This window comes from Ovis canadensis, chromosome 24 (genome assembly GCF_042477335.2).
Source record: "Ovis canadensis isolate MfBH-ARS-UI-01 breed Bighorn chromosome 24, ARS-UI_OviCan_v2, whole genome shotgun sequence".
Taxonomy (NCBI): Eukaryota; Metazoa; Chordata; class Mammalia; order Artiodactyla; family Bovidae; genus Ovis; species Ovis canadensis.
The window spans coordinates 1,943,720-2,013,593 of record NC_091268.1 but is presented as its reverse complement, the minus strand read 5'-3'; positions in this window follow the sequence as shown (position 1 = coordinate 2,013,593).

Sequence of the window (69,874 nt, the reverse complement as noted above, 5' to 3'; positions counted from 1 at the left end):
CTCTCGCCTTTCCTGTGGAGAGCGCCTCCTCTTGAGATGCGACGGGAATGCCGGGAATTCTTTCCCTACGAAACAGGGAAAGGATCCCTCATCTCGAGCTAGGAGGCGGAAACCGGGCTCCCCTCGATGTGTGCGGGACCCCACTTGCTTCCTCTCGAGTGAAGACGGGTATGTCGCAGAACTGCTTGAGTTGCAGCAAGGGTGTGAAGGACCCTTTGGAAGTTCCAGTGGTTAGATGTGATTAGCCTCGAGAAGCCTCATCGGAAATGGGCCTCATCTCGCCTGGAGGGCAAAACCTCCTGGATTTTCTCGAGTTGCGGCAAGCGCTCTCGACTTACGACGGGGACCTCAGGGACGCGCTCTGGTGACCTCAGGAAAGGCCATTCCCCATGCGAGTTCCACGGGGGCCTCTGGGGATTCCTCTCCCGTCGATGCCGGGGCCTAAGACCTTGTGTGGAGTCGGGGCCGGAACCTGAGGATTCCTCTCCAGTGCTGACATGGATCTTGGGGTACTTTTGGAGTCTCCCCAGGGGAGTCAGTCCTCGTCTCGAATGCGGGCATGCACTTGCGCTTTCCTCTAGAGCGGTAGCAGCAGTGTCACGCAGTCCGCCGCGTGGATCAAAGGATCTATGGTTTTCCCTCGAGTCTTTCCCACGAGGCTTTCCCACGAGGCTTTCCCACAGGGCTGTCCCTCGTGCACACGTGGTGGGAGTGGATCCTCGGCTTGAACGTCAAGGCAGTGCAGGGAAAACAGGTTCCTCTGGAATGGACTGACACATCTGGGGGACTCTTGGAATAGTGGCACGACCCTGGAGTTCCTCTCGCCTTTCCTGTGGAGAGCGTCTCCTCTTGAGAGGCGACGGGAACGCCGGGAATTCTTTCCCTACGAAACAGGGAAAGGATCCCTCATCTCGAGCTAGGAGGCGGAAACGGGGCTCCCCTGGATGTGTGCGGGACCCCACGTGCTTCCTCTGGAGTGGAGACGGGTATGTCGGGGAACTTCTTGAGTTGCAGCAAGGGTGTGAAGGACCCTTTGGAAGTTCCAGTGGTTAGACGTGATTAGCCTCGAGAAGCCTCAGCGGAAATGGGCCTCATCTCGCCTGGAGGGCAAAACTTCCTGGATTTTCTCGAGTTGCGGCAGGTGCTCTCGACTTACGACGGGGACCTCAGGGACCCGCTCTGTTGGCCTCAGGAAAGGCCAGTCCCCATGCGAGTTCCTCGGGGGCCTCTCGGGATTCCTCTCCCGTCGATGCCGGGGCCTAAGACCTTGTGTGGAGTTGGGGCCGGAACCTGAGGATTCCTCTCCAGGGCTGACATGGATCTTGGGGTACTTCTGGAGTCTCCCCAGGGGAGTCAGTCCTCGTCTCGAATGCGGGCATGCACTTGCGCTTTCCTCCAGAGCGGTAGCAGCAGTGTCACGCAGTCCGCCGCGTGGATCAAAAGTTCTATGGTTTTCCCTCGAGTCTTTCCCACGAGGCTTTCCCACGAGGCTTTCCCACAGGGCTGTCCCACGTGCACACGTGGTGGGAGTCGATCCTCGGCTTGAACGTCAAGGCAGTGCTGGGAAAACAGGTTCCTCTGGAATGGACTGACACATCTGGCCGTCTCTTGGAATGGTGGCACGACCCTGGAGTTCCTCTCGCCTCTCCTGTGGAGAGCGCCTCCTCTTGAGATGCGACGGGAACGCCGGGAATTCTTTCCCTAAGAAACAGGGAAAGGATCCCTCATCTCGAGCTAGGGGGCGGAAACGGGGCTCCCCTGGATGTGTGCGGGACCCCACGTGCTTCCTCTCGGGTGGAGACGGGTATGTCGGGGAACTTCTTGAGTTGCAGCAAGGGTGTGAAGGACCCTTTGGAAGTTCCAGGGGTTAGATGTGATTAGCCTCGAGAAGCCTCAGCGGAAATGGGCCTCATCTCGCCTGGAGGGCAAAACCTCCTGGATTTTCTCGAGTTGCGGCATGTGCTCTCGACTTACGACGGGGACATCGGGGACCCGCTCTGGTGGCCTCAGGAAAGGCCAGTCCCCATGCGAGTTCCTCGGGGGCCTCTCGGGATTCCTCTCCCGTCGATGCCGGGGCCTAAGACCTTGTGTGGAGTCGGGGCCGGAACCTGAGGATTCCTCTCCAGTGCTGACATGGATCTTGGGGTACTTCTGGAGTCTCCCCAGGGGAGTCAGTCCTCGTCTCGAATGCGGCCATGCACTTGCGCTTTCCTCCAGAGCGGTAGCAGCAGTGTCACGCAGTCCGCCGCGTGGATCAAAGGATCTATGATTTTCCCTCGAGTCTTTCCCACGAGTCTTTCCTACGAGGCTTTCCCACAGGGCTGTCCCACGTGCACACGTGGTGGGAGTGGATCCTCGGCTTGAACGTCAAGGCAGTGCAGGGAAAACAGGTTCCTCTGGAATGGACTGACACATCTGGGGGACTCTTGGAATGGTGGCACGACCCTGGAGTTCCTCTCGCCTTTCCTGTGGAGAGCGCCTCCTCTTGAGATGCGACGGGAACGCCGGGAATTCTTTCCCTACGAAACAGGGAAAGGATCCCTCATCTCGAGCTAGGGGGCGGAAATGGGGCTCCCCTGGATGTTTGCGGGACCCCACGTGCTTCCTCTCGAGTGGAGACGGGTATGTCGGGGAACTTCTTGAGTTGCAGCAAGGGTGTGAAGGACCCTTTGGAAGTTCCAGTGGTTAGATGTGATTGGCCTCGAGAAGCCTCAGCGGAAATGGGCCTCATCTCGCCTGGAGGGCAAAACCTCCTAGATTTTCTCGAGTTGCGGCAGGTGCTCTCGACTTACGACGGGGACCTCAGGGACCCGCTCTGGTGGCCTCAGGAAAGGCCAGTCCCCATGCGACTTCCTCGGGGGCCTCTCGGGATTCCTCTCACGTCGATGCCGGGGCCTAAGACCTTGTGTGGAGTCGGGGCCGGAACCTGAGGATTCCTCTCCAGTGCTGACATGGATCTTGGGGTACTTCTGGAGTCTCCCCAGGGGAGTCAGTCCCGTCTCGAATGCGGGCATGCACTTGCGCTATCCTCCAGAGCGGTAGCAGCAGTGTCAAGCATTCCGCCGCGTGCATCAAAGGATCTATGGTTTTCCCTCGAGTCTTTCCCACGAGGCTTTCCCACGAGGCCTTCCCACAGGGCTGTCCCACGTGCACACGTGGTGGGAGTCGATCCTCGGCTTGAACGTCAAGGCAGTGCAGGGAAAACAGGTTCCTCTGGAATGGACTGACATATCTGGGGGACACTTTGGATGGTGGCACGACGCTGGAGACCTCTCGCCTTTCCTGTGGAGAGCGCCTCCTCTTGAGATGCGACGGGAACGCCGGGAATTCTTTCCCTACGAAACAGGGAAAGGATCCCTCATCTCGAGCTAGGAGGCGGAAACGGGGCTCCCCTGGATGTGTGCGGGAACCTCGTGCTTCCTCTCGAGTGGAGACGGGTATGTCGGGGAACTTCTTGAGTTGCAGCAAGGGTGTGAAGGACCCTTTGGAAGTTCCAGTGGTTAGATGTGATTGGCCTCGAGAAGCCTCAGCGGAAATGGGCCTCATCTCGCCTGGAGGGCAAAACCTCCTGGATTTTCTCGAGTTGCGGCAGGTGCTCTCGACTTACGACGGGGACCTCAGGGACCCGCTCTGGTGGCCTCAGGAAAGGCCAGTCCCCATGCGAGTTCCTCGGGGGCCTCTCGGGATTCCTCTCCCGTCGATGCTGGGGCCGAAGACCTTGTGTGGAGTCGGGGCCGGAACCTGAGGATTCCTCTCCAGTGCTGACATGGATCTTGGGATACTTCTGGAGTTTCCCCAGGGGAGTCAGTCCTCGTCTGGAATGCGGGCATGCACTTGCGCTATCCTCCAGAGCGGTAGCAGCAGTGTCAAGCAGTCCGCCGCGTGCATCAAAGGATCTATGGTTTTCCCTCGAGTCTTTCCCACGAGGCTTTCCCACGAGGCCTTCCCACAGGGCTGTCCCACGTGCACACGTGGTGGGACTCGATCCTCGGCTTGAACGTCAAGGCAGTGCAGGGAAATCAGGTTCCTCTGGAATGGACTGACTTATCTGGGGGACACTTTGGATGGTGGCACGACGCTGGAGTCCTCTCGCCTTTCCTGTGGAGAGCGCCTCCTCTTGAGATGCGACGGGAACGCCGGGAATTCTTTCCCTACGAAACAGGGAAAGGATCCCTCATCTCGAGCTAGGAGGCGGAAACGGGGCTCCCCTGGATGTGTGCGGGAACCTCGTGCTTCCTCTCGAGTGGAGACGGGTATGTCGGGGAACTTCTTGAGTTGCAGCAAGGGTGTGAAGGACCCTTTGGAAGTTCCAGTGTTTAGATGTGATTAGCCTCGAGAAGCCTCAGCGGAATGGGCCTCATCTCGCCTGGAGGGCAAAACCTCCTGGATTTTCTCGAGTTGCGGCAGGTGCTCTCGACTTACGACGGGGACCTCAGGGACCCGCTCTGGTGACCTCAGGAAAGGCCAGTCCCCATGCAAGTTCCTCGGGGGCCTCTCAGGATTCCTCTCCCATCGATGCCGGGGCCTAAGACCTTGTGTGGAGTCGGGGCCGGGACCTGAGGATTCCTCTCCAGTGCTGACATGGATCTTGGGGTACTTCTGGAGTCTCCCCAGGGGAGTCAGTCCTCGTCTCGAATGCGGGCATGCACTTGCGCTTTCCTCCAGAGCGGTAGCAGCAGTGTCACGCAGTCCGCCGCGTGGATCAAATGATCTATGTTTTTCCCTCGAGTCTTTCCCACGAGGCTTTCCCACGAGGCTTTCCCACAGGGCTGTCCCACGTGCACACGTGGTGGGAGTCGATCCTCGGCTTGAACGTCAAGGCAGTGCAGGGAAAACAGGTTCCTCTGGAATGGACTGACACATCTGGGGACTCTTGGAATGATGGCACGACCCTGGAGTTCCTCTCGCCTTTCCTGTGGAGAGCGCCTCCTCTTGAGATGCGACGGGAAAGTCGGGAATTCTTTCCCTACGAAACAGGGAAAGGATCCCTCATCTCGAGCTAGGAGGCGGAAATGGGGCTCCCCTGGAAGTTTGCGGGACCCCACGTGCTTCCTCTCGAGTGGAGACGGGTATGTCGGGGAACTTCTTGAGTTGCAGCAAGGGTGTGAAGGACCCTTTGGAAGTTCCAGTGGTTAGATGTGATTGGCCTCGAGAAGCCTCAGCGGAAATGGGCCTCATCTCGCCTGGAGGGCAAAACCTCCTGGATTTTCTCGAGTTGCGGCAGGTTCTCTCGACTTACGACGGGGACCTCAGGGACCCGCTCTGGTGGCCTCAGGAAAGGCCAGTCCCCATGCGACTTCCTCGGGGGCCTCTCGGGATTCCTCTCCTGTCGATGCTGGGGCCGAAGACATTGTGTGGAGTCGGGGCCGGAACCTCAGGATTCCTCTCCAGTGCTGACATGGATCTTGGGGTACTTCTGGAGTCTCCCCAGGGGAGTCAGTCCTCGTCTCGAATGCGGGCATGCACTTGCGCTATCCTCCAGAGCGGTAGCAGCAGTATCAAGCAGTCCGCCGCGTGCATCAAAGGATCTATGGTTTTCCCTCGAGTCTTTCCCACGAGGCTTTCCCACGAGGCCTTCCCACAGGGCTGTCCCACGTGCACACGTGGTGGGACTCGATCCTCGGCTTGAACGTCAAGGCAGTGCAGGGAAAACAGGTTCCTCTGGAATGGACTGATTATCTGGGGGACACTTTGGATGGTGGCACGACGCTGGAGTCCTCTCGCCTTTCCTGTGGAGAGCGCCTCCTCTTGAGATGCGACGGGAACGCCGGGAATTCTTTCCCTACGAAACAGGGAAAGGATCCCTCATCTCGAGCTAGGAGGCGGAAACGGGGCTCCCCTGGATGTGTGCGGGAACCTCGTGCTTCCTCTCGAGTGGAGACGGGTATGTCGGGGAACTTCTTGAGTTGCAGCAAGGGTGTGAAGGACCCTTTGGAAGTTCCAGTGTTTAGATGTGATTAGCCTCGAGAAGCCTCAGCGGAAATGGGTCTCATCTCGCCTGGAGGGCAAAACCTCCTGGATTTTCTCGAGTTGCGGCAGGTGCTCTCGACTTCCGACCGGGACCTCAGGGACCCGCTCTGGTGGCCTCAGGAAAGGCCAGTCCCCATGCGAGTTCCTCGGGGGCCTCTCGGGATTCCTCTCCCGTCGATGCCGGGGCCTAAGACCTTGTGTGGAGTCGGGGCCGGAACCTGAGGATTCCTCTCCAGTGCTGACATGGATCTTGGGGTACTTCTGGAGTCTCCCAAGGGGAGTCAGTCCTCGTCTCGAATGCGGGCATGCACTTGCGCTTTCCTCCAGAGCGGTAGCAGCAGTGTCACGCAGTCCACCGCGTGGATCAAAGGATCTATGGTTTTCCCTCGAGTCTTTCCCACGAGGCTTTCCCACGAGGCTTTCCACAGGGCTGCCCCACGTGCACACGTGGTGGGAGTCGATCCTCGGCTTTAACGTCAAGGCAGTGCAGGGAAAACAGGTTCCTCTGGAATGGACTGACACATCTGGGGGTCTCTTGGAATGGTGGCACGACCCTGGAGTTCCTCTCGCCTTTCCTGTGGAGAGCGCCTCCTCTTGAGATGCGACGGGAATGCCGGGAATTCTTTCCCTACGAAACAGGGAAAGGATCCCTCATCTCGAGCTAGGAGGCGGAAACCGGGCTCCCCTCGATGTGTGCGGGACCCCACTTGCTTCCTCTCGAGTGAAGACGGGTATGTCGCAGAACTGCTTGAGTTGCAGCAAGGGTGTGAAGGACCCTTTGGAAGTTCCAGTGTTTAGATGTGATTAGCCTCGAGAAGCCTCATCGGAAATGGGCCTCATCTCGCCTGGAGGGCAAAACCTCCTGGATTTTCTCGAGTTGCGGCAAGCGCTCTCGACTTACGACGGGGACCTCAGGGACGCGCTCTGGTGGCCTCAGGAAAGGCCAGTCCCCATGCGAGTTCCACGGGGGCCTCTGGGGATTCCTCTCCCGTCGATGCCGGGGCCTAAGACCTTGTGTGGAGTCGGGGCCGGAACCTGAGGATTCCTCTCCAGTGCTGACATGGATCTTGGGGTACTTCTGGAGTCTCCCCAGGGGAGTCAGTCCTCGTCTCGAATGCGGGCATGCACTTGCGCTTTCCTCTAGAGCGGTAGCAGCAGTGTCACGCAGTCCGCCGCGTGGATCAAAGGATCTATGGTTTTCCCTCGAGTCTTTCCCACGAGGCTTTCCCACGAGGCTTTCCCACAGCGCTGTCCCACGTGCACACGTGGTGGGAGTGGATCCTCGGCTTGAACGTCAAGGCAGTGCAGGGAAAACAGGTTCCTCTGGAATGGACTGACACATCTGGGGGACTCTGGGAATGGTGGCACGACCCTGGAGTTCCTCTCGCCTTTCCTGTGGAGAGTGCCTCCTCTTGAGAGGCGACGGGAACGCCGGGAATTCTTTCCCTACGAAACAGGGAAAGGATCCCTCATCTCGAGCTAGGAGGCGGAAACGGGGCTCCCCTGGATGTGTGCGGGACCCCACGTGCTTCCTCTGGAGTGGAGACGGGTATGTCGGGGAACTTCTTGAGTTGCAGCAAGGGTGTGAAGGACCCTTTGGAAGTTCCAGTGGTTAGACGTGATTAGCCTCGAGAAGCCTCAGCGGAAATGGGCCTCATCTCGCCTGGAGGGCAAAACTTCCTGGATTTTCTCGAGTTCCGGCAGGTGCTCTCGACTTACGACGGGGACCTCAGGGACCCGCTCTGTTGGCCTCAGGAAAGGCCAGTCCCCATGCGAGTTCCTCGGGGGCCTCTCGGGATTCCTCTCCCGTCGATGCCGGGGCCTAAGACCTTGTGTGCAGTCGGGGCCGGAACCTGAGGATTCCTCTCCAGTGCTGACATGGATCTTGGGGTACTTCTGGAGTCTCCCCAGGGGAGTCAGTCCTCGTCTCGAATGCGGCCATGCACTTGCGCTTTCCTCCAGAGCGGTAGCAGCAGTGTCACGCAGTCCGCCGCGTGGATCAAAGGATCTATGATTTTCCCTCGAGTCTTTCCCACGAGTCTTTCCTACGAGGCTTTCCCACAGGGCTGTCCCACGTGCACACGTGGTGGGAGTGGATCCTCGGCTTGAACGTCAAGGCAGTGCAGGGAAAACAGGTTCCTCTGGAATGGACTGACACATCTGGGGGACTCTTGGAATGGTGGCACGACCCTGGAGTTCCTCTCGCCTTTCCTGTGGAGAGCGCCTCCTCTTGAGATGCGACGGGAACGCCGGGAATTCTTTCCCTACGAAACAGGGAAAGGATCCCTCATCTCGAGCTAGGGGGCGGAAATGGGGCTCCCCTGGATGTTTGCGGGACCCCACGTGCTTCCTCTCGAGTGGAGACGGGTATGTCGGGGAACTTCTTGAGTTGCAGCAAGGGTGTGAAGGACCCTTTGGAAGTTCCAGTGGTTAGATGTGATTGGCCTCGAGAAGCCTCAGCGGAAATGGGCCTCATCTCGCCTGGAGGGCAAAACCTCCTAGATTTTCTCGAGTTGCGGCAGGTGCTCTCGACTTACGACGGGGACCTCAGGGACCCGCTCTGGTGGCCTCAGGAAAGGCCAGTCCCCATGCGACTTCCTCGGGGGCCTCTCGGGATTCCTCTCCCGTCGATGCCGGGGCCGAAGACCTTGTGTGGATTCGGGGCCGGAACCTGAGGATTCCTCTCCAGTGCTGACATGGATCTTGGGGTACTTCTGGAGTCTCCCCAGGGGAGTCAGTCCTGTCTCGAATGCGGGCATGCACTTGCCCTATCCTCCAGAGCGGTAGCAGCAGTGTCAAGCATTCCGCCGCGTGCATCAAAGGATCTATGGTTTTCACCGAGTCTTTCCCACGAGGCTTTCCCACGAGGCCTTCCCACAGGGCTGTCCCACGTGCACACGTGGTGGGAGTCGATCCTCGGCTTGAACGTCAAGGCAGTGCAGGGAAAACAGGTTCCTCTGGAATGGACTGACATATCTGGGGGACACTTTGGATGGTGGCACGACGCTGGAGACCTCTCGCCTTTCCTGTGGAGAGCGCCTCCTCTTGAGATGCGACGGGAACGCCGGGAATTCTTTCCCTACGAAACAGGGAAAGGATCCCTCATCTCGAGCTAGGAGGCGGAAACGGGGCTCCCCTGGATGTGTGCGGGAACCTCGTGCTTCCTCTCGAGTGGAGACGGGTATGTCGGGGAACTTCTTGAGTTGCAGCAAGGGTGTGAAGGACCCTTTGGAAGTTCCAGTGGTTAGATGTGATTGGCCTCGAGAAGCCTCAGCGGATATGGGCCTCATCTCGCCTGGAGGGCAAAACCTCCTGGATTTTCTCGAGTTGCGGCAGGTGCTCTCGACTTACGACGGGGACCTCAGGGACCCGCTCTGGTGGCCTCAGGAAAGGCCAGTCCCCATGCGACTTCCTCGGGGGCCTCTCGGGATTCCTCTCCCGTCGATGCTGGGGCCGAAGACCTTGTGTGGAGTCGGGGCCGGAACCTGAGGATTCCTCTCCAGTGCTGACATGGATCTTGGGGTACTTCTGGAGTTTCCCCAGGGGAGTCAGTCCTCGTCTGGAATGCGGGCATGCACTTGCGCTATCCTCCAGAGCGGTAGCAGCAGTGTCAAGCAGTCCGCCGCGTGCATCAAAGGATCTATGGTTTTCCCTCGAGTCTTTCCCAGGAGGCTTTCCCACGAGGCCTTCCCACAGGGCTGTCCCACGTGCACACGTGGTGGGAGTCGATCCTCGGCTTGAACGTCAAGGCAGTGCAGGGAAAACAGGTTCCTCTGGAATGGACTGACTTATCTGGGGGACACTTTGGATGGTGGCACGACGCTGGAGTCCTCTCGCCTTTCCTGTGGAGAGCGCCTCCTCTTGAGATGCGACGGGAACGCCGGGAATTCTTTCCCTACGAAACAGGGAAAGGATCCCTCATCTCGAGCTAGGAGGCGGAAACGGGGCTCCCCTGGATGTGTGCGGGAACCTCGTGCTTCCTCTCGAGTGGAGACGGGTATGTCGGGGAACTTCTTGAGTTGCAGCAAGGGTGTGAAGGACCCTTTGGAAGTTCCAGTGTTTAGATGTGATTAGCCTCGAGAAGCCTCAGCGGAAATGGGCCTCATCTCCCCTGGAGGGCAAAACCTCCTGGATTTTCTCGAGTTGCGGCAGGTGCTCTCGACTTACGACCGGGACCTCAGGGACCCGCTCTGGTGGCCTCAGGAAAGGCCAGTCCCCATGCGAGTTCCTCGGGGGCCTCTCGGGATTCCTCTCCCGTCGATGCCGGGGCCTAAGACCTTGTGTGGAGTCGGGGCCGGAAACTGAGGATTCCTCTCCAGTGCTGACATGGATCTTGTGGTACTTCTGGAGTCTCCCCAGGGGAGTCAGTCCACGTCTCGAATGCGGGCATGCACTTGCGCTTTCCTCCAGAGCGGTAGCAGCAGTGTCACGCAGTGCGCCGCGTGGATCAAATGATCTATGGTTTTCCCTCGAGTCTTTCCCACGAGGCTTTCCCACGAGGCTTTCCCACAGCCTGTCCCACGTGCACACGTGGCGGGAGTCGATCCTTGGCTTGAACGTCACGGCAGTGCAGGGAAAACAGGTTCCTCTGGAATGGACTGACACATCTGGCCGTCTCTTGGAATGGTGGCACGACCCTGGAGTTCCTCTCGCCTCTCCTGTGGAGAGCGCCTCCTCTTGAGATGCGACGGGAACGCCGGGAATTCTTTCCCTAAGAAACAGGGAAAGGATCCCTCATCTCGAGCTAGGGGGCGGAAACGGGGCTCCCCTGGATGTGTGCGGGACCCCACGTGCTTCCTCTCGAGTGGAGACGGGTATGTCGGGGAACTTCTTGAGTTGCAGCAAGGGTGTGAAGGACCCTTTGGAAGTTCCAGGGGTAAGATGTGATTAGCCTCGAGAAGCCTCAGCGGAAATGGGCCTCATCTCGCCTGGAGGGGAAAACCTCCTGGATTTTCTCGAGTTGCGGCATGTGCTCTCGACTTATGACGGGGACCTCGGGCACCCGCTCTGGTGGCCTCAGGAAAGGCCAGTCCCCATGCGAGTTTCTCGGGGGCCTCTCGGCATTCCTCTCCCGTCGATGCCGGGGCCTAAGATCTTGTGTGGAGTCGGGGCCGGAACCTGAGGTTTCCTCTCCAGTGCTGACATGGATCTTGGGGTACTTCTGGAGTCTCCCCAGGGGAGTCAGTCCTCGTCTCGAATGCGGGCATGCACTTGCGCTTTCCTCCAGAGCGGTAGCAGCAGTGTCACGCAGTCTGCCGCGTGGATCAAATGATCTATGGTTTTCCCTCGAGTCTTTCCCACGAGGCTTTCCCACGAGGCTTTCCCACAGGGCTGTCCCACGTGCACACGTGGTGGGAGTCGATCCTCGGCTTGAACGTCAAGGCAGTGCAGGGAAAACAGGTTCCTCTGGAATGGACTGACACATCTGGGGACTCTTGGAATGGTGGCACGACCCTGGAGTTCCTCTCGCCTTTCCTGTGGAGAGCGCCTCCTCTTGAGATGCGACGGGAACGCCGGGAATTCTTTCCCTAAGAAACAGGGAAAGGATCCCTCATCTCGAGCTAGGAGGCGGAAATGGGGCTCCCCTGGATGTTTGCGGGACCCCACGTGCTTCCTCTCGAGTGGAGACGGGTATGTCGGGGAACTTCTTGAGTTGCAGCAAGGGTGTGAAGGACCCTTTGGAAGTTCCAGTGGTTAGATGTGATTGGCCTCGAGAAGCCTCAGCGGAAATGGGCCTCATCTCGCCTGGAGGGCAAAACCTCCTAGATTTTCTCGAGTTGCGGCAGGTGCTCTCGACTTACGACGGGGACCTCAGGGACCCGCTCTGGTGGCCTCAGGAAAGGCCAGTCCCAATGCGAGTTCCTCGGGGGCCTCTCGGGATTCCTCTCCCGTCGATGCCGGGGCCGAAGACCTTGTGTGGAGTCGGGGCCGGAACCTGAGGATTCCTCTCCAGTGCTGACATGGATCTTGGGGTACTTCTGGAGTCTCCCCATGGGAGTCAGTCCTCGTCTGGAATGCGGGCATGCACTTGCGCTATCCTCCAGAGCGGTAGCAGCAGTGTCAAGCAGTCCGCCGCGTGCATCAAAGGATCTATGGTTTTCCCTCGAGTCTTTCCCACGAGGCTTTCCCACGAGGCTTTCCCACAGGGCTGTCCCACGAGCACACGTGGTGGGAGTCGATCCTCGGCTTGAACGTCAAGGCAGTGCAGGGAAAACAGGTTCCTCTGTAATGGACTGACACATATGGTGTCTCTTGGAATGGTGGCACGACCCTGGATTTCCTCTCGCCTTTCCTGTGGGAGCGCCTCCTCTTGAGATGCGACGGGAACGCCGGGAATTCTTTCCCTACGAAACAGGGAAAGGATCCCTCATCTCGAGCTAGGAGGTGGAAACGGGGCTACCCTGGATGTGTGCGGGACCCTCGTGCTTCCTCTCGAGTGGAGACGGGTATGTTGGGGAACTTCTAGAGTTGCAGCAAGGGTGTGAAGGACCCTTTGGAAGTTCCAGTGGTTAGATGTGATTAGCCTCGAGAAGCCTCAGCGGAAATGGGCTTCATCTCGCCTGGAGGGCAAAATCTCCTGGATTTTCTCGAGTTGTGGCAGGTGCTCTCGACTTACGACGGGGACCTCAGGGACCCGCTCTGGTGACCTCAGGAAAGGCCAGTCCCCATGCAAGTTCCTCGGGGGCCTCTCAGGATTCCTCTCCCATCGATGCCGGGGCCTAAGACCTTGTGTGGAGTCGGGGCCGGGACCTGAGGATTCCTCTCCAGTGCTGACATGGATCTTGGGGTACTTCTGGAGTCTCCCCAGGGGAGTCAGTCCTCGTCTCGAATGCGGGCATGCACTAGCGCTTTCCTCCAGAGCGGTAGCAGCAGTGTCACGCAGTCCGCCGCGTGGATCAAATGATCTATGGTTTTCCCTCGAGTCTTTCCTCGAGGCTTTCCCACGAGGCTTTCCACAGGGCTGTCCCACGTGCACACGTGGTGGGACTCGATCCTCGGCTTGAACGTCAAGGCAGTGCAGGGAAAACAGGTTCCTCTGGAATGGACTGACACATCTGGGGGACTCTTGGAATGGTGGCACGACCCTGGAGTTCCTCTCGCCTTTCCTGTGGAGAGCGCCTCCTCTTGAGATGCGACGGGAACGCCGGGAATTCTTTCCCTACGAAACAGGGAAAGGATCCCTCATCTCGAGCTAGGAGGCGGAAACGGGGCTCCCCTGGATGTGTGCGGGACTCCACGTGCTTCCTCTCGAGTGGAGACGGGTATGTCGGGGAACTTCTTGAGTTGCAGCAAGGGTTTGAAGGACCCTTTGGAAGTTCCAGTGGTTAGACGTGATTAGCCCGAGAAGCCTCAGCGGAAATGGGCCTCATCTCGCCTGGAGGGCAAAACCTCCTGGATTTTCTCGAGTTGCGGCAGGTGCTCTCGACTTACGACGGGGACCTCAGGGACCCCCTCTGGTGGCCTCAGGAAAGGCCAGTCCCCATGCAAGTTCCTCGGGGGCCTGTCGGGATTCCTCTCCCGTCGATGCCGGGGCCTAAGACCTTGTGTGGAGTCGGGGCCGGGACCTGAGGATTCCTCTCCAGTGCTGACATCGATCTTGGGGTACTTCTGGAGTCTCCCCAGGGGAGTCAGTCCTCGTCTCGAATGCGGGCATGCACTTGCGCTTTCCTCCAGAGCGGTAGCAGCAGTGTCACGCAGTCCGCCGCGTGGATCAAATGATCTATGGTTTTCCCTCGAGTCTTTCCCATGAGGCTTTCCCACGAGGCTTTCCACAGGGCTGTCCCACGTGCACACGTGGTGGGAATCGATCCTCGGCTTGAACGTCAAGGCAGTGCAGGGAAAACAGGTTCCTCTGGAATGGACTGACACATCTGCGGGACTCTTGGAATGGTGTCACGACCCTGGAGTTCCTCTCGCATTCCTGTGGAGAGCGCCTCCTCTTGAGATGCGACGGGAACGCCGGGAATTCTTTCCCTACGAAACAGGGAAAGGATCCCTCATCTCTAGCTAGGAGGCGGAAATGGGGCTCCCCTGGATGTTTGCGGGACCCCACGTGCTTCCTCTCGAGTGGAGACGGGTATGTCGGGGAACTTCTTGAGTTGCAGCAAGGGTGTGAAGGACCCTTTGGAAGTTCCAGTGGTTAAATGTGATTGACCTCGAGAAGCCTCAGCGGAAATGGGCCTCATCTCGCCTGGGGGGCAAAACCTCCTGGATTTTCTCGAGTTGCGGCATGTGCTCTCGACTTACGACGGGGACCTCGGGGACCCGCTCTGGTGACCTCAGGGAAGGCCAGTCCCCATGCGAGTTCCTCGGGGGCCTCTCGGCATTCCTCTCCCGTCGATGCCGGGGCCTAAGACCTTGTGTGGAGTCGGGGCCGGAACCTGAGGATTCCTCTCCAGTGCTGACATGGATCTTGGGGTACTTCTGGAGTCTCCCCAGGGGAGTAAGTCCTCGTCTCGAATGCGGGCATGCACTTGCGCTTTCCTCCAGAGCGGTAGCAGCAGTGTCACGCAGTCCGCCGCGTGGATCAAAGGATCTATGGTTTTCCCTCGAGTCTTTCCCACGAGGCTTTCCCACGAGGCTTTCCCACAGGGCTGTCCCACGTGCACACGTGGTGGGAGTAGATCCTCGGCTTGAACGTCAAGGCAGTGCAGGGAAAACAGGTTCCTCTGGAATGGACTGACACATCTGGGGACTCTTGGAATGGTGGCACGACCCTGGAGTTCCTCTCGCCTTTCCTGTGGAGAGCGCCTCCTCTTGAGATGCGACGGGAACGCCGGGAAATCTTTCCCTACGAAACAAGGAAAGGATCCCTCATCTCGAGCTAGGAGGCGGAAATGGGGCTCCCCTGGATGTTTGCGGGACCCCACGTGCTTCCTCTCGAGTGGAGACAGGTATGTCGGGGAACTTCTTGAGTTGCAGCAAGGGTGTGAAGGACCCTTTGGAAGTTCCAGTGGTTAGACGTGATTAGCCCGAGAAGCCTCAGCGGAAATGGGCCTCATCTCGCCTGGAGGGCAAAACCTCCTGGATTTTCTCGAGTTGCGGCAGGTGCTCTCGACTTACGACGGGGACCTCAGGGACCCGCTCTGGTGGCCTCAGGAAAGGCCAGTCCCCATGCAAGTTCCTCGGGGGCCTCTCGGGATTCCTCTCCCGTCGATGCCGGGGAATAAGACCTTGTGTGGAGTCGGGGACGGGACCTGAGGATTCCTCTCCAGTGCTGACATCGATCTTGGGGTACTTCTGGAGTCTCCCCAGGGGAGTCAGTCCTCGTCTCGAATGCGGGCATGCACTTGCGCTTTCCTCCAGAGCGGTAGCAGCAGTGTCACGCAGTCCGCCGCGTGGATCAAAGGATCTATGGTTTTCCCTCCAGTCTTTCCCACGAGGCTTTCCCACGAGGCTTTCCCACAGGGCTGTCCCACGTGCACACGTGGTGGGAGTCGATCCTCGGCTTGAACGTCAAGGCAGTGCAGGGAAAACAGGTTCCTCTGGAATGGACTGACACATCTGGGGACTCTTGGAATGGTGGCACGACCCTGGAGTTCCTCTCGCCTTTCCTGTGGAGAGCGCCTCCTCTTGAGATGCGACGGGAACGCCGGGAAATCTTTCCCTACGAAACAAGGAAAGGATCCCTCATCTCGAGCTAGGAGGCGGAAATGGGGCTCCCCTGGATGTTTGCGGGACCCCACGTGCTTCCTCTCGAGTGGAGACAGGTATGTCGGGGAACTTCTTGAGTTGCAGCAAGGGTGTGAAGGACCCTTTGGAAGTTCCAGTGGTTAGATGTGATTGGCCTCGAGAAGCCTCAGCGGAAATGGGCCTCATCTCGCCTGGAGGGCAAAACCTCCTGGATTTTCTCGAGTTGCGGCAGGTGCTCTCAACTTACGACGGGGACCTCAGGGACCCGCTCTGGTGGCCTCAGGAAAGGCCAGTCCCCATGCGACTTCCTCGGGGGCCTCTCGGGATTCCTCTCCCGTCGATGCCGGGGCCGAAGACCTTGTGTGGAGTCGGGGCCGGAACCTGAGGATTCCTCTCCAGTGCTGACATGGATCTTGGGGTACTTCTGGAGTCTCCCCAGGGGAGTCAGTCCTCGTCTCGAATGCGGGCATGCACTTGCGCTATCCTCCAGAGCGGTAGCAGCAGTGTCAAGCAGTCCGCCGCGTGCATCAAAGGATCTATGGTTTTCCCTCGAGTCTTTCCCACGAGGCGTTCCCACGAGGCCTTCCCACAGGGCTGTCCCACGTGCACACGTGGTGGGAGTCGATCCTCGGCTTGAACGTCAAGGCAGTGCAGGGAAAACAGGTTCCTCTGGAATGGACTGACATATCTGGGGGACACTTTGGATGGTGGCACGACGCTGGAGACCTCTCGCCTTTCCTGTGGAGAGCGCTTCCTCTTGAGATGCGACGGGAACGCCGGGAATTCTTTCCCTACGAAACAGGGAAAGGATCCCTCATCTCGAGCTAGGAGGAGGAAACGGGGCTCCCCTGGATGTGTGCGGGAACCTCGTGCTTCCTCTCGAGTGGAGACGGGTATGTCGGGAAACTTCTTGAGTTGCAGCAAGGGTGTGAAGGACCCTTTGTAAGTTCCAGTGTTTAGATGTGATTAGCTTCGAGAAGCCTCAGCGGAAATGGGCCTCATCTCGCCTGGAGGGCAAAACCTCCTGGATTTTCTCGAGTTGCGGCAGGTGCTCTCGACTTACGACCGGGACCTCAGGGACCCGCTCTGGTGGCCTCAGGAAAGGCCAGTCCCCATGCGAGTTCCTCGGGGGCCTCTCGGGATTCCTCTCCCGTCGATGCCGGGGCCTAAGACCTTGTGTGGAGTCGGGGCCGGAACCTGAGGATTCCTCTCCAGTGCTGACATGGATCTTGGGGTACTTCTGGAGTCTCCACAGGGGAGTCAGTCCTCGTCTCGAATGCGGGCATGCACTTGAGCTTTCCTCCAGAGCGGTAGCAGCAGTGTCACGCAGTCCGACGCGTGGATCAAGGATCTATGGTTTTCCCTCGAGCCTTTCCCACGAGGCTTTCCCACGAGGCTTTCCCACAGCGCTGTCCCACGTGCACACGTGGTGGGAGTCGTTCCTCGGCTTGAACGTCAAGGCAGTGCAGGGAAAACAGGTTCCTCTGGAATGGACTGACACATCTGGGGGCCTCTTGGAATGGTGGCACGACCCTGGAGTTCTTCTCGCCTTTCCTGTGGAGAGCGCCTCCTCTTGAGATGCGACGGGAACGCCGGGAATTCTTTCCCTACGAAACAGGGAAAGGATCCCTCATCTCGAGCTAGGAGGCCGAAACGGGGCTCCCCTGGATGTGTGCGGGACCCCACGTGCTTCCTCTCGAGTGGAGACGGGTATGTCGGGGAACTTCTTGAGTTGCAGCAAGGGTGTGAAGGACCCTTTGGAAGTTCCAGTGGTTAGACGTGATTAGCCTCGAGAAGCCTCAGCGGAAATGGGCCTCATCTCGCCTGGGGGGCAAAACCTCCTGGATTTTCTCGAGTTGCGGCAGGTGCTCTCGACTTACGACGGGGACCTCGGGGACCCGCTCTGGTGACCTCAGGAAAGGCCAGTCCCCATGCGAGTTCCTCGGGGGCCTCTCGGGATTCCTGTCCCGTCGATGCCGGGGCCTAATACCTTTTGTGGAGTCGGGGCCGGAACCTGAGGATTCCTCTCCAGTGCTGACATGGATCTTGGGGTACTTCTGGAGTCTCCCCAGGGGAGTCAGTCCTCGTCTCGAATGCGGGCATGCACTTGCGCTTTCCTCCAGAGCGGTAGCAGCAGTGTCAGGCAGTCCGCCGCGTGGATCAAAGGATCTATGGTTTTCCCTCGAGTCTTTCCCACGAGGCTTTCCCACGAGGCTTTCCCACAGGGCTGTCCCACGTGCACACGTGGTGGGAGTCGATCCTCGGCTTGAACGTCAAGGCAGTGCAGGGAAAACAGGTTCCTCTGGAATGGACTGACATATCTGGGGGACTCTTTGAATGGTGGCACGACGCTGGAGTCCTCTCGCCTTTCCTGTGGAGAGCGCCTCCTCTTGAGATGCGACGGGAACGCCGGGAATTCTTTCCCTACGAAACAGGGAAAGGATCCCTCATCTAGAGCTAGGAGGCGGAAACGGGGCTCCCCTGGATGTGTGCGGGAACCTCGTGCTTCCTCTCAAGTGGAGACGGGTATGTCGGGGAACTTCTTGAGTTGCAGCAAGGGTGTGAAGGACCCTTTGGAAATTCCAGTGGTTAGATGTGATTAGCCTCGAGAAGCCTCAGCGGAAATGGGCCTCATCTCGCCTGGAGGGCAAAACCTCCTGGATTTACTCGAGTTGCGGCAGGTGCTCTCGACTTACGACGGGGACCTCAGGGACCCGCTCTGGTGGCCTCAGGAAAGGCCAGTCCCCATGCGAGTTCCTCGGGGGCCTCTCGGCATTCCTCTCCCGTTGATGCCGGGGCCTAAGACCTTGTGTGGAGTCGGGGCCGGAACCTGAGGATTCCTCTCCAGTGCTGACATGGATCTTGGGGTACTTCTGGAGTCTCCCCAGGGGAGTCAGTCCTCGTCTCGAATGGGGGCATGCACTTGCGCTTTCCTCCAGAGCGGTAGCAGCAGTGTCACGCAGTCCGCCGCGTGGATCAAAGGATCTATGGTTTTCCCTCGAGTCTTTCCCACGAGGCTTTCCCACGAGGCTTTCCCACAGGGCTGTCCCACGTGCACACGTGGTGGGAGTCGATCCTCGGCTTGAACGTCAAGGCAGTGCAGGGAAAACAGGTTCCTCTGGAATGGACTGACACATCTGGGGGACTCTTGGAATGGTGGCACGACCCTGGAGTTCCTCTCGCCTTTCCTGTGGAGAGCGCCTCCTCTTGAGATGCGACGGGAACGCCGGGAATTCTTTCCCTACCAAACAGGGAAAGGATCCCTCATCTCGAGCTAGGAGGCGGAAACGGGGCTCCCCTGGATGTGTGCGGGACCCCACGTGCTTCCTCTCGAGTGGAGACGGGTATGTCGGGGAACTTCTTGAGTTGCAGCAAGGGTGTGAAGGACCCTTTGGAAGTTCCAGTGGTTAGACGTGATTAGCCTCGAGAAGCCTCAGCGGAAATGGGCCTCATCTCGCCTGGAGGGCAAAACCTCCTGGATTTTCTCGAGTTGCGGCAGGTGCTCTCGACTTACGACGGGGACCTCAGGGACCCGCTCTGGTGGCCTCAGGAAAGGCCAGTCCCCATGCGAGTTCCTCGGGGGCCTCTCGGGATTCCTCTCCCGTCGATGCCGGGGCCTAAGACCTTGTGTGGATTCGGGGCCGGAACCTGAGGATTCCTCTCCAGTGCTGACATGGATCTTGGGGTACTTCTGGAGTCTCCCCAGGGGAGTCAGTCCTCGTCTCGAATGCGGGCATGCACTTGCGCTTTCCTCCAGAGCGGTAGCAGCAGTGTCACGAAGTCCGCTGCGTGGATCAAAGGATCTATGGTTTTCCCTCGAGTCTTTCCCACGAGGCTTTCCCACGAGGCTTTCCCACAGGGCTGTCCCACGTGCACACGTGGTGGGAGTCGATCCTCGGCTTGAACGTCAAAGCAGTGCAGGGAAAACAGGTTCCTCTGGAATGGACTGACATATCTGGGGGTCTCTTGGAATGGTGCCACGACCCTGGAGTTCCTCTCGCCTTTCCTGTGGAGAGCGCCTCCTCTTGAGATGCGACGGGAACGCCGGGAATTCTTTCCCTACGAAACAGGGAAAGGATCCCTCATCTCGAGCTAGGAGGCGGAAACGGGGCTCCCCTGGATGTGTGCGGGACCCCACGTGCTTCCTCTCGAGTGGAGACGGGTATGTCGCGGAACTTCTTGAGTTGCAGCAAGGGTGTGAAGGACCCTTTGGAAGTTCCAGTGGTTAGACGTGATTAGCCTCGAGAAGCCTCAGCGGAAATGGGCCTCATCTGGCCTGGAGGGCAAAACCTCCTGGATTTTCTCGAGTTGCGGCAGGTGCTCTCGACTTACGACGGGGACCTCAGGGACCCGCTCTGCTGGCCTCAGGAAAGGCCAGTCCCCATGCGAGTTCCTCGGGGGCCTCTCGGCATTCCTCTCCCGTCGATGCCGGGGCCTAAGACCTTGTGTGGAGTCGGGGCCGGAACCTGAGGATTCCTCTCCAGGGCTGACATGGATCTTGGGGTACTTCTGGAGTCTCCCCAGGGGAGTCAGTCCTCGTCTCGAATGCGGGCATGCACTTGCGCTTTCCTCCAGAGCGGTAGCAGCAGTGTCACGCAGTCCGCCGCGTGGAAAAAAGGATCTATGGTTTTCCCTCGAGTCTTTCCCACGAGGCTTTCCCACGAGGCTTTCCCACAGGGCTGTCCCACGTGCACACGTGGTGGGAGTCGATCCTCGGCTTGAACGTCAAGGCAGTGCAGGGAACACAGGTTCCTCTGGAATGGACTGACACATCTGGGGGACTCTTGGAATGGTGGCACGACCCTGGAGTTCCTCTCGCCTTTCCTGTGGAGAGCGCCTCCTGTTGAGATGCAACGGGAACGCCGGGAATTCTTTCCCTACGAAACAGGGAAAGGATCCCTCATCTCGAGCTAGGAGGCGGAAACGGGGCTCCCCTGGATGTGTGCGGGACCCTCGTGCTTCCTCTCAAGTGGAGACGGGTATGTCGGGGAACTTCTTGAGTTGCAGCAAGGGTGTGAAGGACCCTTTGGAAGTTCCAGTGGTTAGATGTGATTAGCCTCGAGAAGCCTCAGCGGAAATGGGCCTCATCTCGCCTGGAGGGCAAAACCTCCAGGATTTACTCGAGTTGCGGCAGGTGCTCTCGACTTACGACGGGGACCTCAGGGACCCGCTCTGGTGGCCTCAGGAAAGGCCAGTCCCCATGCGAGTTCCTCGGGGGCCTCTCGGGATTCCTCTCCCGTCGATGCCGGGGCCTAAGACCTTGTGTGGAGTCGGGGCCGGAACCTGAGGATTCCTCTCCAGTGCTGACATGGATCTTGGGGTACTTCTGGAGTCTCCCCAGGGGAGTGAGTCCTCGTCTCGAATGCGGGCATGCACCTGCGCTTTCCTCCAGAGCGGTAGCAGCAGTGTCACGCAGTCCGCCGCGTGGATCAAAGGATCTATGGTTTTCCCTCGAGTCTTTCCCACGAGGCTTTCCCACGAGGCTTTCCCACAGGGCTGTCCCACGTGCACACGTGGTGGGAGTCGATCCTCGGCTTGAAAGTCAAGGCAGTGCAGCGAAAACAGGTTCCTCTGGAATGGACTGACACATCTGGGGGACTCTTGGAATGGTGGCACGACCCTGGAGTTCCTCTCGCCTTTCCTGTGGAGAGCGCCTCCTCTTGAGATGCGACGGGAACGCCGGGAATTCTTTCCCTACGAAACAGGGAAAGGATCCCTCATCTCGAGCTAGGAGGCGGAAACGGGGCTCCCCTGGATGTGTGCGGGACCCCACGTGCTTCCTCTCGAGTGGAGACGGGTATGTCGGGGAACTTCTTGAGTTGCAGCAAGGGTGTGAAGGACCCTTTGGAAGTTCCAGTGGTTAGACGTGATTACCCTCGAGAAGCCTCAGCGGAAATGGGCCTCATCTCGCCTGCAGGGCAAAAGCTCCTGGATTTTCTCGAGTTGCGGCAGGTACTCTCGACTTACGACGGGGACCTCAGGGACCCGCTCTGGTGGCCTCAGGAAAGGCCAGTCCCCATGCGAGTTCCTCGGGGGCCTCTCGGGATTCCTCTCCCGTCGATGCCGGGGCCTAAGACCTTGTGTGGATTCGGGGCCGGAACCTGAGGATTCCTCTCCAGTGCTGACATGGATCTTGGGGTACTTCTGGAGTCTCCCCAGGGGAGTCAGTCCTCGTCTCGAATGCGGGCATGCACTTGCGCTTTCCTCCAGAGCGGTAGCAGCAGTGTCACGCAGTCCGCCGCGTGGATCAAAGGATCTATGGTTTTCCCTCGAGTCTTTCCCACGAGGCTTTCCCACGAGGCTTTCCCACAGGGCTGTCCCACGTGCACACGTGGTGGGAGTCGATCCTCGGCTTGAACGTCAAGGCAGTGCAGGGAAAACAGGTTCCTCTGGAATGGACTGACACATCTGGGGGACTCTTGGAATGGTGGCACGACCCTGGAGTTCCTCTCGCCTTTTCTGTGGAGAGCGCCTCCTCTTGAGATGCGACGGGAACGCCGGGAATTCTTTCCCTACAAAACAGGGAAAGGATCCCTCATCTCGAGCTAGGAGGCGGAAATGGGGCTCCCCTGGATGTGTGCGGGACCCCACGTGCTTCCTCTGGAGTGGAGACGGGTACGTCGGGGAACTTCTTGAGTTGCAGCAAGGGTGTGAAGGACCCTTTGGAAGTTCCAGTGGTTAGACGTGATTAGCCTCGAGAAGCCTCAGCGGAAATGGGCCTCATCTCGCCTGGGGGGCAAAACCTCCTGGATTTTCTCGAGTTGCGGCAGGTGCTCTCGACTTACGACGTGGACCTCGGGGACCCGCTCTGGTGACCTCAGGAAAGGCCAGTCCCCATGCGAGTTCCTCGGGGGCCTCTCGGGATTCCTCTCCCGTCGATGCCGGGGCCTAAGACCTTGTGTGGAGTCGGGGCCGGAACCTGAGGATTCCTCTCCAGTGCTGACATGGATCTTGGGGTATTTCTGGAGTCTCCCCAGGGGAGTCAGTCCTCGTCTCGAATGCGGGCATGCACTTGCGCTTTCCTCCAGAGCGGTAGCAGCAGTGTCACGCAGTCCGCCGCGTGGATCAAAGGATCTATGGTTTTCCCTCGAGTCTTTCCCACGAGGCTTTCCCACGAGGCTTTCCCACAGGGCTGTCCCACGTGCACACGTGGTGGGAGTCGATCCTCGGCTTGAACGTCAAGGCAGTGCAGTGAAAACAGGTTCCTCTGGAATGGACTGACACATCTGGGAGACTTTTGGAATGGTGGCACGACCCTGGAGTTCCTCTCGCCTTTCCTGTGGAGAGCGCCTCCTCTTGAGATGCGAAGGGAACGCCGGTAATTCTTTCCCTACGAAACAGGGAAAGGATCCCTCATCTCGAGCTAGGAGGCGGAAACGGGGCTCCCCTGGATGTGTGCGGGACCCCACGTGCTTCCTCTCGAGTGGAGACGGGTATGTCGCGGAACTGCTTCAGTTGCAGCAAGGGTGTGAAGGACCATTTGGAAGTTCCAGCGGTTAGATGTGATTAGCCTCGAGAAGCCTCAGCGGAAATGGGCCTCATCTCGCCTGGAGGGCAAAACCTCCTGGATTTTCTCGAGTTGCGGCAGGTGCTCTCGACTTACGATGGGGACCTCAGGGACCCGCTCTGGTGGCCTCAGGAAAGGCCAGTCCCCATGCGAGTTCCTCGGGGGCCTCTCGGCTTTCCTCTCCCGTCGATGCCGGGGCCTAAGACCTTGTGTGGAGTCGGGGCCGGAACCTGAGGATTCCTCTCCAGTGCTGACATGGATCTTGGGGTACTTCTGGAGTCTCCCCAGGGGAGTCAGTCCTCGTCTCGAATGCGGGCATGCACTTGCGCTTTCCTCCAGAGCGGTAGCAGCAGTGTCACTCAGTCCGCCGCGTGGATCAAAGGATCTATGGTTTTCCCTCGAGTCTTTCCCACGAGGCTTTCCCACGAGGCTTTCCCACAGGGCTGTCCCACGTGCACACGTGGTGGGAGTCGATCCTCGGCTTGAACGTCAAGGCAGTGCAGGGAAAACAGGTTCCTCTGGAATGGACTGACACATCTGGGGGACTCTTGGAATGGTGGCACGACCCTGGAGTTCCTCTCGCCTTTCCTGTGGAGAGCGCCACCTCTTGAGATGCGACGGGAACGCCGGGAATTCTTTCCCTATGAAACAGGGAAAGAATCCCTCATCTCGAGCTAGGAGGCGGAAACGGGGCTCCCCTGGATGTGTGCGGGACCCCCGTGCTTCCTCTCGAGTGGAGACGGGTATGTCGGGGAACTTCTTGAGTTGCAGCAAGGGTGTGAAGGACCCTTTGGAAGTTCCAGCGGTTAGATGTGATTAGCCTCGAGAAGCCTCAGCGGAAATGGGCCTCATCTCGCCTGGAGGGCAAAACCTCCTGGATTTTCTCGAGTTGCGGCAGGTGCTCTCGACTTACGACGGGGACCTCAGGGACCCGCTCTGGTGGCCTCAGGAAAGGCCAGTCCCCATGCGAGTTCCTCGGGGGCCTCTCGGCATTCCTCTCCCGTCGATGCCGGGGCCTAAGACCTTGTGTGGAGTCGGGGCCGGAACCTGAGGATTCCTCTCCAGTGCTGACATGGATCTTGGGGTACTTCTGGAGTCTCCCCAGGGGAGTCAGTCCTCGTCTCGAATGCGGGCATGCACTTGCGCTTTCCTCCAGAGCGGTAGCAGCAGTGTCACGCAGTCCGCCGCGTGGATCAAAGGATCTATGGTTTTCCCTCGAGCCTTTCCCAAGAGGCTTTCCCACGAGGCTTTCCCACAGCGCTGTCCCACGTGCACACGTGGTGGGAGTCGATCCTCGGCTTGAACGTCAAGGCAGTGCAGGGAAAACAGGTTCCTCTGGAATGGACTGAAACATCTGGGGGCCTCTTGGAATGGTGGCACGACCCTGGAGTTCCTCTCGCCTTTCCTGTGGAGATCGCCTCCTCTTGAGATGCGACGGGAACGCCGGGAATTCTTTCCCTACGAAACAGGGAAAGGATCCCTCATCTCGAGCTAGGAGGCGGAAACGGGGCTCCCCTGGATGTGTGCGGGACCCCACGTGCTTCCTCTCGAGTGGAGACGGGTATGTCGGGGAACTTCTTGAGTTGCAGCAAGGGTGTGAAGGACTCTTTGGAAGTTCCAGTGGTTAAACGTGATTAGCCTCGAGAAGCCTCAATGGAAATGGGCCTCATCTCGCCTGGAGGGCCAAACCTCCTGGATTTTCTCGAGTTGCGGCAGGTGCTCTCGACTTACGACGGGGACTTCAGGGACCCGCTCTGGTGGCCTCAGGAAAGGCCAGTCCCCATGCGAGTTCCTCGGGGGCCTCTCGGGATTCCTCTCCCGTCGATGCCGGGGCCTAAGACCTTGTGTGGAGTTGGGGCCGGAACCTGAGGATTCCTCTCCAGTGCTGACATGGATCTTGTGGTACTTCTGGAGTCTCCCCAGGGGAGTCAGTCCTCGTCTCGAATGCGGGCATGCACTTGCGCTTTCCTCCAGAGCGGTAAGAGCAGTGTCACGCAGTCCGCCGCGTGGATCAAAGGATCTATGGTTTTCCCTCGAGTCTTTCTCACGAGGCTTTCCCACGAGGCTTTCCCACAGGGCTGTCCCACGTGCACACGTGGTGGGAGTCGATCCTCGGCTTGAACGTCAAGGCAGTGCAGGGAACACAGGTTCCTCTGGAATGGACTGACACATCTGGGGGACTCTTGGAATGGTGGCACGACCCTGGAGTTCCTCTCGCCTTTCCTGTGGAGAGCGCCACCTCTTGAGATGCGACGGGAACGCCGGGAATTCTTTCCCTAAGAAACAGGGAAAGGATCCCTCATCTCGAGCTAGGAGGCGGAAACGGGGCTCCCCTGGATGTGTGCGGGACCCCCGTGCTTCCTCTCGAGTGGAGACGGGTATGTCGGGGAACTTCTTGAGTTGCAGCAAGGGTGTGAAGGACCCTTTGGAAGTTCCAGCGGTTAGATGTGATTAGCCTCGAGAAGCCTCAGCGGAAATGGGCCTCATCTCGCCTGGAGGGCAAAACCTCCTGGATTTTCTCGAGTTGCGGCAGGTGCTCTCGACTTACGACGGGGACCTCAGGGACCCGCTCTGGTGGCCTCAGGAAAGGCCAGTCCCCATGCGAGTTCCTCGGGGGCCTCTCGGCATTCCTCTCCCGTCGATGCCGGGGCCTAAGACCTTGTGTGGAGTCGGGGCCGGAACCTGAGGATTCCTCTCCAGTGCTGACATGGATCTTGGGGTACTTCTGGAGTCTCCCCAGGGGAGTCAGTCCTCGTCTCGAATGCGGGCATGCACTTGCGCTTTCCTCCAGAGCGGTAGCAGCAGTGTCACGCAGTCCGCCGCGTGGATCAAAGGATCTATGGTTTTCCCTCGAGCCTTTCCCACGAGGCTTTCCCACGAGGCTTTCCCACAGCGCTGTCCCACGTGCACACGTGGTGGGAGTCGATCCTCGGCTTGAACGTCAAGGCAGTGCAGGGAAAACAGGTTCCTCTGGAATGGACTGAAACATCTGGGGGCCTCTTGGAATGGTGGCACGACCCTGGAGTTCCTCTCGCCTTTCCTGTGGAGATCGCCTCCTCTTGAGATGCGACGGGAACGCCGGGAATTCTTTCCCTACGAAACAGGGAAAGGATCCCTCATCTCGAGCTAGGAGGCGGAAACGGGGCTCCCCTGGATGTGTGCGGGACCCCACGTGCTTCCTCTCGAGTGGAGACGGGTATGTCGGGGAACTTCTTGAGTTGCAGCAAGGGTGTGAAGGACTCTTTGGAAGTTCCAGTGGTTAAACGTGATTAGCCTCGAGAAGCCTCAATGGAAATGGGCCTCATCTCGCCTGGAGGGCCAAACCTCCTGGATTTTCTCGAGTTGCGGCAGGTGCTCTCGACTTACGACGGGGACTTCAGGGACCCGCTCTGGTGGCCTCAGGAAAGGCCAGTCCCCATGCGAGTTCCTCGGGGGCCTCTCGGGATTCCTCTCCCGTCGATGCCGGGGCCTAAGACCTTGTGTGGAGTTGGGGCCGGAACCTGAGGATTCCTCTCCAGTGCTGACATGGATCTTGTGGTACTTCTGGAGTCTCCCCAGGGGAGTCAGTCCTCGTCTCGAATGCGGGCATGCACTTGCGCTTTCCTCCAGAGCGGTAAGAGCAGTGTCACGCAGTCCGCCGCGTGGATCAAAGGATCTATGGTTTTCCCTCGAGTCTTTCTCACGAGGCTTTCCCACGAGGCTTTCCCACAGGGCTGTCCCACGTGCACACGTGGTGGGAGTCGATCCTCGGCTTGAACGTCAAGGCAGTGCAGGGAACACAGGTTCCTCTGGAATGGACTGACACATCTGGGGGACTCTTGGAATGGTGGCACGACCCTTGAGTTCCTCTCGCCTTTCCTGTGGAGAGCGCCTCCTCTTGAGATGCGACGGGAACGCCGGGAATTCTTTCCCTACGAAACAGGGAAAGGATCCCTCATCTCGAGCTAGGAGGCGGAAACGGGGTTCCCCTGGATGTGTGCGGGACCCCACGTGCTTCCTCTCGAGTGGAGACGGGTATGTCGCGGAACTGCTTCAGTTGCAGCAAGGGTGTGAAGGACCATTTGGAAGTTCCAGCGGTTAGATGTGATTAGCCTCGAGAAGCCTCAGCGGATATGGGCCTCATCTCGCCTGGAGGGCAAAACCTCCTGGATTTTCTCGAGTTGCGGCAGGTGCTCTCGACTTACGATGGGGACCTCAGGGACCCGCTCTGGTGGCCTCAGGAAAGGCCAGTCCCCATGCGAGTTCCTCGGGGGCCTCTCGGCATTCCTCTCCCGTCGATGCCGGGGCCTAAGACCTTGTGTGGAGTCGGGGCCGGAACCTGAGGATTCCTCTCCAGTGCTGACATGGATCTTGGGGTACTTCTGGAGTCTCCCCAGGGGAGTCAGTCCTCGTCTCGAATGCGGGCATGCACTTGCGCTTTCCTCCAGAGCGGTAGCAGCAGTGTCACTCAGTCCGCCGTGTGGATCAAAGGATCTATGGTTTTCCCTCGAGTCTTTCCCACGAGGCTTTCCCACGAGGCTTTCCCACAGGGCTGTCCCACGTGCACACGTGGTGGGAGTCGATCCTCGGCTTGAACGTCAAGGCAGTGCAGGGAAAACAGGTTCCTCTGGAATGGACTGACACATCTGGGGGACTCTTGGAATGGTGGCACGACCCTGGAGTTCCTCTCGCCTTTCCTGTGGAGAGCGCCTCCTCTTGAGATGCGACGGGAACGCCGGGAATTCTTTCCCTACCAAACAGGGAAAGGATCCCTCATCTCTAGCTAGGAGGCGGAAATGGGGCTCCCCTGGATGTGTGCGGGACCCCACGTGCTTCCTCTCGAGTGGAGACGGGTATGTCGGGGAACTTCTTGAGTTGCAGCAAGGGTGTGAAGGACCCTTTGGAAGTTCCAGTGGTTAGACGTGATTAGCCTCGAGAAGCCTCAGCGGAAATGGGCCTCATCTCGCCTGGGGGGCAAAACCTCCTGGATTTTCTCGAGTTGCGGCAGGTGCTCTCGACTTACGATGGGGACCTCGGGGACCCGCTCTGGTGACCTCAGGAAAGGCCAGTCCCCATGCGAGTTCCTCGGGGGCCTCTCGGCATTCCTCTCCCGTCGATGCCGGGGCCTAAGACCTTGTGTGGAGTCGGGGCCGGAACCTGAGGATTCCTCTCCAGTGCTGACATGGATCTTGGGGTACTTCTGGAGTCTCCCCAGGGGAGTCAGTCCTCGTCTCGAATGCGGGCATGCACTTGCGCTTTCCTCCAGAGCGGTAGCAGCAGTGTCACGCAGTCCGCCGCGTGGATCAAAGGATCTATGGTTTTCCCTCGAGTCTTTCCCACGAGGCTTTCCCACGAGGCTTTCCCACAGGGCTGTCCCACGTGCACACGTGGTGGGAGTCGATCCTCGGCTTGAACGTCAAGGCAGTGCAGGGAAAACAGGTTCCTCTGGAATGGACTGACATATCTGGGGGACTCTTTGAATGGTGGCACGACGCTGGAGTCCTCTCGCCTTTCCTGTGGAGAGCGCCTCCTCTTGAGATGCGACGGGAACGCCGGGAATTCTTTCCCTACGAAACAGGGAAAGGATCCCTCATCTCGAGCTAGGAGGCGGAAACGGGGCTCCCCTGGATGTGTGCGGGACCCTCGTGCTTCCTCTTGAGTGGAGACGGGTATGTCGGGGAACTTCTTGAGTTGCAGCAAGGGTGTGAAGGACCCTTTGGAAGTTCCAGTGGTTAGACGTGATTAGCCTCGAGAAGCCTCAGCGGAAATGGGCCTCATCTCGCCTGGAGGGCAAAACCTCCTGGATTTTCTCGAGTTGCGGCAGGTGCTCTCGACTTACGACGGGTACCTCAGGGACCCGCTCTGGTGGCCTCAGGAAAGGCCAGTCCCCATGCGAGTTCCTCGGGGGCCTCTCGGCATTTCTCTCCCGTCGATGCCGGGGCCTAAGACCTTGTGTGGAGTCGGGGCCGGAACCTGAGGATTCCTCTCCAGTGCTGACATGGATCTTGGGGTACTTCTGGAGTCTCCCCAGGGGAGTCAGTCCTCGTCTCGAATGCGGGCATGCACTTGCGCTTTCCTCCAGAGCGGTAGCAACAGTGTCACGCAGTCCGCCGCGTGGATCAAAGGATCTATGGTTTTCCCTCGAGTCTTTCCCACGAGGCTTTCCCACGAGGCTTTCCCACAGGGCTGTCCCACGTGCACACGTGGTGGGAGTCGATCCTCGGCTTGAACGTCAAGGCAGTGCAGGGAAAACAGGTTCCTCTGGAATGGACTGACACATCTGGGGGACTCTTGGAATGGTGGCACGACCCTGGAGTTCCTCTCGCCTTTCCTGTGGAGAGAGCCTCCTCTTGAGATGCGACGGGAACGCCGGGAATTCTTTCCCTACCAAACAGGGAAAGGATCACTCATCTCGAGCTAGGAGGCGGAAATGGGGCTCCCCTGGATGTGTATGGGACCCCACGTGCTTCCTCTCGAGTGGAGACGGGTATGTCGGGGAACTTCTTGAGTTGCAGCAAGGGTGTGAAGGACCCTTTGGAAGTTCCAGTGGTTAGACGTGATTAGCCTCGAGAAGCCTCAGCGGAAATGGGCCTCATCTCGCCTGGGGGGCAAAACCTCCTGGATTTTCTCGAGTTGCGGCAGGTGCTCTCGACTTAAGGCGGGGACCTCGGGGACCGCTCTGGTGACCTCAGGAAAGGCCAGTCCCCATGCGAGTTCCTCGGGGGCCTCTCGGGATTCCTCTCCGGTCGATGCCGGGGCCTAAGACCTTGTGTGGAGTCGGGGCCGGAACCTGAGGATTCCTCTCCAGTGCTGACATGGATCTTGGGGTACTTCTGGAGTCTCCCCAGGGGAGTCAGTCCTCGTCTCGAATGCGGGCATGCACTTGCGCTTTCCTCCAGAGCGGTAGCAGCACTGTCACGCAGTCCGCCGCGTGGATCAAAGGATCTATGGTTTTCCCTCGAGTCTTTCCCACGAGGCTTTCCCACGAGGCTTTCCCACAGGGCTGTCCCACGTGCACACGTGGTGGAAGTCGATCCTCGGCTTGAACGTCAAGGCAGTGCAGGGAAAACAGGTTCCTCTGGAATGGACTGACACATCTGGGGACTCGTGGAATGGTGGCACGACCCTGGAGTTCCTCTCGCCTTTCCTGTGGAGAGCGCCTCCTCTTGAGATGCGACGGGAATGCCGGGAATTCTTTCCCTACGAAACAGGGAAAGGATCCCTCATCTCGAGCTAGGAGGCGGAAACGGGGCTGCCCTGGATGTGTGCGGGACCCCACGTGCTTCCTCTCGAGTGGAGACGGGTATGTCGGGGAACTTCTTGAGTTGCAGCAAGGGTGTGAAGGACCCTTTGGAAGTTCCAGTGGTTAGACGTGATTAGCCTCGAGAAGCCTCAGCGGAAATGGGCTTCATCTCGCCTGGAGGGCAAAACCTCCTGGATTTTCTCGAGTTGCGGCAGGTGCTCTCGACTTACGATGGGGCCCTCAGGGACCCGCTCTGGTGGCCTCAGGAAAGGCCAGTTCCCATGCGAGTTCCTCGGGGGCCTCTCGGCATTCCTCTCCCGTGGATGCCGGGGCCTAAGACCTTGTGTGGAGTCGGGGCCGGAACCTGAGGATTCCTCTCCAGTGCTGACATGAATCTTGGGGTACTTCTGGAGTCTCCCCACGGGAGTCAGTCCTCGTCTCGAATGCGGGCATGCACTTGCGCTTTCCTCCAGAGCGGTAGCAGCAGTGTCACGCAGTCCGCCGCATGGATCAAAGGATCTATGGTTTTCCCTCGAGCCTTTCCCACGAGGCTTTCCCACGAGGCTTTCCCACAGGGCTGTCCCACGTGCACACGTGGTGGGAGTCGATCCTCGGCTTGAACGTCAAGGCAGTGCAGGGAAAACAGGTTCCTCTGGAATGGACTGAAACATCTGGGGGCCTCTTGGAATGGTGGCACGACCCTGGAGTTCCTCTCGCCTTTCCTGTGGAGAGCGCCTCCTCTTGAGATGCGAGGGGAACGCCGGGAATTCTTTCCCTACCAAACAGGGAAAGGATCCCTCATCTCTAGCTAGGAGGCGGAAATGGGGCTCCCCTGGATGTGTGCGGGACCCTCGTGCTTCCTCTCGAGTGGAGACGGGTATGTCGGGGAACTTCTTGAGTTGCAGCAAGGGTGTGAAGGACCCTTTGGAAGTTCCAGTGGTTAGATGTGATTAGCCTCGAGAAGCCTCAGAGGAAATGGGCCTCATCTCGCCTGGAGGGCAAAACCTCCAGGATTTACTCGAGTTGCGGCAGGTGCTCTCGACTTACGACGGGGACCTCAGGGACCCGCTCTGGTGGCCTCAGGAAAGGCCAATCCCCATGCGAGTTCCTCGGGGGCCTCTCGGCATTCCTCTCCCGTCGATGCCGGGGCCTAAGACCTTGTGTGGAGTCGGGGCCAGAACCTGAGGATTCCTCTCCAGTGCTGACATGGATCTTGGGGTACTTCTGGAGTCTCCCCAGGGGAGTCAGTCCTCGTCTCGAATGCGGGCATTCACTTGCGCTTTCCTCCAGAGCGGTAGCAGCAGTGTCACGCAGTCTGCCGCGTGGATCAAATGATCTATGGTTTTCCCTCCAGTCTTTCCCACGAGGCTTTCCCACGAGGCTTTCCACAGGGCTGTCCCACGTGCACACGTGGTGGGACTCGATCCTCGGCTTGAACGACAAGGCAGTGCAGGGAAAACAGGTTCCTCTGGAATGGACTGACACATCTGGGGGACTCTTGGAATGGTGGCACGACCCTGGAGTTCCTCTCGCCTTTCCTGTGGAGAGCGCCTCCTCTTGAGATGCGACGGGAACGCCGGGAATTCTTTCCCTACGAAACAGCGAAAGGATCCCTCATCTCTAGCTAGGAGGCGGAAACGGGGCTCCTCTGGATGTGTGCGGGACCCCACGTGCTTCCTCTCGAGTGGAGACGGGTATGTCGGGGAACTTCTTGAGTTGCAGCAAGGGTGTGAAGGACCCTTTGGAAGTTCCAGTGGTTAGACGTGATTAGCCTCGAGAAGCCTCAGCGGAAATGGGCCTCATCTCGCCTGGAGGGCAAAACCTCCTGGATTTTCTCGAGTTGCGGCAGGTGCTCTCGACTTACGACGGGGACCTCAGGGACCCGCTCTGTTGGCCTCAGGAAAGGCCAGTCCCCATGCGAGTTCCTCGGGGGCCTCTCGGCATTCCTTTCCCGTCGATGCCGGGGCCTAAGACCTTGTGTGGAGTCGGGGCCGGAACCTGAGGATTCCTCTCCAGTGCTGACATGGATCTTGGGGTACTTCTGGAGTCTCCCCAGGGGAGTCAGTCCTCGTCTCGAATGCGGGCATGCACTTGCGCTTTCCTCCAGAGCGGTAGCAGCAGTGTCACGCAGTCCGCCGCGTGGATCAAAGGATCTATGGTTTTCCCTCGAGTCTTTCCCACGAGGCTTTCCCACGAGGCTTTCCCACAGGGCTGTCCCACGTGCACACGTGGTGGGAGTCGATCCTCGGCTTGAACGTCAAGGCAGTGCAGGGAAAACAGGTTCCTCTGGAATGGACTGACACATCTGGGGGACTCTTGGAATGGTGGCACGACCCTGGAGTTCCTCTCGCCTTTCCTGTGGAGAGCGCCTCCTCTTGAGATGCGACGGGAACGCCGGGAATTCTTTCCGTACGAAACAGGGAAAGGATCCCTCATCTCGAGCTAGGAGGCGGAAACGGGGCTCCCCTGGATGTGTGCGGGACCCCACGTGCTTCCTCTCGAGTGGAGACGGGTATGTCGGGGAACTTCTTGAGTTGCAGCAAGGGTGTGAAGGACCCTTTGGAAGTTCCAGTGGTTAGACGTGATTAGCCTCGAGAAGCCTCAGCGGAAATGGGCCTCATCTCGCCTGGAGGGCAAAACCTCCTGGATTTTCTCGAGTTGCGGCAGGTGCTCTCGACTTACGACGGGGACCTCAGGGACCCGCTCTGGTGGCCTCAGGAAAGGCCAGTCCCCATGCGAGTTCCTCGGGGGCCTCTCCGGATTCCTCTCCCGTCGATGCCGGGGCCTAAGACCTTGTGTGGAGTCGGGGCCGGAACCTGAGGATTCCTCTCCAGTGCTGACATGGATCTTGGGATACTTCTGGAGTCTCCCCAGGGGAGTCAGTCCTCGTCTCGAATGCGGGCATGCACTTGCGCTTTCCTCCAGAGCGGTAGCAGCAGTGTCACGCAGTCCGCCGCGTGGATCAAAGGATCTATGGTTTTCCCTCGAGTCTTTCCCACGAGGCTTTCCCACGAGGCTTTCCCACAGGGCTGTCCCACGTGCACACGTGGTGGGAGTCGATCCTCGGCTTGAACGTCAAGGCAGTGCAGGGAAAACAGGTTCCTCTGGAGTGGACTGACACATCTGGGGGACTCTTGGAATGGTGGCACGACCCTGGAGTTCCTCTCGCCTTTCCTGTGGAGAGCGCCTCCTCTTGAGATGCGACGGGAACGCCGGGAATTCTTTCCGTACGAAACAGGGAAAGGATCCCTCATCTCGAGCTAGGAGGCGGAAACGGGCTCCCCTGGATGTGTGCGGGACCCCACGTGCTTCCTCTCGAGTGGAGACGGGTATGTCGGGGAACTTCTTGAGTTGCAGCAACGGTGTGAAGGACCCTTTGGAAGTTCCAGTGGTTAGACGTGATTAGCCTCGAGAAGCCTCAGCGGAAATGGGCCTCATCTCGCCTGGAGGGCAAAACCTCCTGGATTTTCTCGAGTTGCGGCAGGTGCTCTCGACTTACGACGGGGACCTCAGGGACCCGCTCTGGTGGCCTCAGGAAAGGCCAGTCCCCATGCGAGTTCCTCGGGGGCCTCTCGGCATTCCTCTCCCGTCGATGCCGGGGCCTAAGACCTTGTGTGGAGTCGGGGCCGGAACCTGAGGATTCCTCTCCAGTGCTGACATGGATCTTGGGATACTTCTGGAGTCTCCCCAGGGGAGTCAGTCCTCGTCTCGAATGCGGGCATGCACTTGCGCTTTCCTCCAGAGCGGTAGCAGCAGTGTCACGCAGTCCGCCGCGTGCATCAAAGGATCTATGGTTTTCCCTCGAGTCCTTCCCACGAGGCTTTCCCACGAGGCTTTCCCACAGGGCTGTCCCACGTGCACACGTGGTGGGAGTCGATCCTCGGCTTGAACGTCAAGGCAGTGCAGGGAAAACAGGTTCCTCTGGAATGGACTAACACATCTGGGGGTCTCTTGGAATGGTGGCACGACACTGGAGTTCCTCTCGCCTTTCCTGTGGAGAGCGCCACCTCTTGAGATGCGACGGGAACGCCGGGAATTCTTTCCCTACGAAACAGGGAAAGGAACCCTCATCTCGAGCTAGGAGGCGGAAACGGGGCTCCCCTGGATGTGTGCGGGATCCCACGTGCTTCCTCGCGAGTGGAGACCGGTATGTCGCAGAACTGCTTCAGTTGCAGCAAGGGTGTGAAGGACCCTTTGGAAGTTCCAGTGGTTAGACGTGATTAGCCTCGAGAAGCCTCAGTGGAAATGGGCCTCATCTCGCCTGGAGGGCAAAACCTCCTGGATTTTCTCGAGTTGCGGCAGGTGCTCTCGACTTACGACGGGGACCTCAGGGACCCGCTCTGGTGGCCTCAGGAAAGGCCAGTCCCCATGCGAGTTCCTCGGGGGCCTCTCGGCATTCCTCTCCCGTCGATGCCGGGGCCTAAGACCTTGTGTGGAGTCGGGCCGGAACCTGAGGATTCCTCTCCAGTGCTGACATGGATCTTGGGGTACTTCTGGAGTCTCCCCAGGGGAGTCAGTCCTCGTCTCGAATGCGGGCATGCACTTGCGCTTTCCTCCAGAGCGGTAGCAGCAGTGTCACGCAGTCTGCCGCGTGGATCAAATGATCTATGGTTTTCCCTCCAGTCTTTCCCACGAGGCTTTCCCACGAGGCTTTCCACAGGGCTGTCCCACGTGCACACGTGGTGGGACTCGATCCTCGGCTTGAACGACAAGGCAGTGCAGGGAAAACAGGTTCCTCTGGAATGGACTGACACATCTGGGGGACTCTTGGAATGGTGGCACGACCCTGGAGTTCCTCTCGCCTTTCCTGTGGAGAGCGCCTCCTCTTGAGATGCGACGGGAACGCCGGGAATTCTTTCCCTACGAAACAGCGAAAGGATCCCTCATCTCTAGCTAGGAGGCGGAAACGGGGCTCCTCTGGATGTGTGCGGGACCCCACGTGCTTCCTCTCGAGTGGAGACGGGTATGTCGGGGAACTTCTTGAGTTGCAGCAAGGGTGTGAAGGACCCTTTGGAAGTTCCAGTGGTTAGACGTGATTAGCCTCGAGAAGCCTCAGCGGAAATGGGCCTCATCTCGCCTGGAGGGCAAAACCTCCTGGATTTTCTCGAGTTGCGGCAGGTGCTCTCGACTTACGACGGGGACCTCAGGGACCCGCTCTGTTGGCCTCAGGAAAGGCCAGTCCCCATGCGAGTTCCTCGGGGGCCTCTCGGCATTCCTTTCCCGTCGATGCCGGGGCCTAAGACCTTGTGTGGAGTCGGGGCCGGAACCTGAGGATTCCTCTCCAGTGCTGACATGGATCTTGGGGTACTTCTGGAGTCTCCCCAGGGGAGTCAGTCCTCGTCTCGAATGCGGGCATGCACTTGCGCTTTCCTCCAGAGCGGTAGCAGCAGTGTCACGCAGTCCGCCGCGTGGATCAAAGGATCTATGGTTTTCCCTCGAGTCTTTCCCACGAGGCTTTCCCACGAGGCTTTCCCACAGGGCTGTCCCACGTGCACACGTGGTGGGAGTCGATCCTCGGCTTGAACGTCAAGGCAGTGCAGGGAAAACAGGTTCCTCTGGAATGGACTGACACATCTGGGGGACTCTTGGAATGGTGGCACGACCCTGGAGTTCCTCTCGCCTTTCCTGTGGAGAGCGCCTCCTCTTGAGATGCGACGGGAACGCCGGGAATTCTTTCCGTACGAAACAGGGAAAGGATCCCTCATCTCGAGCTAGGAGGCGGAAACGGGGCTCCCCTGGATGTGTGCGGGACCCCACGTGCTTCCTCTCGAGTGGAGACGGGTATGTCGGGGAACTTCTTGAGTTGCAGCAAGGGTGTGAAGGACCCTTTGGAAGTTCCAGTGGTTAGACGTGATTAGCCTCGAGAAGCCTCAGCGGAAATGGGCCTCATCTCGCCTGGAGGGCAAAACCTCCTGGATTTTCTCGAGTTGCGGCAGGTGCTCTCGACTTACGACGGGGACCTCAGGGACCCTCTCTGGTGGCCTCAGGAAAGGCCAGTCCCCATGCGAGTTCCTCGGGGGCCTCTCGGCATTCCTCTCCCGTCGATGCCGGGGCCTAAGACCTTGTGTGGAGTCGGGGCCGGAACCTGAGGATTCCTCTCCAGTGCTGACATGGATCTTGGGATACTTCTGGAGTCTCCCCAGGGAAGTCAGTCCTCGTCTCGAATGCGGGCATGCACTTGCGCTTTCCTCCAGAGCGGTAGCAGCAGTGTCACGACGTCCGCCGCGTGCATCAAAGGATCTATGGTTTTCCCTCGAGTCTTTCCCACGAGGCTTTCCCACGAGGCTTTCCCACAGGGCTGTCCCACGTGCACACGTGGTGGGAGTCGATTCTCGGCTTGAACGTCAAGGCAGTGCAGGGAAAACAGGTTCCTCTGGAATGGACTAACACATCTGGGGGTCTCTTGGAATGGTGGCACGACACTGGAGTTCCTCTCGCCTTTCCTGTGGAGAGCGCCACCTCTTGAGATGCGACGGGAACGCCGGGAATTCTTTCCCTACGAAACAGGGAAAGGAACCCTCATCTCGAGCTAGGAGGCGGAAACGGGGCTCCCCTGGATGTGTGCGGGATCCCACGTGCTTCCTCTCGAGTGGAGACGGGTATGTCGCAGAACTGCTTCAGTTGCAGCAAGGGTGTGAAGGACCCTTTGGAAGTTCCAGTGGTTAGACGTGATTAGCCTCGAGAAGCCTCAGTGGAAATGGGCCTCATCTCGCCTGGAGGGCAAAACCTCCTGGATTTTCTCGAGTTGCGGCAGGTGCTCTCGACTTACGACGGGGACCTCAGGGACCCGCTCTGGTGGCCTCAGGAAAGGCCAGTCCCCATGCGAGTTCCTCGGGGGCCTCTCGGCATTCCTCTCCCGTCGATGCCGGGGCCTAAGACCTTGTGTGGAGTCGGGCCGGAACCTGAGGATTCCTCTCCAGTGCTGACATGGATCTTGGGGTACTTCTGGAGTCTCCCCAGGGGAGTCAGTCCTCGTCTCGAATGCGGGCATGCACTTGCGCTTTCCTCCAGAGAGGTAGCAGCAGTGTCACGCAGTCCGCCGTGTGGATCAAAGGATCTATGGTTTTCTCTCGTGTCTTTCCCACGAGGCTTTCCCACGAGGCTTTCCCACAGGGCTGTCCCACGTGCACACGTGGTGGGAGTCGATCCTAGGCTTGAACGACAAGGCAGTTCAGGGAAAACAGGTTCCTCTGGAATGGACTGACACATCTGGGGGACTCTTGGAATGTGGCACGACCCTGGAGTTCCTCTCGCCTTTCCTGTGGAGAGCGCCTCCTCTTGAGATGCGACGGGAACGCCGGGAATTCTTTCCCTATGAAACAGGGAAAGGATCCCTCATCTCGAGCTAGGAGGCGGAAACGGGGCTCCCCTGGATGTGTGCGGGACCCCACGTGCTTCCTCTCGAGTGGAGACGGGTTTTTCGGGGAACTTCTTGAGTTGCAGCAAGGGTGTGAAGGACCCGTTGGAAGTTCCAGTATTTTGACGTGATTAGCCTCGAGAAGCCTCAGCGGAAATGGGCCTCATCTCGCCTGGAGGGCAAAACCTCCTGGATTTTCTCGAGTTGCGGCAGGTGCTCTCGACTTACGACGAGGACCTCAGGGACCCGCTCTGGTCGCCTCAGGAAAGGCCAGTCCCCATGCGAGTTCCACGGGGGTCTCTCGGGATTCCTCTCCCGTCGATGCCGGGGCCGAAGACATTGTGTGGAGTCGGGGCCGGAACCTGAGGATTCCTCTCCAGTGCTGACATGGATCTTGGGGTACTTCAGGAGTCTCCCCAGGGGAGTCAGTCCTCGTCTCGAATGGGGGCATGCACTTGCAGTTTTCTCCAGAGCGGTAGCAGCAGTGTCACGCAGTCCGCCGCGTGGATCAAAGGATCTATGGTTTTCTCTCGAGACTTTCCAACGAGGCTATCCCACGAGGCTTTCCCACAGGGCTGTCCCACGTGCACACGTGGTGGGAGTCGATCCTCGGCTTGAACGTCAAGGCAGTGCAGGGAAAACAGGTTCTTCTGGAATGGACTGACACATCTGGGGGACTCTTGGAATGGTGGCACGACCCTGGAGTTCCTCTCGCCTTTCTTGTGCAGAGCGCCTCCTCTTGAGATGCGACGGGAACGCCGGGAATTCTTTCCCTATGAAACAGGGAAAGAATCCCTCATCTCGAGCTAGGAGGCGGAAACGGGGCTCCCCTGGATGTGTGCGGGACCCTCGTGCTTCCTCTCGAGTGGAGACGGGTATGTCGAGGAACTTCTTGAGTTGCAGCAAGGGTGTGAAGGACCTTTGGAAGTTCCAGTGGTTAGATGTGATTAGCCTCGAGAAGCCTCAGCGGAAATGGGCCTCATCTCGCCTGGAGGGCAAAACCTCCTGGATTTTCTCGAGTTGCGGCAGGTGCTCTCGACTTACGACGAGGACCTCAGGGACCCGCTCTGGTCGCCTCAGGAAAGGCCAGTCCCCATGCGAGTTCCTCGGGGGCCTCTCGGGATTCCTCTCCCGTCGTTGCCGGGACCGAAGACCTTGTGTGGAGTCGGGGCCGGAACCTGAGGATTCCTCTCCAGTGCTGACATGGATCTTGGGGTACTTCTGGAGTCTCCCCAGGGGAGTCAGTCCTCGTCTCGAATGCGAGCATGCACTTGCGCTTTCCTCCAGAGCGGTAGCAGCAGTGTCACGCAGTCCGCCGCGTGGATCAAAGGATCTATGGTTTTCCCTCGAGTCTTTCCCATGAGGCTTTCCCACGAGGCTTTCCCACAGGGCTGTCCCACGTGCACACGTGGTGGGAGTCGATCCTCGGCTTGAACGTCAAGGCAGTGCAGGGAAAACAGGTTCCTCTGGAATGGACTGACACATCTGGGGGACTCTTGGAATGGTGGCACGACCCTGGAGTTCCTCTCGCCTTTCCTGTGGAGAGCGCCTCCTCTTGAGATGCGACGGGAACGCCGGGAATTCTTTCCCTACGAAAAAGGGAAAGGATCCCTCATCTCGAGCTAGGAGGCGGAAACGGGGCTCCCCTGGATGTGTGCGGGACCCCACGTGCTTCCTCTCGAGTGGAGACGGGTATGTCGGGGAACTTCTTGAGTTGCAGCAAGGGTGTGAAGGACCCTTTGGAAGTTCCAGTGGTTAGATGTGATTAGCCTCGAGAAGACTCAGCGGAAATGGGTCTCATCTCGCCTGGAGGGCAAAACCTCCTGGATTTTCTCGAGTTGCGGCAAGTGCTCTCGACTTACGACGGGGACCTCGGGGACCCGCTCTGGTGACCTCAGGAAAGGCCAGTCCCCATGCGAGTTCCTCGGGGGCCTCTCGGGATTCCTCTCCCATCGATGCCGGGGCCTAAGACCTTGTGTGGAGTCGGGGCCGGAACCTGTGGATTCCTCTCCAGTGCTGACATGGATCTTGGGGTACTTCTGGAGTCTCCCTAGGGGAGTCAGTCCTCGTCTCGAATGCGGGCATGCACTTGCGCTTTCCTCCAGAGCGGTAGCAGCAGTGTCACGCCGTCCGCCGCGTGGATCAAAGGATCTATTGTTTTCCCTCGAGCCTTTCCCACGAGGCTTTCCCACGATGCTTTCCCACAGGGCTGTCCCACGTGCACACGTGGTGGGAGTGGATCCTCGGCTTTAACGTCAAGGCAGTGTAGGGAAAACATGTTCCTCTGGAATGGACTGACACATCTGGGGGACTCTTGGAATGGTGGCACGACCCTCGAGTTCCTCTCGCCTTTCCTGTGGAGAGCGCCTCCTCTTGAGATGCGACGGGAACGCCGGGAATTCTTTCCCTAAGAAACAGGGAAGGGATCACTCATCTCGAGGTAGGAGGCGGAAACGGGGCTCCCCTGGATGTGTGCGGGACCCCACGTGCTTCCTCTCGAGTGGAGACGGGTATGTCGGGGAACTTCTTGAGTTGCAGCAAGGGTTGAAGGACCCTTTGGAAGTTCCAGTGGTTAGAAGTGATTAGCCTCGAGAAGCCTCAGCGGAAATGGGCCTCATCTCGCCTGGAGGGCAAAACCTCCTGGATTTTCTCGAGTTGCGGCAGGTGCTCTCGACTTACGACGGGGACCTCAGAGACCCGCTCTGGTGGCCTCAGGAAAGGCCAGTCCCCATGCGAGTTCCTCGGGTCCTCTCGGGATTCCTCTCCCGTCGATGCTGGGGCCTAAGACCTTGTGTGTAGTCGGGGCCGGAAGCTTAGGATTCCTCTCCAGTGCTGACATGGATCTTGGGGTACTTCTGGAGTCTCCCCAGGGGAGTCAGTCCTCGTCTCGAATGCGGGCATGCACTTGCGCTTTCCTCCAGAGCGGTAGCAGCAGTGTCACGCAGTCCACCGCGTGGATCAAAGGATCTATGGTTTTCCCTCGAGTCTTTCCCAAGAGGCTTTCCCACGAGGCTTTCCCACAGGGCTGTCCCACGTGCACACGTGGTGGGAGTCGATCCCCGGCTTGAACGTCAAGGCAGTGCAGGGAAAACAGGTTCCTCTGGAATGGACTGACACATCTGGGGGACTCTTGGAATGGTGGCACGACCCTGGCGTTCCTCTCGCCTTTCCTGTTGAGAGCGCCTCCTCTTGAGATGCGACGGAAACGCCGGGAATTCTTTCCCTACGAAACAGGGAAAGGATCCCTCATCTCGAGCTAGGAGGCGGAAACGGGGCTCCCCTGGATGTGTGCGGGACCCCACGTGCTTCCTCTGGAGTGGAGACGGGTATGTCGGGGAACTTCTTGAGTTGCAGCAAGGGTGTGAAGGACCCGTTGGAAGTTCCAGTATTTAGACGTGATTAGCCTCGAGAAGCCTCAGCGGAAATGGGCCTCATCTCGCCTGGAGGGCAAAACCTCCTGGATTTTCTCGAGTTGCGGCAGGTGCTCTCGACTTACGACGAGGACCTCAGGGACCCGCTCTGGTCGCCTCAGGAAAGGCCAGTCCCCATGCGAGTTCCTCGGGGGCCTCTCGGGATTCCTCTCCCGTCGATGCCGGGGCCTAAGACCTTGTGTGGAGTCGGGGCCGGAACCTGAGGATTCCTCTCCAGTGCTGACATGGATCTTGGGGTACTTCTGGAGTCTCCCCAGGGGAGTCAGTCCTCGTCTCGAATGCGGGCATGCACTTGCACTTTCCTCCAGAGCGGTAGCAGCAGTGTCACGCCGTCCGCCGCGTGGATCAAAGGATCTATTGTTTTCCCTCGTGTCTTTCCCACGAGGCTTTCCCACGAGGCTTTCCCACAGGGCTGTCCCGCGTGCACACGTGGTGGGAGTCGATCCTCGGCTTGAACGTCAAGGCAGTGTAGGGAAAACATGTTCCTCTGGAATGGACTGACACATCTGGGGGACTCTTGGAATGGTGGCACGACCCTCGAGTTCCTCTCGCCTTTCCTGTGGAGAGCGCCTCCTCTTGAGATGCGACGGGAACGCCGGGAATTCTTTCCCTAAGAAACAGGGAAGGGATCACTCATCTCGAGGTAGGGGGCGGAAACGGGGCTCCCCTGGATGTGTGCGGGACCCCACGTGCTTCCTCTCGAGTGGAGACGGGTATGTCGGGGAACTTCTTGAGTTGCAGCAAGGGTTGAAGGACCCTTTGGAAGTTCCAGTTGTTAGAAGTGATTAGCCTCGAGAAGCCTCAGCGGAAATGGGCCTCATCTCGCCTGGAGAGCAAAACCTCCTGGATTTTCTCGAGTTGCGGCAGGTGCTCTCGACTTACGACGGGGACCTCAGAGACCCGCTCTGGTGGCCTCAGGAAAGGCCAGTCCCCATGCGAGTTCCTCGGGTCCTCTCGGGATTCCTCTCCCGTCGATGCTGGGGCCTAAGACCTTGTGTGGAGTCGGGGCCGGAACCTGAGGATTCCTCTCCAGTGCTGACATGGATCTTGGGGTACTTCTGGAGTCTCCCCAGGGGAGTCAGTCCTCGTCTCGAATGCTGGCATGCACTTGCGCTTTCCTCCAGAGCGGTAGCAGCAGTGTCACGCAGTCTGCCGCGTGGATCAAAGGATCTATGGTTTTCCCTCGAGTCTTTCCCACGAGGCTTTCCCACGAGGCTTTCCCACAGGGCTGTCCCACGTGCACACGTGGTGGGAGTCGATCCTCGGCTTGAACGTCAAGGCAGTGCAGGGAAAACAGGTTCCTCTGGAATGGACTGACACATCTGGGGGTCTCTTGGAATGGTGCCACGACCCTGGAGTTCCTCTCGCCTTTCCTGTGGAGAGCGCCTCCTCTTGAGATGCGACGGGAATGCCGGGAATTCTTTCCCTACGAAACAGGGAAAGGATCCCTCATCTCGAGTTAGGAGGCGGAAACCGGGCTCCACTCGATGTGTGCGGGACCCAACTTGCTTCCTCTCGAGTGGAGACGGGTATGTCGCAGAACTGCTTGAGTTGCAGCAAGGGTGTGAAGGACCCTTTGGAAGTTCCAGTGGTTAGATGTGATTAGCCTCGAGAAGCCTCAGCGGAAATGGGTCTCATCTCGCCTGGAGGGCAAAACCTCCTGGATTTTCTCGAGTTGCGGCAAGTGCTCTCGACTTACGACGGGGACCTCGGGGACCCGCTCTGGTGACCTCAGGAAAGGCCAGTCCCCATGCGAGTTCCTCGGGGGCCTCTCGGGATTCCTCTCCCATCGATGCCGGGGCCTAAGACCTTGTGTGGAGTCGGGGCCGGAACCTGAGGATTCCTCTCCAGTGCTGACATGGATCTTGGGGTACTTCTGGAGTCTCCCTAGGGGAGTCAGTCCTCGTCTCGAATGCGGGCATGCACTTGCGCTTTCCTCCAGAGCGGTAGCAGCAGTGTCACGACGTCCGCCGCGTGGATCGAAGGATCTATTGTTTTCCCTAGAGCCTTTCCCACGAGGCTTTCCCACGACGCTTTCCCACAGGGCTGTCCCACGTGCACACGTGGTGGGAGTGGATCCTCGGCTTTAACGTCAAGGCAGTGTAGGGAAAACATGTTCCTCTGGAATGGACTGACACATCTGGGGGACTCTTGGAATGGTGGCACGACCCTCGAGTTCCTCTCGCCTTTCCTGTGGAGAGCGCCTCCTCTTGAGATGCGACGGGAACGCCGGGAATTCTTTCCCTAAGAAACAGGGAAGGGATCACTCATCTCGAGGTAGGAGGCGGAAACGGGGCTCCCCTGGATGTGTGCGGGACACCACGTGCTTCCTCTCGAGTGGAGACGGGTATGTCGGGGAACTTCTTGAGTTGCAGCAAGGGTTGAAGGACCCTTTGGAAGTTCCAGTGGTTAGAAGTGATTAGCCTCGAGAAGCCTCAGCGGAAATGGGCCTCATCTCGCCTGGAGGGCAAAACCTCCTGGATTTTCTCGAGTTGCGGCAGGTGCTCTCGACTTACAACGGGGACCTCAGGGACCAGCTCTGGTCGCCTCAGGAAAGGCCAGTCCCCATGCGAGTTCCTTGGGTACCTCTCGGCATTCCTCTCCCGTCGATGCCGGGGCCTAAGACCTTGTGTGGAGTCGGGGCCGGAACCTGAGGATTCCTCTCCTGTGCTGACATGGATCTTGGGGTACTTCTGGAGTCTCCCCAGGGGAGTCAGTCCTCGTCTCGAATGCGGGCATGCACTTGCGCTTTCCTCCACAGCGGTAGCAGCAGTGTCACGCAGTCCGCCGCGTGGATCAAAGGATCTATGGTTTTCCCTCGAGCCTTTCCCACGAGGCTTTCCCACGAGGCTTTCCCACAGGGCTGTCCCACGTGCACACGTGGTGGGAGTGGATCCTCGGCTTGAACGTCAAGGCAGTGCAGGGAAAACAGGTTCCTCTGGAATGGACTGAAACATCTGGGGGCCTCTTGGAATGGTGGCACGACCCTGGAGTTCCTCTCGCCTTTCCTGTGGAGAGCGCCTCCTCTTGAGATGCGACGGGAACGCCGGGAATTCTTTCCCTACGAAACAGGGAAAGGATCCCTCATCTCGAGCTAGGAGGCGGAAACGGGGCTCCCCTGGATGTGTGCGGGACCCCACGTGCTTCCTCTCGAGTGGAGACGGGTATGTCGGGGAACTTCTTGAGTTGCAGCAAGGGTGTGAAGGACTCTTTGGAAGTTCCAGTGGTTAGACGTGATTAGCCTCGAGAAGCCTCAGCGGAAATGGGCCTCATCTCGCCTGGAGGGCCAAACCTCCTGGATTTTCTCGAGTTGCGGCAGGTGCTCTCGACTTACGACGGGGACCTCAGGGACCCGCTCTGGTGGCCTCAGGAAAGGCCAGTCCCCATGCGAGTTCCTCGGGGGCCTCTCGGGATTCCTCTCCCGTCGGTGCCGGGGCCTAAGACCTTGTGTGGAGTCGGGGCAGGAACCTGAGGATTCCTCTCCAGTGCTGACATGGATCTTGTGGTACTTCTGGAGTCTCCCCAGGGGAGTCAGTCCTCGTCTCGAATGCGGGCATGCACTTGCGCTTTCCTCCATAGCGGTAGCAGCAGTGTCACGCAGTCCGCCGCGTGGATCAAAGGATCTATGTTTTTCCCTCGAGTCTTTCTCACGAGGCTTTCCCACGAGGCTTTCCCACAGGGCTGTCCCACGTGCACAAGTGGTGGGAGTCGATCCTCGGCTTGAACGTCAAGGCAGTGCAGGGAAAACAGGTTCCTCTGGAATGGACTGACACGTCTGGGGGACTCTTGGAATGTGGCACGACCCTGGAGTTCCTCTCGCCTTTCCTGTGGAGAGCGCCTCCTCTTGAGATGCGACGGGAACGCCGGGAATTCTTTCCCTACGAAACAGGGAAAGGATCCCTCATCTCGAGCTAGGAGGTGGAAACGGGGCTCCCCTGGATGTGTGCGGGACCCCACGTGCTTCCTCTCGAGTGGAGACGGGTATGTCGGGAAACTTCTTGAGTTGCAGCAAGGGTGTGAAGGACCCTTTGGAAGTTCCAGTGGTTAGACGTGATTAGCCTCGAGAAGCCTCAGCGGAAATGGGCCTCATCTCGCCTGGAGGGCAAAACCTCCTGGATTTTCTCGAGTTGCGGCAGGTGCTCTCGACTTACGACGGGGACCTCAGGGACCCGCTCTGGTGGCCTCAGGAAAGGCCAGTCCCCATGCGAGTTCCTCGGGGGCCTCTCGGCTTTCCTCTCCCGTCGATGCCGGGGCCTAAGACCTTGTGTGGAGTCGGGGCCGGAACCTGAGGATTCCTCTCCAGTGCTGACATGGATCTTGGGGTACTTCTGGAGTCTCCCCAGGGGAGTCAGTCCTCGTCTCGAATGCGGGCATGCACTTGCGCTTTCCTCCAGAGCGGTAGCAGAAGTGTCACGCAGTCCGCCCCGTGGATCAAAGGATCTATGGTTTTCCCTCGAGTCTTTCCCACGAGGCTTTCCCACGAGGCTTTCCCACAGGGCTGTCCCACTTGCACACGTGGTGGGAGTGGATCCTCGGCTTGAACGTCAAGGCAGTGCAGGGAAAAAATGTTCCTCCGGAATGGACTGACATATCTGGGGGACTCTTTGAATGGTGGCACGACGCTGGAGTCCTCTCGCCTTTCCTGTGGAGAGCGCCTCCTCTTGAGATGCGACGGGAATGCCGGGAATTCTTTCCCTACGAAACAGGGAAAGGATCCCTCATCTCGAGCTAGGCGGCGGAAACGGGGCTCCCCTTGATGTGTGCGGGACCCCACGTGCTTCCTCTCGAGTGGAGACGGGTATGTCGGGGAACTTCTTGAGTTGCAGCAAGGGTGTGAAGGACCCTTTGGAAGTTCCACTGGTTAGACGTGATTAGCCTCGAGAAGCCTCAGCGGAAATGGGCCTCAACTCGCCTAGAGGGCAAAACCTCCTGGATTTTCTCGAGTTGCGGCAGGTGCTCTCGACTTACGACGGGGACGTCAGGGACCCGCTCTGGTGGCCTCAGGAAAGGCCAGTCCCCATGGGAGTTCCTCGGGGGCCTCTCGGAATTCCGCTCCCGTCGATGCCGGGGCCTAAGACCTTGTGTGGAGTCGGGGCCGGAACCTGAGGATTCCTCTCCAGTGCTGACATGGATCTTGGGGTATTTCTGGAGTCTCCCCAGGGGAGTCAGTCCTCGTCTCGAATGCGGGCATGCACTTGCGCTTTCCTCCAGAGCGGTAGCAGCAGTGTCACGCAGTCCGCCGCGTGGATCAAAGGATCTATGGTTTTCCCTCGAGTCTTTCCCATGAGGCTTTCCCACGAGGCTTTCCCACAGGGCTGTCCCACGTTCACACGTGGTGGCAGTGGATCCTCGGCTTGAACGTCAAGGCAGTGAAGGGAAAACAGGTTCCTCTTGAATGGACTGACATATCTGGGGGACTCTTGGAATGGTGGCACGACCCTGGAGTTCGTCTCGCCTTTCCTGTGGAGAGCGCCTCCTCTTGAGATGCGACGGGAACGCCGGGAATTCTTTCCCTACGAAACAGGGAAAGGATCCCTCATCTCGAGCTAGGAGGCGGAAACGGGGCTCCCCTGGATGTGTGCGGGACCCCACGTGCATCCTCTCGAGTGGAGACGGGTATGTCGGGGAAGTTCTTGAGTTGCAGCAAGGGTGTGAAGGACCCTTTGGAAGTTCCAGTGGTTAGACGTGATTAGCCTCGAGAAGCCTCAGCGGAAATGGGCCTCATCTCGCCTGGAGGGCAAAACCTCCTGGATTTTCTCGAGTTGCGGCAGGTGCTCTCGACTTACGACGGGGACCTCAGGGACCCGCTCTGGTGGCCTCAGGAAAGGCCAGTCCCCATGCGAGTTCCTCGGGGGCCTCTCGGGATTCCTCTCCCGTCAATGCCGGGGTCTAAGACCTTGTGTGGAGTCGGGGCCGGAACCTGAGGATTCCTCTCCAGTGCTGACATGGATCTTGGGGTACTTCTGGATTCTCCCCAGGGGAGTCAGTCCTCGTCTCGAATGCGGGCATGCACTTGCGCTTTCCTCCAGAGCGGTAGCAGCAGTGTCACGCAGTCCGCCGCGTGGATCAAAGGATCTATGGTTTTCCCTCGAGTCTTTCCCACGAGGCTTTCCCACGAGGCTTTCCCACAGGGCTGTCCCACGAGCACACGTGGTGGGAGTGGATTCTCGGCTTGAACGTCAAGGCAGTGCAGGGAAAACAGGTTCCTCTGGAATGGACTGACACATCTGGGGGACTCTTGGAATGGTGGCACGACCCTGGAGTTCTTCTCGCCTTTCCTGTGGAGAGCGCCTCCTCTTGAGATGCGACGGGAACGCCGGGAATTCTTTCCCTACGAAACAGGGAAAGGATCCCTCATCTCGAGCTAGGGGGCGGAAACGGGGCTCCACTTGATGTGTGCGGGACCCCACGTGCTTCCTCTCGAGTGGAGACGGGTATGTCGGGGAACTTCTTCAGTTGCAGCAAGGGTGTGAAGGACCCTTTGGAAGTTCCAGTGGTTAGACGTGATTAGCCTCGAGAAGCTTCAGCGGAAATGGGCCTCATCTCGCCTGGAGGGCAAAACCTCCTGGATTTTCTCGAGTTGCGGCAGGTGCTCTCGACTTACGACGGGGACCTCAGGGACCCGCTCTGGTGGCCTCAGGAAAGGCCAGTCCCCATGCGAGTTCCTCGGGGGCCTCTCGGGATTCCTCTCCCGTCGATGCCGGGGCCTAAGACCTTGTGTGGATTCGGGGCCGGAACCTGAGGATTCCTCTCCAGTGCTGACATGGATCTTGGGGTACTTCTGGAGTCTCCCCACGGGAGTCAGTCCTCGTCTCGAATGCGAGCATGCACTTGCGCTTTCCTCCAGAGCGGTAGCAGCAGTGTCACGCAGTCCGCCGCGTGGATCAAAGGATCTATGGTTTTCCCTCGAGTCTTTCCCACGAGGCTTTCCCACGAGTCTTTTCCACAGGGTTGTCCCACGTGCACACTTGGTGGGAGTCGATCGTCGGCTTGAACGTCAAGGCAGTGCAGGGAAAACAGGCTCCTCTGGAATGGACTGACACATCTCGGGGTCTCTTGGAATGGTGCCACGACCCTAGAGTTCCTCTCGCCTATCCTGTGGAGAGCGCCACCTCTTGAGATGCGACGGGAACGCCGGGAATTCTTTCCCTACGAAACAGGGAAAGGATCCCTCATCTCGAGCTAGGAGGCGGAAACGGGGCTCCCCTGGATGTGTGCGGGACCCCACGTGCTTCCTCTCCAGTGGAGACGGGTATGTAGCGGAACTGCTTAAGTTGCAGCAAGGGTGTGAAGGACCCTTTGGAAGTTCCAGTGGTTAGATGTGATTAGCCTCGAGAAGCCTCAGCGGAAATGGGCCTCATCGCGCCTGGAGGGCAAAACCTCCTGGATTTTCTCGTGTTGCGGCAGGTGCTCTCGACTTACGATGGTGACCTCAGGGACCCGCTCTGGTGGCCTCAGGAAAGGCCAGTCCCCATGCGAGTTCCTCGGGGGCCTCTCGGCATTCCTCTCCCGTCGATGCCGGGGACTAGGGCCTTGTGTGGAGTCGGGGCCGGAAACTGAGGATTCCTCTCCAGTGCTGACATGGATCTTGGGGTACTTCTGGAGTCCCCCCAGGGGAGTCAGTCCTAGTCTCGAATGCGGGCATGCACTTGCGCTTTCCTCCAGAGCGGTAGCAGCAGTGTCACGCAGTCCGCCGCGTGGATCAAAGGATCTATGTTTTTCCCTCGAGTCTTTCCAACGAGGCTTTCCCACGAGGCTTTCCCACAGGGCTGTCCCACGTGCACACGTGGTGGGAGTCGATCCTCGGCTTGAACGTCAAGGCAGTGAAGGGAAAAAAGGTTCCTCCTGAATGGACTGACACATCTGGGGGACTCTTGGAATGGTGGCACGACCCTGGAGTTCCTCTCGCCTTTCCTGTGGAGAGCTCCTCCTCTTGAGATGCGACGGGAACGCCGGGAATTCTTTCCCTACGAAACAGGGAAAGGATCCCTGATCTCGAGCTAGGAGGCGGAAACGGGGCTCCCCTGGATGTGTGCGGGCCCCCACGTGCTTCCTCTCGAGTGGAGACGGGTATGTCGGGGAACTTCTTGAGTTGCAGCAAGGGTGTGAAGGACCCTTTGGAAGTTCCAGTGGTTACACGTGATTAGCCTCGAGAAGCCTCAGCGGAAATGGGCCTCATCTCGCCTGGAGGGCAAAACCTCCTGGATTTTCTCGAGTTGCGGCAGGTGCTCTCGACTTACAACGGGGACCTCAGGGACCCGCTCTGGTGGCCTCAGGAAAGGCCAGTCCCCATGCGAGTTCCTCGGGGGCCTCTCGGCATTCCTCTCCCGTCGATGCCGGGGCCTAAGACCTTGTGTGGAGTCGGGGCCGGAACCTGAGGATTCCTCTCCAGTGCTGACATGGATCTTGGGGTACTTCTGGAGTCTCCCCAGGGGAGTCAGTCCTCGTCTCGAATGGGGGCATGCACTTGCGCTTTCCTCCACGGCGGTAGCAGCAGTGTCACGCAGTCCGCCGCGTGGATCAAAGGATCTATGGTTTTCCCTCGAGTCTTTCCCACGAGGCTTTCCCACGAGGCTTTCCCACAGGGCTGTCCCACGTGCACAAGTGGTGGGAGTGGATCCTCGGCTTGAACGTCAAGGCAGTGCAGGGAAAACAGGTTCCTCTGGAATGGACTGACACATCTGGGGGACTCTTGGAATGGTGGCACGACCCTGGAATTCCTCTCGCCTTTCCTGTGGAGAGCGCCTCCTCTTGAGATGCGACGGGAACGCCGGGAATTCTTTCCCTACGAAACAGGGAAAGGATCCCTAATCTCGAGCTAGGAGGCGGAAATGGTGCTCCCCTGGATGTGTGCGGGACCCCACGTGCTTCCTCTGGAGTGGAGACGGGTATGTCGGGGAACTTCTTGAGTCGCAGCAAGGGTGTGAAGGACCCGTTGGAAGTTCCAGTATTTAGACGTGATTAGCCTCGAGAAGCCTCAGCGGAAATGGGCCTCATCTCGCCTGGAGGGCAAAACCTCCTGGATTTTCGCGAGTTGCGGCAGGTGCTCTCGACTTACGACGAGGACCTCAGGGACCCGCTCTGTTGGCCTCAGGAAAGGCCAGTCCACATGCGAGTTCCTCGAGGGCCTCTCGGGATTCCTCTCCCGTCGATGCCGGGGCCTAAGACCTTGTGTGGAGTCGGGGTCGGAACCTGAGGATTCCTCTCCAGTGCTGACATGAATCTTGGGGTACTTCTGGAGTCTCCCCAGGGGTGTCATTCGTCATCTCGACTGCGGGCATGCACTTGCGCTTTCCTCCAGAGCGGTAGCAGCAGTTTCACGCAGTCCGCCGCGTGGATCAAAGGATCTATGGTTTTCCCTCGAGTCTTTCCCACGAGGCTTTCCCACGAGGCTTTCCCACAGGGTTGTCCCACGTGCACACTTGGTGGGAGTCGATCCTCGGCTTGAACGTCAAGGCAGTGCAGGGAAAACAGGCTCCTCTGGAATGGACTGACACATCTGGGGGTCTCTTGGAATGGTGCCACGAACCTAGAGTTCCTCTCGCCTATCCTGTGGAGAGCGCCACCTCTTGAGATGCGACGGGAACGCCGGGAATTCTTTCCCTACGAAACAGGGAAAGGATCCCTCATCTCGAGCTAGGAGGCGGAAACGGGGCTCCCCTGGATGTGTGCGGGACCCCACGTGCTTCCTCTCCAGTGGAGACGGGTATGTCGTGGAACGGCTTGAGTTGCAGCAAGGGTGTGAAGGACCCTTTGGAAGTTCCAGTGGTTAGATGTGATTAGCCTCGAGAAGCCTCAGCGGAAATGGGCCTCATCTCGCCTGGAGGGCAAAACCTCCTGGATTTTCTCGAGTTGCGGCAGGTGCTCTCGACTTACGATTGTGACCTCAGGGACACGCTCTGGTGGCCTCAGGAAAGGCCAGTCCCCATGTGAGTTCCTCGGGGGCCTCTCGGCATTCCTCTCCCGTCGATGCCGGGGACTAGGGCCTTGTGTGGAGTCGGGGCCGGAACCTGAGGATTCCTCTCCAGTGCTGACATGGATCTTGGGGTACTTCTGGAGTCTCCCCAGGGGAGTCAGTCCTCGTCTCGAATGCGGGTATGCACTTGCGCTTTCCTCCAGAGCGGTAGCAGCAGTGTCACGCAGTCCGCCGCGTGGATCAAAGGATCTATGGTTTTCCCTCGAGTCTTTCCCACGAGGCTTTCCCACGAGGCTTTCCCACAGGGCTGTCCCACGAGCACACGTGGTGGGAGTGGATTCTCGGCTTGAACGTCAAGGCAGTGCAGGGAAAACAGGTTCCTCTGGAATGGACTGACACATCTGGGGGACTCTTGGAATGGTGGCATGACTCTGGAGTTCCTCTCGCCTTTCCTGTGGAGAGCGCCTCCTCTTGAGATGCGACGGGAACGCCGGGAATTCTTTCCCTAGGAAACAGGGAAGGGATCCCTCATCTCGAACTTGGAGGCGGAAACGGGGCTCCCCTGGATGTGTGCGGGACCCCACGTGCTTCCTCTCGAGTGGAGACGGGTATGTCGGGGAACTTCTTGAGTTGCAGCAAGGGTTGAAGGACCCTTTGGAAGTTCCAGTGGTTAGAAGTGATTAGCCTCGAGAAGCCTCAACGGAAATGGGCCTCATCTTGCCTGGAGGGCAAAACCTCCTGGATTTTCTCGAGTTGCGGCAGATGCTCTCGACTTACGACGGGGACCTCGGGGACCCGCTCTGGTGGCCTCAGGAAAGGCCAGTCCACATGCGAGTTCTTCGGGGGCCTCTCGGGTGTCCTCTCCCGTCGATGCCGGGGCCTAAGACCTTGTGTGGAGTCGGGGCTGGAACCTGAGGATTCCTCTCCAGTGCTGACATGGATCTTGGGGTAATTCTTTAGTCTCCCCAGGGGAGTCAGTCCTCCTCTCGAATGCGGGCATGCACTTGGGCTTTCCTCCAGAGGGGTAGCAGCAGTGTCACGCAGTCCGCCGCGTGCATCAAAGGATCTATGGTTTTCCCTCGAGTCTTTCCCACGAGGCTTTCCCACGAGGCTTTCCCACAGGGCTGTCCCACGTGCACACTTGGTGGGAGTGGATCCTCGGCTTGAACGTCAAGGCAGTGCAGGGAAAACAGGTTCCTCTGGAATGGACTGACACATCTGGGGGACTCTTGGAATGGTGGCACGACCCTGGAGTTCCTCTCGCCTTTCCTGTGCAGAGCGCCTCCTCTTGCGATGCGACGTGAACGCCGGGAATTCTTTCCCTACGAAACAGGGAAAGGATCCCTCATCTCGAGTTAGGAGGCGGAAACGGGTCTCCCCTGGATGTGTGCGGGACCCTCGTGCTTCCTCTCGAGTGGAGACGGGTGTGTCGGGGAACTTCTTGAGTTGCAGCAAGGGTGTGAAGGACCATTTGGAAGTTCCAGTGGTTAGATGTGATTAGCCTCGAGAAACCTCAGCGGAAATGGGCCTCATCTCGCCTGGAGGGCAAAACCTCCTGGATTTTCTCGAGTTGCGGTAGGTGCTCTCGACTTACGACGGGGACCTCGGGGACCCGCTCTGGTGGCCTCAGGAAAGGCCAGTCCACATGCGAGTTCCTCGGGGGCCTCTCGGGATTCCTCTCCCGTCGATGCCGGGGCCTAAGACCTTGTGTGGACTCGGGGCCAGAACCTGAGGATTCCTCTCCAGTGCTGACATGGATCTTGGGGTACTTCTGGAGTCTCCCCAGGGGAGTCAGTCCTCGTCTCGAATGCGCACATGCACTTGCGCTTTCCTCCAGAGCGGTAGCAGCAGTGTCACGCAGTCCACCGCGTGGAGCAAAGGATCTATGGTTTTCACTGGAGTCTTTCCCACGAGGCTTTCCCACGAGGCTTTCCCACAGGGCTGTCCCACGTGCACACGTGGTGGGAGTGGATCCTCGGCTTGAACGTCAAGGCAGTGCAGGGAAAACAGGTTCCTCTGGAATGGACTGACACATCTGGGGGACTCTTGGAATGGTGGCACGACCCTGGAGTTCCTCTCGCCTTTCCTGTGGAGAGCGCCTCCTCTTGAGATGCGACGGGAACGCCGGGAATTCTTTCCCTACGAAACAGGGAAAGGATCCCTCATCTCTAGCTAGGAGGCGGAAACGGGGCTCCCCTGGATGTGTGCGGGACCCTCGTGCCTCCTCTCGAGTGGAGACGGGTATGTCGGGGAACTTCTTGAGTTGCAGCAAGGGTGTGAAGGACCCTTTGGAAGTTCCAGTGGTTAGATGTGATTAGCCTCGAGAAGCCTCAGCGGAAATGGGCCTCATCTCGCCGGAGAGCAAAACCTCCTGGATTTTCTCGAGTTGCGGCAGGTGCTCTCGACTTACGACGGGGACCTCGGGGACCCGCTCTGGTGGCCTCAGGAAAGGCCAGTCCACATGCGAGTTCTTCGGGGGCCACTCGGGATTCCTCTCCCGTCGATGCCTGGGCCTAAGACCTTGTGTGGAGTCGGGGCCCGAACCTGAGGATTCCTCTCCAGTGCTGACATGGATCTTGGGGTACTTCTGGAGTCTCCCCAGGGGAGTCAGTCCTCGTCTCGAATGCGGGCATGCACTTGCGCCTTCCTCCAGAGCGGTAGCAGCAGTGTCACGCAGTCCGCCGCGTGGATCAAAGGATCTATGGTTTTCCCTCGAGTCTTTCCCAGGAGGCTTTCCCAGGAGGCTTTCCCACAGGGCTGTCCCACGTGCACACGTGGTGGGAGTCGATCCTCGGCTTGAACGTCAAGGCAGTGCAGGGAAAACAGGCTCCTCTGGAATGGACTGACACATCTCGGGGTCTCTTGGAATGGTGCCACGACCCTAGAGTTCCTCTCGCCTATCCTGTGGAGAGCGCCACCTCTTGAGATGCGACGGGAACGCCGGGAATTCTTTCCCTACGAAACAGGGAAAGGATCCCTCATCTCGAGCTAGGAGGCGGAAACGGGGCTCCCCTGGATGTGTGCGGGACCCCACGTGCTTCCTCTCCAGTGGAGACGGGTATGTAGCGGAACTGCTTAAGTTGCAGCAAGGGTGTGAAGGACCCTTTGGAAGTTCCAGTGGTTAGATGTGATTAGCCTCGAGAAGCCTCAGCGGAAATGGGCCTCATCTCGCCTGGAGGGCAAAACCTCCTGGATTTTCTCGTGTTGCGGCAGGTGCTCTCGACTTACGATGGTGACCTCAGGGACCCGCTCTGGTGGCCTCAGGAAAGGCCAGTCCCCATGCGAGTTCCTCGGGGGCCTCTCGGCATTCCTCTCCCGTCGATGCCGGCGACTAGGGCCTTGTGTGGAGTCGGGGCCGGAAACTGAGGATTCCTCTCCAGTGCTGACATGGATCTTGGGGTACTTCTGGAGTCTCCCCAGGGGAGTCAGTCCTAGTCTCGAATGCGGGCATGCACTTGCGCTTTCCTCCAGAGCGGTAGCAGCAGTGTCACGCAGTCCGCCGCGTGGATCAAAGGATCTATGTTTTTCCCTCGAGTCTTTCCAACGAGGCTTTCCCACGAGGCTTTCCCACAGGGCTGTCCCACGTGCACACGTGGTGGGAGTCGATCCTCGGCTTGAACGTCAAGGCAGTGAAGGGAAAAAAGGTTCCTCCTGAATGGACTGACACATCTGGGGGACTCTTGGAATGGTGGCACGACCCTGGAGTTCCTCTCGCCTTTCCTGTGGAGAGCTCCTCCTCTTGAGATGCGACGGGAACGCCGGGAATTCTTTCCCTACGAAACAGGGAAAGGATCCCTGATCTCGAGCTAGGAGGCGGAAACGGGGCTCCCCTGGATGTGTGCGGGCCCCCACGTGCTTCCTCTCGAGTGGAGACGGGTATGTCGGGGAACTTCTTGAGTTGCAGCAAGGGTGTGAAGGACCCTTTGGAAGTTCCAGTGGTTACACGTGATTAGCCTCGAGAAGCCTCAGCGGAAATGGGCCTCATCTCGCCTGGAGGGCAAAACCTCCTGGATTTTCTCGAGTTGCGGCAGGTGCTCTCGACTTACAACGGGGACCTCAGGGACCCGCTCTGGTGGCCTCAGGAAAGGCCAGTCCCCATGCGAGTTCCTCGGGGGCCTCTCGGCATTCCTCTCCCGTCGATGCCGGGGCCTAAGACCTTGTGTGGAGTCGGGGCCGGAACCTGAGGATTCCTCTCCAGTGCTGACATGGATCTTGGGGTACTTCTGGAGTCTCCCCAGGGGAGTCAGTCCTCGTCTCGAATGGGGGCATGCACTTGCGCTTTCCTCCAGGGCGGTAGCAGCAGTGTCACGCAGTCCGCCGCGTGGATCAAAGGATCTATGGTTTTCCCTCGAGTCTTTCCCACGAGGCTTTCCCACGAGGCTTTCCCACAGGGCTGTCCCACGTGCACAAGTGGTGGGAGTGGATCCTCGGCTTGAACGTCAAGGCAGTGCAGGGAAAACAGGTTCCTCTGGAATGGACTGACACATCTGGGGGACTCTTGGAATGGTGGCACGACCCTGGAATTCCTCTCGCCTTTCCTGTGGAGAGCGCCTCCTCTTGAGATGCGACGGGAACGCCGGGAATTCTTTCCCTACGAAACAGGGAAAGGATCCCTAATCTCGAGCTAGGAGGCGGAAATGGTGCTCCCCTGGGTGTGTGCGGGACCCCACGTGCTTCCTCTGGAGTGGAGACGGGTATGTCGGGGAACTTCTTGAGTCGCAGCAAGGGTGTGAAGGACCCGTTGGAAGTTCCAGTATTTAGACGTGATTAGCCTCGAGAAGCCTCAGCGGAAATGGGCCTCATTTCGCCTGGAGGGCAAAACCTCCTGGATTTTCGCGAGTTGCGGCAGGTGCTCTCGACTTACGACGAGGACCTCAGGGACCCGCTCTGTTGGCCTCAGGAAAGGCCAGTCCACATGCGAGTTCCTCGAGGGCCTCTCGGGATTCCTCTCCCGTCGATGCCGGGGCCTAAGACCTTGTGTGGAGTCGGGGTCGGAACCTGAGGATTCCTCTCCAGTGCTGACATGAATCTTGGGGTACGTCTGGAGTCTCCCCAGGGGTGTCATTCGTCATCTCGACTGCGGGCATGCACTTGCGCTTTCCTCCAGAGCGGTAGCAGCAGTTTCACGCAGTCCGCCGCGTGGATCAAAGGATCTATGGTTTTCCCTCTAGTCTTTCCCACGAGGCTTTCCCACGAGGCTTTCCCACAGGGTTGTCCCACGTGCACACTTGGTGGGAGTCGATCCTCGGCTTGAACGTCAAGGCAGTGCAGGGAAAACAGGCTCCTCTGGAATGGACTGACACATCTGGGGGTCTCTTGGAATGGTGCCACGAACCTAGAGTTCCTCTCGCCTATCCTGTGGAGAGCGCCACCTCTTGAGATGCGACGGGAACGCCGGGAATTCTTTCCCTACGAAACAGGGAAAGGATCCCTCATCTCGAGCTAGGAGGCGGAAACGGGGCTCCCCTGGATGTGTGCGGGACCCCACGTGCTTCCTCTCCAGTGGAGACGGGTATGTCGTGGAACGGCTTGAGTTGCAGCAAGGGTGTGAAGGACCCTTTGGAAGTTCCAGTGGTTAGATGTGATTAGCCTCGAGAAGCCTCAGCGGAAATGGGCCTCATCTCGCCTGGAGGGCAAAACCTCCTGGATTTTCTCGAGTTGCGGCAGGTGCTCTCGACTTACGATTGTGACCTCAGGGACCCGCTCTGGTGGCCTCAGGAAAGGCCAGTCCCCATGTGAGTTCCTCGGGGGCCTCTCGGCATTCCTCTCCCGTCGATGCCGGGCACTAGGGCCTTGTGTGGAGTCGGGGCCGGAACCTGAGGATTCCTCTCCAGTGCTGACATGGATCTTGGGGTACTTCTGGAGTCTCCCCAGGGGAGTCAGTCCTCGTCTCGAATGCGGGTATGCACTTGCGCTTTCCTCCAGAGCGGTAGCAGCAGTGTCACGCAGTCCGCCGCGTGGATCAAAGGATCTATGGTTTTCCCTCGAGTCTTTCCCACGAGGCTTTCCCACGAGGCTTTCCCACAGGGCTGTCCCACGAGCACACGTGGTGGGAGTGGATTCTCGGCTTGAACGTCAAGGCAGTGCAGGGAAAACAGGTTCCTCTGGAATGGACTGACACATCTGGGGGACTCTTGGAATGGTGGCATGACTCTGGAGTTCCTCTCGCCTTTCCTGTGGAGAGCGCCTCCTCTTGAGATGCGACGGGAACGCCGGGAATTCTTTCCCTAGGAAACAGGGAAGGGATCCCTCATCTCGAACTTGGAGGCGGAAACGGGGCTCCCCTGGATGTGTGCGGGACCCCACGTGCTTCCTCTCGAGTGGAGACGGGTATGTCGGGGAACTTCTTGAGTTGCAGCAAGGGTTGAAGGACCCTTTGGAAGTTCCAGTGGTTAGAAGTGATTAGCCTCGAGAAGCCTCAACGGAAATGGGCCTCATCTTGCCTGGAGGGCAAAACCTCCTGGATTTTCTCGAGTTGCGGCAGATGCTCTCGACTTACGACGGGGACCTCGGGGACCCGCTCTGGTGGCCTCAGGAAAGGCCAGTCCACATGCGAGTTCTTCGGGGGCCTCTCGGGTGTCCTCTCCCGTCGATGCCGGGGCCTAAGACCTTGTATGGAGTCGGGGCTGGAACCTGAGGATTCCTCTCCAGTGCTGACATGTATCTTGGGGTAATTCTTTAGTCTCCCCAGGGGAGTCAGTCCTCCTCTCGAATGCGGGCATGCACTTGGGCTTTCCTCCAGAGGGGTAGCAGCAGTGTCACGCAGTCCGCCGCGTGCATCAAAGGATCTATGGTTTTCCCTCGAGTCTTTCCCACGAGGCTTTCCCACGAGGCTTTCCCACAGGGCTGTCCCACGTGCACACTTGGTGGGAGTGGATCCTCGGCTTGAACGTCAAGGCAGTGCAGGGAAAACAGGTTCCTCTGGAATGGACTGACACATCTGGGGGACTCTTGGAATGGTGGCACGACCCTGGAGTTCCTCTCGCCTTTCCTGTGCAGAGCGCCTCCTCTTGCGATGCGACGTGAACGCCGGGAATTCTTTCCCTACGAAACAGGGAAAGGATCCCTCATCTCGAGTTAGGAGGCGGAAACGGGTCTCCCCTGGATGTGTGCGGGACCCTCGTGCTTCCTCTCGAGTGGAGACGGGTGTGTCGGGGAACTTCTTGAGTTGCAGCAAGGGTGTGAAGGACCCTTTGGAAGTTCCAGTGGTTAGATGTGATTAGCCTCGAGAAACCTCAGCGGAAATGGGCCTCATCTCGCCTGGAGGGCAAAACCTCCTGGATTTTCTCGAGTTGCGGTAGGTGCTCTCGACTTACGACGGGGACCTCGGGGACCCGCTCTGGTGGCCTCAGGAAAGGCCAGTCCACATGCGAGTTCCTCGGGGGCCTCTCGGGATTCCTCTCCCGTCGATGCCGGGGCCTAAGACCTTGTGTGGACTCGGGGCCAGAACCTGAGGATTCCTCTCCAGTGCTGACATGGATCTTGGGGTACTTCTGGAGTCTCCCCAGGGGAGTCAGTCCTCGTCTCGAATGCGCACATGCACTTGCGCTTTCCTCCAGAGCGGTAGCAGCAGTGTCACGCAGTCCACCGCGTGGAGCAAAGGATCTATGGTTTTCACTGGAGTCTTTCCCACGAGGCTTTCCCACGAGGCTTTCCCACAGGGCTGTCCCACGTGCACACGTGGTGGGAGTGGATCCTCGGCTTGAACGTCAAGGCAGTGCAGGGAAAACAGGTTCCTCTGGAATGGACTGACACATCTGGGGGACTCTTGGAATGGTGGCACGACCCTGGAGTTCCTCTCGCCTTTCCTGTGGAGAGCGCCTCCTCTTGAGATGCGACGGGAACGCCGGGAATTCTTTCCCTACGAAACAGGGAAAGGATCCCTCATCTCTAGCTAGGAGGCGGAAACGGGGCTCCCCTGGATGTGTGCGGGACCCTCGTGCCTCCTCTCGAGTGGAGACGGGTATGTCGGGGAACTTCTTGAGTTGCAGCAAGGGTGTGAAGGACCCTTTGGAAGTTCCAGTGGTTAGATGTGATTAGCCTCGAGAAGCCTCAGCGGAAATGGGCCTCATCTCGCCGGAGAGCAAAACCTCCTGGATTTTCTCGAGTTGCGGCAGGTGCTCTCGACTTACGACGGGGACCTCGGGGACCCGCTCTGGTGGCCTCAGGAAAGGCCAGTCCACATGCGAGTTCCACGGGGGCCACTCGGGATTCCTCTCCCGTCGATGCCTGGGCCTAAGACCTTGTGTGGAGTCGGGGCCCGAACCTGAGGATTCCTCTCCAGTGCTGACATGGATCTTGGGGTACTTCTGGAGTCTCCCCAGGGGAGTCAGTCCTCGTCTCGAATGCGGGCATGCACTTGCGCCTTCCTCCAGAGCGGTAGCAGCAGTGTCACGCAGTCCGCCGCGTGGATCAAAGGATCTATGGTTTTCCCTCGAGTCTTTCCCAGGAGGCTTTCCCACGAGGCTTTCCCACAGGGCTGTCCCACGTGCACACGTGGTGGGAGTCGATCCTCGGCTTGAACGTCAAGGCAGTGCAGGGAAAACAGGTTCCTCTGGAATGGACTGACACATCTGGGGGACTCTTGGAATGGTGGCACGACCCTGGAGTTCCTCTCGCCTTTCCTGTGGAGAGCGCCTCCTCTTGAGATGCGACGCGAACGCCGGGAAATCTTTCCCTACGAAACAGGGAAAGGATCCCTCATCTCGAGCTACGAGGCGGAAACGGGGCTCCCCTAGATGTGTGCGGGACCCTCGTGCTTCCTCTCGAGTGGAGACGGGTATGTCGGGGAACTTCTTGAGTTGCAGCAAGGGTTGAAGGACCCTTTGGAAGTTCCAGTGTTTAGAAGTGATTAGCCTCGAGAAGCCTCAACGGAAATGGGCCTCATCTTGCCTGGAGGGCAAAACCTCCTGGATTTTCTCGAGTTGCGGCAGATGCTCTCGACTTACGACGGGGACCTCGGGGACCCGCTCTGGTGGCCTCAGGAAAGGCCAGTCCACATGCGAGTTCCTCGGGGGCCTCTCGGGTGTCCTCTCCCGTCGATGCGGGGGCCTAAGACCTTGTGTGGAGTCGGGGCTGGAACCTGAGGATTCCTCTCCAGTGCTGACATGGATCTTGGGGTAATTCTTTAGTCTCCCCAGGGGAGTCAGTCCTCGTCTCGAATGCGGGCATGCACTTGCGCTTTCCTCCAGAGGGGTAGCAGCAGTGTCACGCAGTCCGCCGCGTGGATTAAAGGATCTATGGTTTTCCCTCGAGACTTTCCCACGAGGCTTTCCCACGAGGCTTTCCCACAGGGCTGTCCCACGTGCACACGTGGTGGGAGTCGATCCTATTCTTGAACGTCAAGGCAGTGTAGGGAAAACAGGTTGCTCTGGATTGGACTGACACATCTGGGGGACTCTTGGAAAGGTGGCACGACCTGGAGTTCCTCTCGCCTTTCCTGTGCAGAGCGCCTCCTCTTGAGATGCGACGGGAACGACGGGAATTCTTTCCCTACGAAACAGGGAAAGGATCCCTCATCTCGAGCTAGGAGGAGGAAACGGGGCTACCCTGGATGTGTGCGGGATCCTCGTGCTTCCTCTCGAGTGGAGACGGGTATGTCGGGGAACTTCTTGAGTTGCAGCAAGTGTGTGAAGGACCCTTTGTAAGTTCCAGTGGTTAGATGTGATTAGCCTCGAGAAGCCTCAGCGGAAATGGGCCTCATCGCGCCTGGAGGGCAAAACCTCCTGGATTTTCTCGAGTTGCGGCAGGTGCTCTGGACTTACGACGGGGACCTCAGGGACCCGTTCTGGTGGCCTCAGGAAAGGCCAGTCCCCATGCGAGTTCCTCGGGGGCCTCTCGGGATTCCTCTCCCTTCGATGCCGGGGCCTAAGACCTTGTGTGGAGTAGGGGCCGGAACTTGAGGATTCCTCTCCAGTGCTAACATGGATCATGGGGTACTTCTGGAGTCTCCCCAGGGGAGTCAGTCCTCGTCTCGAATGCCGGCATGCACTTGCGCTTTCCTCGAGAGCGGTAGCAGCAGTGTCACGCAGTCCGCCGCGTGCATCAAAGGATCTATGGTTTTCCCTCGAGTCTTTCCCACGAGGCTTTCCCACGAGGCTTTCCCACAGGGCTGTCCCACGTGCACACTTGGTGGGAGTGGATCCTCGGCTTGAACGTCAAGGCAGTGCAGGGAAAACAGGTTCCTCTGGAATGGACTGACACATCTGGGGGACTCTTGGAATGGTGGCACGACCCTGGAGTTCCTCTCGCCTTTCCTGTGCAGAGCGCCTCCTCTTGAGATGCGACGTGAACGCCGGGAATTCTTTCCCTACGAAACAGGGAAAGGATCCCTCATCTCGAGTTAGGAGGCGGAAACGGGTCTCCCCTGGATGTGTGCGGGACCCTCGTGCTTCCTCTCGAGTGGAGACGGGTGTGTCGGGGAACTTCTTGAGTTGCAGCAAGGGTGTGAAGGACCCTTTGAAATTTCCAGTGGTTAGATGTGATTAGCCTCGAGAAACCTCAGCGGAAATGGGCCTCATCTCGCCTGGAGGGCAAAACCTCCTGGATTTTCTCGAGTTGCGGTAGGTGCTGTCGACTTACGACGGGGACCTCGGGGACCCGCTCTGGTGGCCTCAGGAAAGGCCAGTCCACATGCGAGTTCCTCGGGGGCCTCTCGGGATTCCTCTCCCGTCGATGCCAGGGCCTAAGACCTTGTGTGGACTCGGGGCCGGAACCTGAGGATTCCTCTCCAGTGCTGACATGGATCTTGGGGTAATTCTTTAGTCTCCCCAGGGGAGTCAGTCATCGTCTCGAATGCGGGCATGCACTTGCGCTTTCCTCCAGAGCGGTAGCAGCAGTGTCACGCAGTCCGCCGCGTGGATTAAAGGATCTATGGTTTTCCCTCGAGACTTTCCCACGAGGCTTTCCCACGAGGCTTTCCCACAGGGCTGTCCCACGTGCACACGTGGTGGGAGTCGATCCTATTCTTGAACGTCAAGGCAGTGTAGGGAAAACAGGTTGCTCTGGATTGGACTGACACATCTGGGGGACTCTTGGAATGGTGGCACGACCTGGAGTTCCTCTCGCCTTTCCTGTGCAGAGCGCCTCCTCTTGAGATGCGACGGGAACGACGGGAATTCTTTCCCTACGAAACAGGGAAAGGATCCCTCATCTCGAGCTAGGAGGAGGAAACGGGGCTACCCTGGATGTGTGCGGGATCCTCGTGCTTCCTCTCGAGTGGAGACGGGTATGTCGGGGAACTTCTTGAGTTGCAGCAAGTGTGTGAAGGACCCTTTGTAAGTTCCAGTGGTTAGATGTGATTAGCCTCGAGAAGCCTCAGCGGAAATGGGCCTCATCGCGCCTGGAGGGCAAAACCTCCTGGATTTTCTCGAGTTGCGGCAGGTGCTCTGGACTTACGACGGGGACCTCAGGGACCCGCTCTCGTGGCCTCAGGAAAGGCCAGTCCCCATGCGAGTTCCTCGGGGGCCTCTCGGGATTCCTCTCCCGTCGATGCCGGGGCCTAAGACCTTGTGTGGAGTAGGGGCCGGAACCTGAGGATTCCTCTCCAGTGCTAACATGGATCATGGGGTACTTCTGGAGTCTCCCCAGGGGAGTCAGTCCTCGTCTCGAATGCGGGCATGCACTTGCGCTTTCCTCCAGAGCGGTAGCAGCAGTGTCACGCAGTCCGCCGCGTGCATCAAAGGATCTATGGTTTTCCCTCGAGTCTTTCCCACGAGGCTTTCCCACGAGGCTTTCCCACAGGGCTGTCCCACGTGCACACTTGGTGGGAGTGGATCCTCGGCTTGAACGTCAAGGCAGTGCAGGGAAAACAGGTTCCTCTGGAATGGACTGACACATCTGGGGGACTCTTGGAATTGTGGCACGACCCTGGAGTTCCTCTCGCCTTTCCTGTGAAGAGCGCCTTCTCTTGAGATGCGACGTGAACGCCGGGAATTCTTTCCCGACGAAACAGGGAAAGGATCCCTCATCTCGAGCTAGGAGGCGGAAACGGGTCTCCCCTGGATGTGTGCGGGACCCTCGTGCTTCCTCTGGAGTGGAGACGGGTGTGTCGGGGAACTTCTTGAGTTGCAGCAAGGGTGTGAAGGACCCTTTGGAAGTTCCAGTGGTTAGATGTGATTAGCCCCGAGAAACCTCAGCGGAAATGGGCCTCATCTCGCCTGGAGGGCAAAACCTCCTGGATTTTCTCGAGTTGCGGTAGGTGCTCTCGACTTACGACGGGGACCTCGGGGACCCGCTCTGGTGGCTCAGGAAAGGCCAGTCCCCATGCGAGTTCCTCGGGGGCCTCTCGGGATTCCTCTCCCGTCGATGCCGGGGCCTAAGACCTTGTGTGGAGTCGGGGCCCGAACCTGAGGATTCCTCTCCAGTGGTCACATGGATCTTGGGTTACTTCTGGAGTCTCCCCAGGGGAATCAGTCCTCGTCTCGAATGCGGGCATGCACTTGCGCCTTCCTCCAGAGCGGTAGCAGCAGTGTCACGCAGTCCGCCGCGTGGATCAAAGGATTTATGGTTTTCCCTCGAGTCTTTCCCAAGAGGCTTTCCCACGAGGCTTTCCCACAGGGCTGTCCCACGTGCACACGTGGTGGGAGTCGATCCTCGGCTTGAACGTCAAGGCAGTGCAGGGAAAACAGGTTCCTCTGGAATGGACTGACACATCTGGGGGACTCTTGGAATGGTGGCACGACCCTGGAGTTCCTCTCGCCTTTCCTGTGGAGAGCGCCTCCTCTTGAGATGCGACGCGAACGCCGGGAAATCTTTCCCTACGAAACAGGGAAAGGATCCCTCATCTCGAGCTAGGAGGCGGAAACGGGGCTCCCCTGCATGTGTGCGGGACCCTCATGCTTCCTCTCGAGTGGAGACGGGTATGTCGGGGAACTTCTTGAGTTGCAGCAAGGGTGTGAAGGACCCTCTGGAAGTTTCAGTGTTTAGATGTGATTAGCCTCGAGAAGCCTCAGCGGAAATGGGCCTCATCTCGCCTGGAGGGCAAAACCTCCTGGATTTTCTCGAGTTGCGGTAGGTGCTCTCGACTTACGACGGGGACCTCGGGGACCCGCTCTGGTGGCCTCAGGAAAGGCCAGTCCCCATGCGAGTTCCTCGGGGGCCTCTCGGGATTCCTCTCCCGTCGATGCCGGGGCCTAAGACCTTGTGCAATGTAGGGGACGGAACCTGAGGATTCCTCTCCAGTGCTGACATGGATCGTGGGGTACTTCTGGAGTCTTCCCAGGGGAGTCAGTCCTCGTCTCGAATGCGGGCATGCACTTGCGCTTTCCTCCAGAGCGGTAGCAGCAGTGTCACGCAGTCCGCCGCGTGGATCAAAGGATCTATGGTTTTCCCTCGAGTCTTTCCCACGAGGCTTTCCCACGAGGCTTTCCCACAGGGCTGTCCCACGTGCACACTTGGTGGGAGTGGATCCTCGGCTTGAACGTCAAGGCAGTGCAGGGAAAACAGGTTCCTCTGGAATGGACTGACACATCTGGGGGACTCTTGAAATGGTGGCACGACCCTGGAGTTCCTCTCGCCTTTCCTGTGGAGAGCGCCTCCTCTTGAGATGCGACGTGAACGCCGGGAATTCTTTCCCTAAGAAACAGGGAAAGGATCCCTCATCTCGAGCTAGGAGGCGGAAACGGGTCTCCCCTGGATGTGTGCGGGACCCTCGTGCTTCCTCTCGAGTGGAGACGGGTGTGTCGGGGAACTTCTTGAGTTGCAGCAAGGGTGTGAAGGACCCTTTGGAAGTTCCAGTGGTTAGATGTGATTAGCCTCGAGAAACCTCAGCCGAAATGGGCCTCATCTCGCTTGGAGGGCAAAACCTCCTGGATTTTCTCGAGTTGCGGTAGGTTCTCTCGACTTACGACGGGGACCTCGGGGACCCGCTCTGGTGGCCTCAGGAAAGGCCAGTCCACATGCGAGTTCCTCGGGGGCCTCTCGGGATTCCTCTCCCGTCGATGCCGGGGCCTAAGACCTTGTGTGGACTCGGGGCCGGAACCTGAGGATTCCTCTCCCGTGCTGACATGGATCTTGGGGTACTTCTGGAGTCTCCCCAGGGGAGTCAGTCCTCGTCTCGAATGCGCACATGCACTTGCGCTTTCCTCCAGAGCGGTAGCAGCAGTGTCACGCAGTCCACCGCGTGGAGCAAAGGATCTATGGTTTTCACTCGAGTCTTTCCCACGAGGCTTTCCCACGAGGCTTTCCCACAGGGCTGTCCCACGTGCACACGTGGTGGGAGTGGATCCTCGGCTTGAACGTCAAGGCAGTGCAGGGAAAACAGGTTCCTCTGGAATGGACTGACACATCTGGGGGACTCTTGGAATGGTGGCACGACCCTGGAGTTCCTCTCGCCTTTCCTGTGGAGAGCGCCTCCTCTTGAGATGCGACGGGAACGCCGGGAATTCTTTCCCTACGAAACAGGGAAAGGATCCCTCATCTCGAGCTACGAGGCGGAAACGGGGCTCCCCTGGATGTGTGCGGGACCCTCGTGCTTCCTCTCGAGTGGAGACGGGTATGTCGGGGAACTTCTTGAGTTGCAGCAAGGGTGTGAAGGACCCTTTGGAAGTTCCAGTGGTTAGATGTGATTAGCCTCGAGAAGCCTCAGCGGAAATGGGCCTCATCTCGCCTGGAGGGCAAAACCTCCTGGATTTTCTCGAGTTGCGGTAGGTGCTCTCGACTTACGACGGGGACCTCGGGGACCCGCTCTGGTGGCCTCAGGAAAGGCCAGTCCCGATGCGAGTTCCTCGGGGGCCTCTCGGGATTCCTCTCCCGTCGATGCCGGGGCCTAAGACCTTGTGCAATGTAGGGGACGGAACCTGAGGATTCCTCTCCAGTGCTGACATGGATCGTGGGGTACTTCTGGAGTCTTCCCAGGGGAGTCAGTCCTCGTCTCGAATGCGGGCATGCACTTGCGCTTTCCTCCAGAGCGGTAGCAGCAGTGTCACGCAGTCCGCCGCGTGGATCAAAGGATCTATGGTTTTCCCTCGAGTCTTTCCCACGAGGCTTTCCCACGAGGCTTTCCCACAGGGCTGTCCCACGTGCACACTTGGTGGGAGTGGATCCTCGGCTTGAACGTCAAGGCAGTGCAGGGAAAACAGGTTCCTCTGGAATGGACTGACACATCTGGGGGACTCTTGAAATGGTGGCACGACCCTGGAGTTCCTCTCGCCTTTCCTGTGGAGAGCGCCTCCTCTTGAGATGCGACGTGAACGCCGGGAATTCTTTCCCTAAGAAACAGGGAAAGGATCCCTCATCTCGAGCTAGGAGGCGGAAACGGGTCTCCCCTGGATGTGTGCGGGACCCTCGTGCTTCCTCTCGAGTGGAGACGGGTGTGTCGGGGAACTTCTTGAGTTGCAGCAAGGGTGTGAAGGACCCTTTGGAAGTTCCAGTGGTTAGATGTGATTAGCCTCGAGAAACCTCAGCCGAAATGGGCCTCATCTCGCTTGGAGGGCAAAACCTCCTGGATTTTCTCGAGTTGCGGTAGGTTCTCTCGACTTACGACGGGGACCTCGGGGACCCGCTCTGGTGGCCTCAGGAAAGGCCAGTCCACATGCGAGTTCCTCGGGGGCCTCTCGGGATTCCTCTCCCGTCGATGCCGGGGCCTAAGACCTTGTGTGGACTCGGGGCCGGAACCTGAGGATTCCTCTCCAGTGCTGACATGGATCTTGGGGTACTTCTGGAGTCTCCCCAGGGGAGTCAGTCCTCGTCTCGAATGCGCACATGCACTTGCGCTTTCCTCCAGAGCGGTAGCAGCAGTGTCACGCAGTCCACCGCGTGGAGCAAAGGATCTATGGTTTTCACTCGAGTCTTTCCCACGAGGCTTTCCCACGAGGCTTTCCCACAGGGCTGTCCCACGTGCACACGTGGTGGGAGTGGATCCTCGGCTTGAACGTCAAGGCAGTGCAGGGAAAACAGGTTCCTCTGGAATGGACTGACACATCTGGGGGACTCTTGGAATGGTGGCACGACCCTGGAGTTCCTCTCGCCTTTCCTGTGGAGAGCGCCTCCTCTTGAGATGCGACGGGAACGCCGGGAATTCTTTCCCTACGAAACAGGGAAAGGATCCCTCATCTCGAGCTACGAGGCGGAAACGGGGCTCCCCTGGATGTGTGCGGGACCCTCGTGCTTCCTCTCGAGTGGAGACGGGTATGTCGGGGAACTTCTTGAGTTGCAGCAAGGGTGTGAAGGACCCTTTGGAAGTTCCAGTGGTTAGATGTGATTAGCCTCGAGAAGCCTCAGCGGAAATGGGCCTCATCTCGCCGGAGAGCAAAACCTCCTGGATTTTCTCGAGTTGCGGCAGGTGCTCTCGACGTACGACGGGGACTTCGGGGACCCGCTCTGGTGGCCTCAGGAGAGGCCAGTCCACATGCGAGTTCCTCGGGGTCCTCTCGGGATTCCTCTCCCGTCGATGCCTGGGCCTAAGACCTTGTGTGGAGTCGGGGCCCGAACCTGAGGATTCCTCTCCAGTGCTGACATGGATCTTGGGGTACTTCTGGAGTCTCCCCAGGGGAGTCAGTCCTCGTCTCGAATGCGGGCATGCACTTGCGCCTTCCTCCAGAGCGGTAGCAGCAGTGTCACGCAGTCCGCCGCGTGGATCAAAGGATCTATGGTTTTCCCTCGAGTCTTTCCCACGAGGCTTTCCCACGAGGCTTTCCCACAGGGCTGTCCCACGTGCACACGTGGTGGGAGTCGATCCTCGGCTTGAACGTCAAGGCAGTGCAGGGAAAACAGGTTCCTCTGGAATGGACTGACACATCTGGGGGACTCTTGGAATGGTGGCACGACCCTGGAGTTCCTCTCGCCTTTCCTGTGGAGAGCGCCTCCTCTTGAGATGCGACGCGAACGCCGGGAAATCTTTCCCTACGAAACAGGGAAAGGATTCCTCATCTCGAGCTAGGAGGCGGAAACGGGGCTCCCCTGGATGTGTGCGGGACCCTCGTGCTTCCTCTCGAGTGGAGACGGGTATGTCGGGGAACTGCTTGAGTTGCAGCAAGGGTGTGAAGGACCCTTTTGAAGTTCCAGTGGTTAGATGTGATTAGCCTCGAGAAGCCTCAACGGAAATGGGCCTCATCTTGCCTGGAGGGCAAAACCTCCTGGATTTTCTCGAGTTGCGGCAGATGCTCTCAACTTACGACGGGGACCTCGGGGACCCGCTCTGGTGGCCTCAGGAAAGGCCAGTCCACATGCGAGTTCCTCGGGGGCCTCTCGGGTGTCCTCTCCCGTCGATGCCGGGGCCTAAGACCTTGTGTGGAGTCGGGGCTGGAACCTGAGGATTCCTCTCCAGTGCTGACATGGATCTTGGGGTAATTCTTTAGTCTCCCCAGGGGAGTCAGTCCTCGTCTCGAATGCGGGCATGCACTTGCGCTTTCCTCCAGAGCGGTAGCAGCAGTGTCACGCAGTCCGCCGCGTGGATTAAAGGATCTATGGTTTTCCCTCGAGACTTTCCCACGAGGCTTTCCCACGAGGCTTTCCCACAGGGCTGTCCCACGTGCACACGTGGTGGGAGTCGATCCTATTCTTGAACGTCAAGGCAGTGTAGGGAAAACAGGTTGCTCTGGATTGGACTGACACATCTGGGGGACTCTTGGAATGGTGGCACGACCTGGAGTTCCTCTCGCCTTTCCTGTGCAGAGCGCCTCCTCTTGAGATGCGACGGGAACGACGGGAATTCTTTCCCTACGAAACAGGGAAAGGATCCCTCATCTCGAGCTAGGAGGAGGAAACGGGGCTACCCTGGATGTGTGCGGGATCCTCGTGCTTCCTCTCGAGTGGAGACGGGTATGTCGGGGAACTTCTTGAGTTGCAGCAAGTGTGTGAAGGACCCTTTGTAAGTTCCAGTGGTTAGATGTGATTAGCCTCGAGAAGCCTCAGCGGAAATGGGCCTCATCGCGCCTGGAGGGCAAAACCTCCTGGATTTTCTCGAGTTGCGGCAGGTGCTCTGGACTTACGACGGGGACCTCAGGGACCCGCTCTGGTGGCCTCAGGAAAGGCCAGTCCCCATGCGAGTTCCTCGGGGGCCTCTCGGGATTCCTCTCCCGTCGATGCCGGGGCCTAAGACCTTGTGTGGAGTAGGGGCCGGAACCTGAGGATTCCTCTCCAGTGCTAACATGGATCATGGGGTACTTCTGGAGTCTCCCCAGGGGAGTCAGTCCTCGTCTCGAATGCGGGCATGCACTTGCGCTTTCCTCCAGAGCGGTAGCAGCAGTGTCACGCAGTCCGCCGCGTGCATCAAAGGATCTATGGTTTTCCCTCGAGTCTTTCCCACGAGGTTTCCCACGAGGCTTTCCCACAGGGCTGTCCCACGTGCACACTTGGTGGGAGTGGATCCTCGGCTTGAACGTCAAGGCAGTGCAGGGAAAACAGGTTCCTCTGGAATGGACTGACACATCTGGGGGACTCTTGGAATGGTGGCACGACCCTGGAGTTCCTCTCGCCTTTCCTGTGGAGAGCGCCTCCTCTTGAGATGCGACGTGAACGCCGGGAATTCTTTCCCGACGAAACAGGGAAAGGATCCCTCATCTCGAGCTAGGAGGCGGAAACGGGTCTCCCCTGGATGTGTGCGGGACCATCGTGCTTCCTCTGGAGTGGAGACGGGTGTGTCGGGGAACTTCTTGAGTTGCAGCAAGGGTGTGAAGGACCCTTTGGAAGTTCCAGTGGTTAGATGTGATTAGCCCCGAGAAACCTCAGCGGAAATGGGCCTCATCTCGCCTGGAGGGCAAAACCTACTGGATTTTCTTGAGTTGCGGTAGGTGCTCTCGACTTACGACGGGGACCTCGGGGACCCGCTCTGGTGGCCTCAGGAAAGGCCAGTCCCCATGCGAGTTCCTCGGGGGCCTCTCGGGATTCCTCTCCCGTC